General features: G+C 41.4%; 2 protein-coding genes across 2 annotated transcripts; one reads left to right on the forward strand and one right to left on the reverse strand.

The window, feature by feature from the left end:
• Positions 1-5446: 5446 nt before the first annotated feature.
• RAB39B (RAB39B, member RAS oncogene family) lies at positions 5447-13027 on the forward strand. The gene is made up of 2 exons (XM_084870270.1): positions 5447-5889; positions 10010-13027. The coding sequence occupies exons 1-2, from the start codon at positions 5675-5677 to the stop codon at positions 10434-10436; spliced, it is 642 nt and encodes a 213-aa protein (XP_084726396.1). The 5' UTR covers positions 5447-5674; the 3' UTR covers positions 10437-13027.
• An 11223-nt stretch (positions 13028-24250) lies between these two features.
• Positions 24251-42389, reverse strand: VBP1 (VHL binding protein 1). Its single transcript, XM_084871176.1, has 6 exons — positions 42250-42389; positions 36880-37004; positions 32043-32109; positions 30620-30718; positions 26834-26972; positions 24251-25218 (listed from the first exon to the last, which is right to left on the reverse strand). Exons 1-6 carry the CDS (start codon positions 42337-42339, stop codon positions 25148-25150), a joined length of 591 nt encoding a protein of 196 aa, XP_084727302.1. The 5' UTR covers positions 42340-42389; the 3' UTR covers positions 24251-25147.
• Between the last annotated feature and the right edge of the window lie 29700 nt (positions 42390-72089).

The following is a 72089-nucleotide window of genomic DNA, read 5'->3' on the forward strand; positions in this document are numbered from 1 at the left end:
CTATAGACCAATAACTATTATGAAAAAATAAAAAATAAAAAGATAAATATTATGAATATGAATGTAGAAATCTTCGAAACTACTACAGTAGCAAACCAAATCCAAAAACATATTTTAAAAATTACACACCGTGATCAAGTAGAATTTACACCAGGGATGCAAGGTTAACTCAACATTCAAAAATCAATTGATGTAATATATCATATCAAGAGAGTGAAAACAAAAATCATATGATCGTCTGAACAAATGCTGAAGAACCATTTGACTAAATCATTAGGAATATACTAAAAAGCTAATAGGTTTAATAAATGAGTTTAGCAAGTTGGAAAATATAAATCAATATAAAAATCAATTTTATTTTATTCACTGCAATAAACAATCCAAAAATAAAATTAATAAAACAATTCCAAAAAAATAAGTGCTTTAATATTAGAAAAAATAGTCATATTCACAATAGCATCAAAAAGAATAAAATACATAACAATAACTTAGCCAAAGGAATATAAAACTTGTAAATTAAAAATTACAAAACATTATTGAAAGAAATTTTAAAAGATCTAAATGCATAGAAAGATTTCCTATGTTCAAGGATTGGAAGACTTAATTTTGTTAAGATGGCAACAGTCCCCAAATTGATCTACAGATGCAATGAAATCCCAATTTATATCCCAGCTGTCTTAGTTACAGAAATTGACAAGTGGTTTTTAAATTCATATGAAATTGGAAGGGGTCCCCAATAGCCAAAACCATCTTGGAAAATAACACAATAAGAGGACTCACATTTCTTATTTTCAAAACTTACTACAAAGCTACAACAATCAAGGTAATGTGGTACTGGCATGAGACTACACATATATAGACCAATAAAATTAATAATGAGAGCCCAGATATAAACCCATAGTCTATGATCAGTAGATTTGCAACAAGAGTGCCAAAGTCATTCAATGAGAAAAGAATAATCTCTCCAACAAATGCTGCTTTGACAACTAGATAGCCACATGAAAAAGAAAAAAAACTGTAACTCTACCTCACAGCATATACAAACATTAAGAAAGATATATGCACCCATATGTTTATTGTTATATGTTTATTCATGGTGGCCAAGACATGGAAACAACCAGTGTCCTTAAATAGATGATTGGATCAGAGATGTGATACATGTAGACAATGGAATACTACTTAGCCATAAAAAAAGATGAAATAGGTGGAAGGGAGGGATAGAGGGAGAGAGGAGAAAAAAAGATGAAATACTGCCATTTGGGACAACATGGAGAGATCTTGAAGATATCATGCTAGCCCTAGCTAGTTTGGCTCAATGGATTGAGCATCGGCCTGTGGACCAAAGGGTCCCGGATTCAATTCCATTCAAGGACACTTACCTTAGTTGCAGGCCCCTCCTTGGCCCAGGCCCTGGTTGGGGTTTTTGCAGGGGGCAACCAATCAATGTGTTTCTCTCACATCAGTGTTTCTCTCTGTCTTTCCCTCTCTCTTCCACGCTCTCTAAAAATCAATGGAAAAATATCTTCGGGTGAGGATTAACAAAAACAAAACAAACAAGAAAATATGCTAAGTGGAACAAGTCAGACAGAAAAAGCTAAGAACTATATGATTTCACACATATGTGGGATATAAAACTGAAACTCATGGACACAGACAGAATTGTGGTGGTTACCAGCTGGAAGGGGGATGGAGGGAGGTAATAAAGGCTAAAGGGGTCAAATATATGGTGATGGAAGAAGATTTGACTTTCATGTATCATAGAAATGTTCACTTGAGACCTATCTAATTTTATTAACCACTGTCACCCCAATAAATTTAATTTTAAAAATAGGCCATTGAAATTCTTACCATTTGCAACAGCATGGATGGAACTGGAGAGCATTATACTAAGTGAAATAAGCCAGTCAGAGAAAGATAAATATCACACGATCTTGCTCATTTGTGGAATATAATGAACAACATAAACTGATGAACAAAAATAGAACCAGAGTCACAGAAGCATCAAACAAACTGTCCAACCTATGAGGGAAGGTAGGAGGTAAGGGGGAGAGATCAACCGAAGGACTTGTATGCATGCATATGAGCATGACCAATGGACACAGAGGGGGTGGGTGAGGGCATGTGCTGGGGAGTGGGGGTGACCGGGGAGAGGTCAATGGGAGAAAAAGGAGACTTATGTAGTACTTTAAACAATAAGGAATTTAAATTAAATATACACACATATATAATGTGATCCTCAAATGTTAGCCTCAGGTATAATTTCAGATTTTCCAGTAGTCACATTGTGAAAAAAAAGTAAAAACAAGCCGAACCCGGTTTGGCTCAACGGATAGAGTGTTGGCTTGGGGACTGAAGGGACCCGGGTTCGATTCCGGGCAAGGGCATGTACCTTGGTTGCGGGCACATCCCCAGTAGGGGTTGTGCAAGAGGCAGCTGATCGATGACTCTCCCTCATCGATGTTTCTAGCTCTCTATCTCTCTCCCTTCCTCTCTGTACAAAATCAATAAAAAAATTAAAAATAAATAAAAAAGTAAAAACAAGAGGATTTAATTGAATAATACTTTAATAATATTTATGTAACATCATATATGTAAAACGTTATAAATTCAACACAATATGAAATTATTAGGTATTTTTTTATAAAATTAGCCATAGACCTAAATGTATAAGCTAAAACTAAAAAACTCATGGAAGAAAGCATAGGCATAAATCTTCATGATCTTGGATTTGGCAAAGCATTCTTAGACTTAACACCAGAAGCACAAGCAACAAAAGAGAAGAAAAAAAAGGTAGATAATTGTTACTTAATCAAAATTTAAAACTTTGTACTTCAAAGGATACCCTCAATAAAGTGCAAAAAAAAAAAAAACAGGATGGGAAAAACTATTTACAAATCATACAGTATATCTCATAAGGGACATATATCTAGAATATATAAAAGAACTCTCACAACTCCATAATAAAAAGACAATACAATAAAAATGGGCGAACCACCTGAGCCTACATTTCTCCAAGGAAGATACACAGATGGTCAAGAAGAATGTGAAAATATTCACATTATCCTCAGTCATCAGGGAAATTCAAATCAAAACCACAATGAGATACCACTTCACATCCACTAGGATTTTTAGAATGAAAGAGTCAGAAAATAAAAACTGTTAGAGAAGACAGGGAGAAATCGAAACCCTCATACACTGCTGACAGGAATGTAAATGGTGCAGCCACTGTAAAAAGCAGTCTGACATTTCCTCCAAGGATTCAACGTGGAGCTACCATATGACTAAGGTAGTGGTCAGCAAGCACATTAGTCAACAAAGCCAAATATCAACAGTATAACGATTGAAATTTCTTTTGAGAGCCAATTTTTTAAAACTTAAGCTATATAGCTAGGTACATTGTTATTAACTTAATTAGAATACTCCTAAGCTGGCCTTTGCTAAAAAATCAAGGGGCCAAAGAGCAGCATGTGGCTCACGAGCCACAGTTTGCCGACCACTGAACTAAGGAATTCCACTCCTAGGTTTCAACTTAAGAGTTCAAAGCACATGTTCAAACAAAAACTTGTGCACAAATATTCAGGATAGCCAAAAGTTAGAAACAACCCAAATGTCCAGAATCCTGATGACTGGATAAATAAAATGATTATCCACACAATAGAATATTACTCAACCATGAAAAGGAATAAAGTACTGATTCATGTTACAGTGTGGACAAACTCTGAAAACATCACCATACTAGTGAGAAAAGCCAGCCACAAAAGGCCACATATTGTATTATTCCAATTTTATCAAATGTCCAGATTGGGAAATGTAGAGAGACAGAAAGTAGATTAGTGGTTACCTAGAAGGGAAAGAGGATGTTGGCTAAAAGGTAGGAGCTTCTTTTTGAGTGATTAAAATATTTTAGATTTGTGGTGATGCCTGCACAACTCTATGACTGTAGTAAAATTATTAAATTGGCCCTAGCCAGTTTGGCTCAGTGGATAGAGTGTCATCTGTGGACTGTAAGGGTCCCAGGTTCGATTCTGGCCAAGGGCATATGCCCAGGTTGTGGGCTCAGTCCCCAGTAGGGGGCATGCAGGAGGCATCCAATTAAAGATTCTCTCTCATCATTGATGTTTCTATCTCTCTCTGCCTCTCCTTTCCTCTCTGAAATCAATCAAGACATATTTTTAAAACTAAAATAAAATTATTAAATTGTACACTTTGAGTGAGTGAATTATATGACATGTGAATTATATATCAGTAAAACTGGGTTGTTGTTTTTTTCTTCAAACAAAAAATGAGTAAAGCAATTATGAAAGACTACATAGAAAAAATACATGTGATATGAAAAGGCAATTCCCAGAATAGTGAATACAAATGGCCAATGTAAAATAAAACAGAGACACCTTTTTCTTTACCTACAGCAGATTGGAAAGAATCATGAGAGAATATAACATACCATGCTTGAAAGAATGCAAACAAATGGTCTTTTCACAAAGTGCTGACTAGAATTTAAATTGGTCAATATTTCTGCAAACTGCATATAATGCCCATATCCACTACATTTAAAATACTCATATCCTTGGACTTCCTAAGCCATGTTGTAAGACTCTAATGGAAATGGTGTATGTGTGACTGTATTTAAGAGCATTTGTAAAGGCAAAAGGAAGATTAGTTGGAAATGGAGAGATGTCTATGATTTTTTTTTGTTAATTTCAAAAAGCAAGTGTCAAGTCTATTTTGATCCAATTTTTGTAAAATCAAAAAGCAATACATATACTAGTGTATGTGTATACACATATTTTTGTTTTTAAAATATATTTTTATTGATTTCAGAAAGGAAGGGAGAGTTGAGAGAGAGAGAGAGAGAAACATCAGTGATGAGAGAGAATCATTGATCGGCTGCCTCCTGCATGCCCTACACTGGGGGTCGAACTCACAACCCTGGCATGTGCTGGAATCGAACCCAGGACCCTTCAGTGAGCAGGCCGATGCTCTGTCCACTGAGCCATATCAGGTAGGGCCACATATATCTTATTATATACGCTTATATATATCAGCTAGGGCTACATATATCTTATTATATATGCTTATATATATCAGCTAGGGCTACATATATTTTATATGTATGTGTATATATATATTTTTTTTCAAGGAAACCCATATGGAAGAATATATGCCAAGCTCTTAATATCTTGGGGAGGGAGGGGCACAGATAATCATGCACTTTTATTCTTGTGTACATTTTTGTACTGCTTCCTAGTTTTCAGAAAAGGTACTACTTTTGCAATTTCACAGGTAACATTTTAAATGAAGAGCAGGGGTTGGGTGGAGGAACTGGGTAGAGAAGGGACCCCGCGGTTTGGGGCCATTTCTGGGTGCGCTCCTTTTACAGACAGTGCGGCGGCAGGCGTCGCGTCTATGCGGGGGATTACAGTAGCCCGGTTGTCAGTGATGAGTCAGAGTGCGTGGTGCTGATGCTGCTGCCATTTCATCACCTCTGCGAGCGCAGCATCCATCCCTCCGCTCTCCCAGCGCCTGGGCCTACCTCGCCGAGGGCTCCCAGTCAAGCGATGTGCTCGCAGCCCATCTAGCTCCGGACCGAGCCTCACTGTCGAGGGGGGGCCTCGGCGGGACGCCCCCTCTCGCCGCTCAGGGCCGGGGATAAGGAGACCTGCGGAGCCCAGCCATGGAGGCCATCTGGCTGTACCAGTTCCGGCTCATTGTCATCGGGGACTCCACCGTGGGCAAGTCCTGTCTGATCCGCCGCTTCACCGAGGGCCGCTTTGCCCAGGTTTCCGACCCCACCGTGGGGGTGGATTTCTTCTCCCGGCTGGTGGAGATCGAGCCGGGAAAACGCATCAAGCTCCAGATCTGGGATACCGCGGGGCAAGAGCGGTTCAGGTGGGAGCGCAGCCGGGCCCCGCGAGCAGTGGGAGGGCCTTCGGAGCTTGCAAAGCCCCTGGGGGGAGAGCACCAGAGCAAAGCCCCTGGTCCTGGTGGCGCCCGCCCACCCACCCGTGGAGAGATCGCGAAGGTCTGGGGGCTACCTGCAGGGACAGAAGCGCCCTGGCGGGGAAGGCCGGTCAATAATATGTATTGCTTGCACAGCAACTCTTCCAACCTGCCCCTCGGTAGCTAACAAATCAGTGGGAATCGATCCCTGGAATTCATCCATCTCGGTCCCCATGCTACATACTTTTCAAAATGTTCCCAGGTCATCCCAACGTGTAGAGGCAGGTCTATACAGATGACACGGAGATAGACATAGAGGCAGCTACCGATGCATTGTGTTACATATATAGACACAGATATAGGCACCTATGCATTATACATACATCGATAGGAAAGTCGGATGCTACATGATCGATTCCGTCTTGCAGCCAGCACACATCCAGTCATCAACCGCCCCGTGCCAGATCCAGGCCCGTTTCTGAGGAAACTTACACAAGCCATGTAAACAAAACAGACGGAGGCCCTTCCCTCTCAGAACCGCGGTGCTGACACGGGAGGGAAGGGGAGGGGACAGACATTCAGCAATTACACAACAGAGAATCTTGTTTATGTTCGGATGCTCACTCCCTACTAGAACGCTTAGCACATCGTGAGCAATCAAGGAGCAGGTTTGATTTTTCTCGTACACCCCTCTGTGTTTCCTTTGGCGTGGGTATCATTTGCAATTTCAGAGGGAGGGAAGGCTACCTGGAGGAGATGAGGCTTGATAAGTATGACAGGAAAAAAAAAAAAAAAAACCCAGGGAGAGGAAACAGCACGTAGAATGATAGACAGACGCGGCAGAGAGCAATGTACCCAGAAAACTTGCAGAGAGCAACTTGAGCTAAAGTCACGAAGAGCGTCACGAACTAGATCAAAAGGCCTCAGTCACCCATGTTTCTGATCATGGATTCATTTATCTATTGAACACTAGCTGAGCATAGAAGATACCGGTTAGATAGTTGAAGAGAGCGGATAGGGAGAAGAGAGAGCTACAAACTGAATGTCTTCCACAAACACCCTGTACAGTATCACTTTGAACTTGAGAACGCAGTTCTCATACTGTTAGTGAAGAAAGGTGTCTTTGTATTTATGGGACCATGTGTAGGAAGAGCCTTTTTGTACCCGCTGCTTGTTAGTGTTGGGTGATATTGATTAATAAAGGTTCCTTTTAGATTAGGAATATGTATCCTTTTCTGTCACGCACATGGTAAAATATTTGCCTGGCTTGTCATTTGCCTTCGAACTTCATTCAAGGAAGTGTTTTGATGTACAGAAGGTTTTTGTTTTTATGCATCCTTGTGTTGTGTTTAGATAGGGCTTTGATACTTTCCAAGTACTAGTGTAATGATGTATTTTAGGGGTTTGAAGGGATCTATCTACAGCTTGCTTATTGATTTTTTGAGCCAAGCTGTTGACAAATCAAAACCTTTGATCACGTATCCATGAGTCTTCAAACATAAGGGGATTCGAACTGTTTTCATTCCGTAGGGCTGATTTGCCTGGTGCTAGAGACTTGAACTCCTTTGTAAGGTTGGCTCTTGCCATCATCTAGTTTGGACTTGACTCCTCTGGATAGTGTTCTGTCACCAATGGGCCATCTGTCCTAAGTCTTAAGTGGCAACAATGAGTCGCTCGTTTTTGTCTTCTCCATCCAAGAAGATAGAAAATCTAAAAATAGACGTAGATCAAAAAGCACAATAGTCTAAAGCAGGGGTGGGGAACGTCTGGCCCGCGGGCCATGGGAGGCCCGAGAAATCATTTGGTCTGAGCCAGTCAAGGCATTAGGGGCAGTTAACTAAATATTTGACCAAATACAGAACAGGCTCATTTTGAAGTTGATTAATTTTGTACGGCCCGCCAATGATGTTATAAATATCCAAATGGCTCTTGGCAGAAAAAAAGTTCCCCACCCCTAGTCTAAAGCAAGTCATAGAAGCAAATAATCTATGCTCTCTAATAAGCTCTAAAATGCTCTAAGCGAAGTACCGTGTTTCCCCGAAAATAAGACATCCTCCGAAAATAAGACCTAGCGCGTGGAAAGATAAGACATCCCCTGAAAATAAGACCTAGTGCAACTTTGGGAGAAAAAATTAATATAAGACACTGTCTTATTTTCGGGGAAACAGGGTAGTATAATGTACAGGATACTGATAAAGAAGCTCCTCTAATCAAGAAGTTTAAAAGATGAGGTTTCGTCTATTTAAGAAGTACAGCAAATATATTCTAATTGCAATGCTCTAAATCAGTGGTTCTCAACCTTTCTAATGCTGCGACCCTTTAATACAGTTCTTCATGTTGTGGTGACCCCAACCATAAAGTTATTTTCATTGCTACTTCATCAACAGTGGCAAAATTACAGTTAGGAGGTAGCAACGAAAATAATTTTATGGTTGGGGGTCACCACAACATGAGGAATTGTATTAAAGGGTCGAGGTATTAGAAAGGTTGAGAACCACTGCTCTAAATAAATCATGTCATTTTACAGGGAAGCTTTGGCGATTTACGTGGTTTTTACCAACTGGTGCCTCTTATTCAGCCTCTCTGAAACGTGCCAGGAAACTGAAACATGCCAGGAAACATGGCTTCAGGCACTTTGCTGAAACCCTCTACAGACCATCTCTCTCTTTCCTATTCCTAACAGCCTGGAAAATAAAAACAAAGCTGTGTGTTGCCTTTCAGAAGAGACTGAATACCCCTGTTAGATTAAAATAATAATAATAATAATAGAATGGCCCTAGCTGGTTTAACTCAGTGGATAGAGTGCCGGCCTGAGGACTGAAAGGTCCCAGGCTTGATTCCGGTCAAGGGCATATGCCTGGGTTTGGGGCCCGATCCCCAGTGGGATCTCTCTCTTTCTCTCTCTCTCCCTTTCTCCCTCTCATTCTCCCTCTCCTCTCTGAAATAAAAATGTATTTAAAAATAATAATAATAGAATGATAGAAAGACAAATGTGGTAATGATAAGTGGGGAGAGAATGGAGTGTATTGCAATATACCTATATACTTATGAGCATTTTTCTGTCAACTACCATAAATTAATATTTTTAAATCCTCACCTAAGGATATTTTTCAATTAATTTTTTTAGAGAGACAGGAAGGGAGGAGAGAGAGAGAGAGAGAGAGAGAGAGAGAGAGAGAGAGAGAGAGAGAGAGAGAGAGAGATGTGAGAGAGATAAAGCGATTGGGTGCCTCTTGCAAGTGTCCCAATTGGGGCAGGCCCTTGAAATTCAGGTATTATACATGCCCTTGACCAGGAATTGAACCTGAGACCCTTCAGTCCTTGGGCCAATGCTCTAGCCACTGCACCAAACTGACTAGGGCATAAATACATTTTTAAAAATTTGTGTCAACTACTAGAATTTATAATGAGCTCTCCAGGTCCATTATTTTGTTTTGTCTCGTGATAACCTGTGACTTATCCTATTTGGCAGAACAGGAAGTCTCATTTGGCAGAACAGGAAGTCTCAGATGTGGGGATGAGAGAGTTAGCTGTGGTTCTATCTGAATCAAGGGGAAATGCCTATCAGACCATGGACATTCATTTCTAGAAGATGCCATCTCAAAAGTTTGCCCAATTGAAAAATTCACATATCATTATTATTATTATTATCGAATGGCATTTATAGTCTGTTGCTTAAAAAAATTTTTTTTACTAAACTGTGCCAGTAACCAGAAACATTAGATACGCTGAGTTCATTGAAATATGATTTTGGCCTGGCTGTTTTGGCTCAGTGGCTAGAGCATCAGCCTGTGGACTGAAGGGTCCTGGATTTGATTCTGGTCAAGGGCATGTACTTCAGCTGCAAGCTCAATCCCAGTCTCTGGTCTGTACAGGTGTGGGAGGCAACCAGTCGATGCATCACTCTCACATCAACGTTTCTCTCTATGCGTCTCTCCCCCTCCCTTCCACTCTCTCTAAAAATCAATGGAAAAATATCCTCAGCTGAGGATTAACAACAACAAAAATACAAAAGAAATATAGGATTTGGGGCGTGGCCTTCATTCTTTACTTTTTTCTTCTGTTTTAGATCCATCACCCGAGCCTACTACAGGAACTCAGTAGGTGGTCTTCTCTTATTTGACATTACCAACCGCAGGTCCTTCCAGAATGTCCATGAGTGGTTAGAAGAGACCAAAGTACACGTTCAGCCCTACCAAATTGTATTTGTTCTGGTGGGTCACAAGTGTGACCTGGATACACAGAGGCAAGTGACTCGCCATGAAGCAGAGAAACTGGCTGCTGCCTACGGCATGAAGTACATTGAAACATCAGCCCGAGATGCCATTAACGTGGAGAAAGCCTTCACAGACCTGACGAAAGACATATATGAGCTGGTTAAAAGGGGGGATATCTCAATCCAGGAGGGCTGGGAAGGGGTGAAGAGTGGATTTGTACCAAATGTGGTTCACTCTTCAGAAGAGGTTGTCAAATCAGAGAGGAGATGTTTGTGCTAGTCAGGCCTTTTTCTTTCCAGAACATGCTCTTCCATCTGAACTTGACAGTGGTTGGCAGGAATAGAATCCTTGTGTGACTGAAGAGAACTCAGCCTTCCTTTTGGATACCAAGTGAGCCTCCTTCCCAAGGGACACTCTGACAGGTTGTAGGCAGGGGGATGGGGGAGCTGGGTGCTGTGACCGGGGGACTAAATTACTGCCATGGGCAAGGCACTGTTTTATGGCCCATGCTGGGCAGTGGCTGTTCCATGTGCCCTTTGTGGACCACATGTCAAGAGCCTGAAGTTTGGGGAGCCAGGCCCCAGAGAAATACACCCACAGATAACTGTTTCTTGGTATTTCTGCTCATTCATAGGTCATGAACAAAAAGACATTATGTAGGGGGGGGGGGGAGGGATATATCATTGGGAACAATTAACAAATTTTTTTAACAGACTGAGATCATCTTACTCCATGAGATTATCCTGTACCAAGTGTGTGTGCTGGGTTTTGTTTGGTTCAAAAATACCGATTATTCATTCCTGGGTTTTGGCAGCAAAAAAAGAAAAAAAGGACCGATTAGCTTCTAAAGAGTTCATCTGTAAAATGACGGGTGTGGACCAGCTATTTACTGAGACACTTTCAAGACCTGGTATTCTGGTGAAAATGGTGTCAGTATAAAAAGGGAGGCTATTTACACTCTTCTTATCACATTAGGTAACATGTACTCCCTTGTGATAGAATAGCCCGCAGTGGGAAAGAAAGTGCCCCATGCAAAATACCCTGTAAGTAGAAGAAACGCTAACCTGAATGCCATGCCCTCTTCCCTCGGACCATGCCTGGGGTTTTACTGCATTGGCGACTGCAATCTAGAGGTAAACAATGTGCCTCTTTTCAGGTCATGGCAACGAGGTAGGGATTGCCTCCAAAAACAGAGGCAAACCCTCACTCATCAGTCCTGTCTTGAGTACCTGCCCAACAGGCAGTGCTATATTCCTTACAAACCCATGACACTCACTTTATTGACTTAGTTGGTCATCATAACAGGCCGGTGAGATTTCTTCCCCATTTTACGAAGGTCAAACTAAGAGGCGGGAGATTCACTTGGCCAAGGTGAAGGTCTCTTGACTCCTAGTTCTTGTTTCACTGCATCGTCCAGCTGTCAGATGAACGAACTGTTGTTAATTTGTTCACTTTGGAAGAGATATGGCTGTAAATAAATGTTCTCTACATGTTAGGATATGTTTCCTTATTGATTACAACTCAGCTATCACCCTGAGGCAACCTAGGGATGAAGCAAAGGGAAAGCCCATTCAGATGTTACTGATAGAGGGCTGTGACCATGTGAATAATTGCACAACGGAAAACACACTAGAACTGTGTATGCTAGAAGCGTTCTTATTACTGAAACACAGCAGACATGTTATGGAAAGGAACCAAATACAGCAGTGGGAAGTGGGATGGGGATAAAATACTCACCTCGCCATGACCTTGGCCATCTGTCTGCCATATACCTATACTAGATTTTTGTCTCCTCTAGAAAGTCAGCTCAATTCTCAGGTGAACAGACAGATAACCGCATCAGAAAATTGAAATGGTTGGCTTGAGATTTCCTTATCTTCTTGAAGAGATGTGATGCTTTAAATTATTTTTTGTATTGTAGCCAGTTCAGTGAGGCAAAAGCCATACTTTTCACAGTCGGAAAACAAGTCTGAGAGTCAGACCTCTCATATTCATGGTGATAGGGAAGCCTGAGAATGGTTAAATTGCTCTGAGATATAGTGTTAAGCTTCAGTGTGAATGGGATTGAATTTGAAAGTTTGAGGATTTACTTCAGCCAGAATAAAGAAGCCAAATAATGAAAAGGATGGAAACAAACCACCTTGGACCAACCTGCAGCATCAGCTACAAGTGAACCAATCATGATTTCTACATTCCTTTAACATGACCAGGCTTGGGTGGAGTGATTAAGTGGCCAGTTTTGTGATGATAGATGATGAATAAAAGATGGTGAATTGGTTAACACAAAGTTTATCAACTACAATACTTAATTGTGTTTAAAAGATTCTGAAAGCAAGATTATCCACTGGATAAGTGAGAGTTGACTGGATTCTGTCAGTTCAAAACAAAAGATAGAAACAAAACTTCTCTCCAGTTTTCTTGACTAAATACATTATATGTATACTTTCCCCACTCCTTGCGTTTTTAGGCAGGTTTTAAAATACTCAGCATAGATCCAGCAAAGGTGGCTGAGCTTAATTGCTTAAACAAGTTCTAGAAACTTTAACAATCATTTTAGTAGACTTCAATGCTGTTGTCACTGCAGTAAGTGGGTTTTAGAAAATAAGTGTGAAAAAATCAGGTGTTAATACCATACTAAGGATAAAGCTTTAGAAGCTATTTTACTACATAGGCAAAGAAAAGATTAACTTGTAACAAAGACCACAACTGCATGTTGGAATAGATCCTATCATATTCCAGAATAAAATGTACTGTATACTTTTCCTCACTTTGTTGTGCACTGTAATGAAATGTGAAAAAATGTTTTCTTTAGCTGTATGTGAACGAAAATATGCTTGTATTTAGTAAAATGGTTGATTATGTGACTGTGAGATTCCAAGTGTGTGTTCTAGCTATTTCCAGAATCTGTCTCTATAGCGTAGCAACCACTACCAAGGATATCAACTAGATATGACATATACTCTGCAGCAAAGTATTTACCAGTATCTCAAAGCCAGAAAGAGAAGGTGATTTTTGAAAGTTGTATGATCATCATGATGAAAGTCACAGGGAATTCACTACTGCCTGGGAATCTCATATCATTTTTTGAAAAGTTGTTTCTGTCAAACCTATATCTGAATCATTGCGATTTTTAGTCAAGGATTTAAATTCTGAAACTAGGTAGCTGATTATAACTATTGTCTTCCCTGGAAAGCCATCTTTCCTCCAGGCTAAATTGCCTCAGCTTTTTAAGTCCTACTATGGTATGCTTTTTGCATCAGGATCACATGGTATGGGGCCCAATTTGGGACATAATAGTTCCGAACATTGCTTAGGGTTTGCAGTACATATTTTTTAAATATTTTTATTGATTTCAGTGAGGAAGGGAGAGGGAGAGAAATAGAAACACCAATGATGAGAAATAATTATTGATTGGCTGCCTCCTGCATGCCCCACACTGGGAATTGAGCCCGCAACCTGGGCATGTGCCCTGACCAGGAATCAAACTGGTAACCTCTTGGTTCCTGGGTCAATGCTCTACTGCTGAGCCACACCTGGCCAGGCTATAGTACATATTTAAATGAGAGTAAAAGAAGAAAAGATATTTAACTCTGAGTCTGGGCAGAAGTAGGCTGAGTTCGGCACAGCTTTGTCACGTTTATAGTCATGAGTGAATGAGGGAAGAAGGAAGAAAGGAAAGACCAATGATGCAACAGCATTTAATATAGTTTATGACTCCATTCTCCTTAAAACACTCCCCAGGGCTTGATCATCTTTTCTTCCGTTATATTAATTCTCTTGGTGACTACTCAGCCCCATGCCTGTAAATACCATCATTAAGCCAATGAGTCCAACTACAGTAGTCTCTTTGGACTCCAGACCTTTATAACCAACTGCTCTACTCGACATTTCTATTTGAATGTGTATACGGCATCAAAAATGTAACACAGCTTCTAGTCTTCCTCCCAAATGCGTTCCTCCCATAGCCTTCCCCTTCTCAGAAAATGGCAACTTTGTCCTCTTGCCAAAAACCTTGGAGTCATCCTACCCTCCTCTTTTACAATTCACATTTTATCTATCTCGAGGTTAAGCTTACTCTATCTTAAAAGTATAACGAGAATCTTCCGAGACCTGTTTGGCTCAATGGATAGAGTGTTTGCTTGGGGACTGGAGGGTCCCGGGTTCGATTCCAGTCAGGGGTATGTGCCTTGGTTGCGGGCACATCCTCAATAGGGGGTGTGCAAGAGGCAGCTAATCGATGACTCTCATCGATGTTTCTAACTATCTCTCTCCCTTCCTCTCTGTACAAAATCAATAAAATATATATATTTTTTAAAAGTATAACCAGAATCTGACAGCTTTTCCTTTTGCACTGCTAACACACTAGTCCTGGCCACGATCATTTGTCGCCTGAGCTATTGTGATAGCTGGTCTCCCTGTTTCCACTCCAGCCCCCCATAATCCAGTCTCCATACAACACCCAGAGGAAGCCTGATAAGACATTAGTTATAGCCCTAGCTAGTTTGGCTCAATGGATAGAGCGTTGGCCTGCAGACTGAAGAGTCCCAGGTTTGATTTCGGTCATGGGTATATCCCTGGGTTGCAGGCTCAATCCCCAGTAGGGGGGCGTACAAGAGGCAGCCGATCAATGATTCTCTCTCATCGTTGATGTTTCTATCTCCTCCTTTCCCCTCTGAAATCAATAAAAATATTTTAAAAGACATTAGTTATAAGCAATCATCTATTCATAATTCCCCAGTGGTTATCCATTTTACTTAGTTTAGAACCCAGTCTTCCCAATGGCCTTCAGAAGAACCCTTAGAGATGAATTCCATCTCCATCCCGTAGCATCTGTAACCTTGTTTCTTAGCGCTATTCTCTATCATTCTACTCTAGCAACACAGGTTTCTTTCCTGTTCTTCAAACACATCAAGCGAATTCACCTCTCAAGGCCTTTGTACTTGCTCTTCACTCACTCCATCTGGAATTCTTTCTCTCCTCCATCAAGTTCTGAAAGTGTCAGCTTCCAAAATTTGCAAGCAACATTCTGACCCTAGAAAAGATGTGGCTCCAGATGTCCTTCCTGACAGCTCAACATAAAGTCTAACTCTTTAGCCAAAACCGGTTTGGCTCAGTGGTAGAGCGTCAGTCTGCGGACTGAAAGATCCCAGGTTCGATTCCGGTCAAGGGCATGTACATTGGTTGCGGGCACATCCCCGGTGGGGGGTGTGCAAGAGGCAGCTGGTCGATGTTTCTCTCTCATCGACGTTTCTGGCTCTCTATCTCTCTCCCTTCCTCTCTGCAAAAAATCAATAAAATATATATTAAAAAAAAAAAAATCTAACTCTTTAGTCTTCCCTGGAGAGCAACAGAGTTTAGGGTATACAAAAAAAAAGGTGAAGGAGCCAAACTGACATGGCTCAGAGGTTGAGCATTTGACCTATAAACCAGGAGGTCATGGTTCGATTCCCGGTGGGCGCATGCAGGAGGCAGCCAATCAACGATTCTCTCTCATCATTGATGTTTCTCTCTCCCGCTTGCCCTTCCTCTCTGAAATAAATATATACACCTTTTTTTAAAGGTGAAGGAAACTTATAGGGAAGAATGGAAAACCTAGAAAGTACAGTTCCACAGGAAGGGGTGGACAATAGTATCACAATGCAGCAGTGGGTTCATAAAGATGAGGACTAAGCCCTGACCGGTTTGGCTCAGTGGATAGAGCATTGGCCTGTGGACTGAAGGGTTCCAGGATCGATTCTGGTCAGGGGCATGTACCTTGGTTGTGGGCACATCTCCAGTAGGAGGTGTGCAGGAGGCAGCTGATCAATATTTCTCTCTCATCAATGTTTCTAACTCTCTCTCTCTCTCCCTTCCTCTCTGTAAAAAAATCAATAAAATAATTTTTTTAAAAAGATGAGGACTAAAATATAAGGTGCCCCCCAGAAAATGTGTACACACCCTTTGCATAATTATAAAGGCGGTGTTTATTAAAGTACATTTCATTTTTAAAGTCGAGCCATCAGCTGTTAAATTTCTAGGGGGTGGGAGAGGCACACTGTATATCCATAGGATTTAAAGGAGCATGAAGTCATGAGTGACCTTGGCCAGCATAATGTTGGTAGAATGCTTTCTTCCTACTCCAAGTCTCTCAGGAGTCGGTGTTTTCAGTTCTGTTGGAGGCCTGATTCTTTTCTCGATCTCCATCCTCTCCTCTCCCTAGGCCAGGGGTCCTCAAACTTTTTAAAGTGGGGGCCAGATCACGGTCCCTCAGAGGGCTGGAGGGCCGGACTATATGAACTACTAATTCCTACTGTAACACCTCGGCTGCGCTCACTGCCCAAAAAACCTGGCGGGCCGGATCAGACTCCTCTGCGGGCCGCATATGGCCCGCGGGCTGTAGTTTGAAGACCCCTGCTAGGCAATCTCACATACTCTCATGACTTGAGTTACTGTCTTCGCATTGATGACTCCCAAATGAAGGGCTCTAACACTCTTTTGAGCATTATACCAACTCAGCCAGCTTGCCTACTAAACACATCCACAAATTCCTCAAACTCAACATATCCAACATGAATTCCACATCTATCACAATGTGCTCCTTCCAGCCCAGTCTTTCTCATCTCCACGAATACCACCACCACCCAGCCCTTTGTTCAACACAGAAACTTAAGTGATCCTAAATCCCTCACTTCCTCTCATTCCCCATATCAAAGCCATCATCAAACACTGTCAGCTCTATTTCCAAAATATATACAAGTCTTCCCTGGCTGGGTGGTTCAATTGGTTGGAGCATTGCTCTGTATACCAAAAGGTTGCAGACTCAATTCCTGGTCAGGGCACATACCTACGTTGTGGATATCATCCCTGGTTGGTGGGGGGAGGGAGATCCAATATGGGAGGCAATAGATCAATGTTTCTCACCTCTCTCTCTCTCTCAAATCAATTTTTGAAAAACACATCCTCAGGTGAGGATTTTTAAAATAGCCATTTTTCTTTTATCTCCATTGCCATCACCTTTGTCCAAGCCACCATCAACTCTTTCCTGAACTACTTCAATATCTTCTTAATTGGTCTTCCCACTTCTACTTTTATTCCCATGATACATTTTCAACATAACCAGAATAATCTTTTCAAAACAGAAATAAGATTAAGTCAGTGCCCTGCATAAAACCCACCAATGGTTTCTCATCACATTTAGAACAAAATCAAAATAAACCTTACATTTATTTTTATTTTTTATTCTTTTTACTTTTTGGTTAATCCTCACTGGAGGATATTTTCCTTTAATTTTTAAAGTAAAAGGAAGGGGGAGAGACAGAGAAATAGCAACTTGAGAGAGACACATCTGTTAGTTGCCTCCCACATGCACCAGGGCGGGATCCAGCCTGCAACTGAGGTACATGCCCTTGACCAGAATAGAATCTGAGACCCTTCAGTCTGTGGGCCAATGCTCTATCCACTAAGAAACACTGGCTAGGACTAAACCTTACATTTCTTTTTTTTTTCTTTTTTCTTTTAAATTATGCAATTCTTTTATATATATATATATATATATATATATATATATATATATATATATATATATTTTTTTTTTTTATTGATTTTTTACAGAGAGGAAGGGAGAGAGATAGAGAGCTAGAAATGTCGATGAGAGAGAAACATCGACCAGCTGCCTCTTGCACACCCCCTACCGGGGATGTGCCCGCAACCAATGTACATGCCCTTGACCGGAATCGAACCCGGGACCTTTCAGTCTGCAGACCGACACTCTACCACTGAGCCAAACCGGCTTTGGCTAAACCTTACATTTCTTAACATGAGAACAAGGCCATGTATAATCTGGCTCCTGCCTACTTCTCCAGTTGTAAGCTCCATGAAAGCAAGAATCTTCATCTTGTTCACCAGTATTTCTGCAACTTATCAAATAGATATATGCTTGAATAATCAAATTTTTGAATGAATGATTGTGTTCTTGCCCTACTTTAATCCAATGACCCTGTTACTTCACTTCAAATATAAAATACACACAGGATCCTATCCTAAAGCATTACCAAATGTTATACAGCCTCTAAAATTCCATTCTGACTACACGCTCTGTTTTTACACTCTATCCCATGAACCGTGTTTGAAACTTCCTTAAGATCGCCAGAACTGCATGGCTCAGTGGTAGAGCATTGACCTGAGAACCAGGAGGTCACGGTTTGATTCCTAGTCAGGACACATGCCTGGGTTGTAGGCTTGATCCCCAGTGTGGAGCATGCAGGAGGCATCGGATCAGTAATTCTTTCTCATCATTGATGTTTCTTTCTCCTTCTCCCCTCCTCTCTTAAGTCAATAAAAGTATATATTTTTAAAAAATAAACTTCCTTAAGATCTTCAGGCAATCAACTACTACTGTTGCCAGTCTACCATTGTACCCCTGGACTTGGTTTCCCTCCTTCTTTCTTTTCTTTAAAATATATTTTCATTGATTTCAGTGAGAAAGGGAGAGGGAAAGAGAGATAGAAACATCAATGATGAGAGAGAATCATTGATCGGCTGCCTCCTGCACATCGCACAACCCAGGCATGTGCCCTTGACCAGAATCGAACCCAGGACCTTTCAGTCCGCAGGCTGACACTTCCTTCTGGCTCTTGTGGTCAACTGCATTCAAGCCATCAATTCCCAAAGAAAACGACTGTTTAAAGTTCGGTCTGCTTCCTTCTTGATTTCTTTGTTTTTCAAATGGTTATTTAACATAGTGGTTAAGTGTATGAATTTTGGAGTAAGACAAACATGGTTTCATATTCTGACTCTACCAGTTCATGTATGTGTGATTCAATCTCTGAGTCTCGGTTTACACATCTATTAAGTTAGATAATAAGGGAATTTAACATTCTGTCAAGAACATTCTTTTTGTTTCAGCTGACAATTCATCTGAGTGGGTTCAGGTCACATGTTCCCACCTGGCCTCTGTGGGCTGTTGTTCCGTTTTCAAAGCTTTTGCCTCTGATCTTGCCTGTGTTCATGCACCACCCAGTGGCCAGTCGGAAAATTGGGCGGTGGTCACGCTTTTGTTCAGTTCTGGAAGTCTTTAGTATGCTAGTTAGGAACACATAGGGAACCAGGAGTTGGTAATCAACATTATGGGGTTGCTTTCCAGAGGTCCTCCCTCTCGGTGCCTCACCCCGTTCCCCAGGGCTTCCCTTCTCTGTGCTCTGGCCAGAAATCCCAGCCAAGTTGGGACCCTATTGAAAGTAGAAGGGGCCATTAAATAATCAATAGGTGTTAACTGCAGGTAAAAATCAGAACTACCCCTGCCTGGCCAGAGTGGCTCAGTGGTTGAGCATTGACCTATGAACCAGGAGGTCACGGTTCGATTCCTGGTCAGGGCACGTACCTAGATTGTAGGCTGGATCCCCAGTGGGAGGTGTGCAGGAGACAACTGATCAATGATTGTCTCTCATCACTGATGTTTCTGTCTATCTTTCTCCCACTCTGAAATCAATATATATATTTTTAAAAATCAGAACTTCCTCCGACAAACCATGGCACACAGAGTTAACTGTTAAGGAGTAAGTAAAGCAATGATGTTGAATAAGAATACGCATTTGTGTGGGGGGAGAGTAATAATTGCAAATGGTCATATGAAGCTTATTTTTTCATATATATATATATATATATATATATATATATATATATATATATAAAATCAATATATATATAAAATTGATTTTTTTACAGAGAGGAAAAGAGAGGGATGGAGAGTTAGAAACATTGATGAGAGAGAATCATCCATCAGTTGCCTCCTGCACACTCCCTACTGGGGATGTGCCCACAACCAAGGTACATACCCTTGACCGAATTCAAACCTGGGACCTCTCAGTCCACAGGCCGACGCTCTATCCAGAGCCAAACTGATTTCTTTATATTTTTTCTTTATATTTTTATTGATTTCAGAGAGGAAGGGAGAGGGAAAGAAATATAAACACCAATGATGAGAGAGAATAACTGATTGGCTGCCTCCTGCATGCCCTCTACTAGGGATCAAGCCGGCAACCTCGGGCACGTGACCCTGACCAGAATCGAACCCAGGACCCTTCAGTCCACAGGCTGACGCTCTATCCACTGAGCCAAACCGGCTAGGGCTGAAGCTTTATTTATGAAGTTATATTTGATGGCAACCTCACAACCTCGTGGAGGAGTGAGCCACGTAGCTATCTGTAGATTCCTAGGATGCGCTTTCCAGAAAAAGAGAACAAGTGGAAAATTCCTGGAGGGCTGTCAGTGGTGGTAAACACTTGCTGGGAGCCACAGCTCTGGCTTCCCTGTGCAGTGCATCTGGTGTTCCTGGGACCTGTCCCTGGCCAGGATATGAGGATGCCATGCACGGGGGATTTTTCCAGAAGGTAGTGGTCCCTTCGGGCTTCTAAGCCTGCAACCATCTGTGTAGTTTGTGAGGACTGCTGCTAGAATTCCCACAGAACTGTGCCTAAAGCTGCCCCCTGGCATGGTGTCTTGCTTGTCTCATGTCCTTCAGTGTCAGACATGACCTAGCCAGGTCCTGGGAGTTTAAATGTGCAGCTGTGATGGATGTCATGCATGCACTTGGCAGTGCCTTCAGAGATGGCACAATTCCACCTTAATACCAAAAAGGCACAGATGTGGCTATCAAAAGGATATGAGATTAGAACCAACCAAGATAAATAAACCTTTAAGAAATGGCTAAGACCCTTAAAGGTATCAGTGAAGATTAGGGCAAAGAACAGCAAACAGACAGTCAAAGGAGGGTATTCATTCATGAAAGGATTGAACTTAAGTCAACATTTTTACCAAATTTAGTCATAAAGGAGCAAGGCATCATGGTACAGAGGAGGAAATTCGGGAGCTGGATCTCACTCTGGCTACGCAGCTTTGAATAAGGTCATCCCTGCTTGTATGGTAGAGGGTAGGCGGGGCCAATAAACTGCGCTTCCCATCAGCCCCTGCTGTTGCTTCTCACAAAACTACTGTTAACCCCAGAAAATGAAATGCTGTAATCATTAACACCATAATTACATTTTCTTCGTAATCTAATCTCAGGGGGAAAAACCTTAAATACAAAAAAAAGCCCTAGGTAAAAATGTAAAATGACTTGTTACTTAAATAGAGAAAACAATTTAAAACCACCCAAATGTCTGTGAATCAAGGTTACTATTATACATTAGACTTCTACTATGAAACTAGTATGTTAATGTAATAGCACTACATAATAAGTAAATTCCATGTTAAGTAAAGAATGGGATAAAAATAACAGGAAAAATTTTAAAGTTATTTAAAATACTATGCATAGCCTTGTCCGGTTTGGCTCAGTGGATAGAGCGCTGGCCTGCAGACTAAAAGGTCCCAGGTTCGATTCCAGCCAAGGGCATGTACCTTGGTTGTGGGCACATCCCCAGTAAGAGGTGTGCAGGAGGCAGCTGATTGATGTTTCTCTTCCATTGATGTTTCTAACTCTCTATCCCTCTCCCTTCATCTCTGTAAAAAAAACAATAATATATATTTAAGAAATAAAAATAAATACAAAAACTATTCATAGAAAAAGAAATGGAAGACAGAATGTTAAGGGAGACTACAATTGAAACTTAAAATCTTTTCCATTTTCTAAAACAAATCTCGGTTTTATCATGCAAAAATAGTTAAATTTCAGTTACATTTCCAACATATCTGTTACTCAGTATGGAGTTTTGTAGTTAATCCTTTTCCCCTCTCTAGGTATGTTATACTTATATTCAGATTATGCTTGAAAATACATCAAATCAGGTTGGCTACGTTATTCTGAAAATGTAAACCATTACGATGAGAAATGATCTGGCTGAGGCAGAATTTAAATATATTTCTTTTCCTTAATTAACAGAGTCTAACACCATTCCTCAAACATACTAGGTATCCTATCTAATAAAGAGGGCATATGCAAATTAACCTCCACACCGTAACAAAATGGCTGCACCCACAGCAGAGGCAGGGATTCTGTAACACAAGATGGCTGCACCCACAGCAGAGGCTGAGTTCCCTAAGGAGCATAAACAAGCAATCAGCAGGGACCTGAGACTGCGTGGCACTGGGACAGGGCAGGGGACCTGAGGACACACCCCCCACCCAGCGGGGCTTGACAGGGGACCTCAGGGCATGCCCCCCACCCCATGCCAAGCTGGGGACCTCAGGGCACGCCCCCCACCTGCAGGGCTAGACAGGGGACCTCAGAGCCTGTCCCCTACCCCAGTGCCAAGCTGGAGGACCTCAGGCCACGCCCGCCCCCCCCAACACCAGGCCGGAAGACCTGAGGCTACACCCCTCATCTGCAAGGCTTGATGGGGGACCTCGAGACGCACTCCCTGCACTGGCCTGGGCTGGGGGAACTCAGGCGGTGCCCAACACCCCAGCGCCAGGCCAGGGTCCTGAGGCCGCACCCCCCACGTGGCAGGGCTTGACAGAGACCTCAAGGTGGTGTGCCCCTGCCCTGGCCCGGGGACCTCAGGCCGCGCATCATGCCCCAGAGCTGGGCCAGGGGACCTGAGGCTGCACCCCCTGCCTGGTGGGGCTTGACAGGGGTGGGGCCGGCTGGGTCTGGGTCTCTCAAGATTTCAAGGTACACGTGGGTGGGGACTTGACTCTGGGTCCTGTGGCACGCCCTAGATTCTGACAGGAGGAAGATTTTCATATACATTTTACTAAGTTTCTTTCATCTCTGACACTTCTATTATAGAGAAAGGGCAAATAGCAATATTAAAATATTTCCTCTAATTAATTCCCTTTTAATGTGCATGAATTTCATGCACCGGGTCAAGAGTGTGTGGTGTGTGTGTGTGTGTGTGTGTGTGTGTGTGTACTAGAGGCCCAGTGCACGAAATTCTGCACCCTCTCCAATCTGGGCTCCCTCTCACAATCCAGGACTGCTGGCTCCTAACCACTTGCCTGACTGCCCCTAACCACTTCTGCCTACCAGCCTGATCAACGCCTAACTGCTCCCCGGCCAGCCCAACTGCCCCTAACTACCCTCCACTGCCAGTCTGGCCCTCCCCTGCAGGTCTGGTCACCCCTAACTGCCCTCCCCTGCAGGCCTGGTTCCCCACCAACTGCGCTCCCCTGGTGACCTGGTCTCCCCTAACTGCCCTCCTCTGCTGGCCTGGTCACCCCTTACTGCCCTCCCTCCTGGCCTGATTGCCCCCAACTGCCCTCCCCTGCAGGCCTGGTTCCCCTCAACTGTCCACTGCAGGCCTGGTCCCCCTTCTCCCCCCAACTGCCTTCCCTTGCTGGCCTGGTCTCGCCCAATTGCCCTCCTCTGCCAGCCTGGTCCCCCCCCCCCCCAATTGCCCTCCTCTGCTGGGCTGGTCACCCCTAACTGCTCACAACTGCCCTCCCCTGCAGGCCTGGTCCCCCCCAAATGCCTTCCCCTGCAGGCTTGGTCTCCCCCAACTGCCTTCACCTGCAGGCCTGGGTCACCCCCCACCCCCGCAACCGCCCTTCCTTACTGGCCTGGTCTCCCCAAATTGCCCTCCTCTGCTGGCCTGGTCACCCTAACTGCCCACAACTGCTTCCCCTGCTGGCCATCTTGTGTCCCCATGGGGGCAGCCATCTTTGACCACATGGAGGTGGCCATCTTGTGTCTTGGAGTGACAGTCAATTTGCATGTTGCTCTTTTATTAGATAAGATTTCTAAAGAGCTGTGTCTGTTCTTATTGCCTAGAATACCCAAAAATTCATTATTTCCATTTTCATGAACTTAAACTAAGAAAGATCTGAGCAAATCATTCCAGTACTGATATTACCAAAAACATTTTGTACCAATATTCTTACCATAGTAAAGTTTGGAGAAAAGTAGCACTGTTAATATTGCAATATGTTTACAAACCTCAAATTCTAAAGCATGGAAATTTAAAATTATGGAAGAAAAACTGACTCAAGGAACTTTGGTACCCTGCAGATTTAACTTCTCAATTGTTTGCTTATCTGCCATCCTTCCAAAGAAGTTTTATTTTTTTTTCTACAAACATCAGAAGTTCTTGGGACATGAAAGTTATATGTACAAGTAAATAAACTTTACAAGTATGTGAAAAGACCCATGTTAACTTGAGAAAGAATGACATGAAAAAGGGTGTCTGTCATGCCAGTTTTAACTTGTTTTAATAACACGAAATACAAGTACAAAACATTGTACAAGTAAGTATACTTTTTACTACTTGGAGATGGAATACATTTGTGTTTTTACCAGAATCTGTATCACCCACTACTACTCCTATGCGGTTTTAACATGAATAAAACAAACAAAACAAAAAAAACACATAAGTCTTTTCAACCGTTGTTTTTAATCTTAATATCTTTGTTCAGCTGCTTTTGGAGAATTAAGAAATACAAAATCACCTTGGCCAAGAGTTTTGAGTGGGTAATTTTGTTATTTCATGTTGGCTGAAATCTCCCTTATGTTGGCATTGCAAAGACACTGTGCGCTGACAGAGGACAGGAAAGAGTGTTGTCTTAATAGCCCTCTTAAAAGTTCAGAAGGCAAAGGACCGTTTCCTGTAAAGTACAGAATATTGTAATAAATAACAGCAACAGAGGACCATAAAGCCCCGCATGTGCTGAAGAGCAAGTCTGCAAATATTTAAGTGAGAGTAACATCATATAATAAAGAAAGAGCAAACTGTGCGTAAGTGTCCTGAATTCAGCCTCCACAGCATACATCGGTTTTCAGCCATTTCAATTAAGACTTTTCTTATAATAAACAAAAAAACGATGAAAGTAGCATTTACTGTGTTGTAAATGCAAATAAAAAATAAAAAATACTGCTAATTCCATAAAATATTTGGAACTAATTTTGTTTTCATAAATAAATAAAATGGTGTTGGTGTTTATCTCTTTGTAAAGTTTTAATTATCATTCTTACTGTTTAAAAAAAAAAAACATTCAAACTAATGTCAACCTTTAAGAATAAACCTTGGAATATTTAAAAGAACTTGTTTGCAAAAATGAGACCACATTTTTCATTGCCAGAATTATGCTTTGTTCTTGGCAGAATCATCTTTGTTTCTTCTTTTTACGTCCCAATTATAAACCCTGGCCATATCTGCAAGAATTGTTAAAGAAAATGCAAGTGCAATTCTAAAGATAACATTTGCAGTGACTAGGTATGCACACAAATCATACACACAAAATGCTGGCGACAAGTAAGTGTTGTGAGCCATCTTGCTATAATATCATTTGCTACGAAAATACTGGAACTAAATTCCACCGAAATGAAGTCAAGGTGTCAAATCAGCAATTGTTTAGCATCTATAATCAATTGTGGTATGACATTTAACATATATGTGCTTGACGCTGTCAACAGTTTTAAAGACAGCCCCTTATCCTAATAGGTAACATTTAAATTAATACAATTATTAATAATTTTACCTTTGCCCTTCCCTTTAACAGGCCAGTCACTCAATTTATTAAGCACCAAAAAAAAAAAAAAATTATTAAGCATCTACATCTTTTCCTTTCCACAAGCAGCACCTGTGTAGGCCCTCACATATCAAATACTTCTTCCATGGATAGTGACTTTGGCATTGTATCCACAGTCATCATCATAATCCAGGTCATCTAGATTTGCTCCTATGCCACCTTCTGGGAATTATACAGGGATTTTTTCTCTAGATGAAGTCTTTACATTCAAGTTACACACCATCCCTGCTGTGGGCCTCAAATAGGCCCGCCTTCCCTCACCCAAGCACTCAATGCCTGTCAGGAGCTATACATACTATGGAGAAGAGAGAGAAAGCACAGCTTCCATACTTGAAGAACTCGGAGTCTGACATGAAAAACAAATGAAGAACTATGTGCAAAGTGCTAAGTAAGCCCAGAGGAACAACAAAACACCCTGAGAGGGTCAGAAAATTCCAGAAATGTTCTGACACTTGTGCTGAAATATGAAGGATAAAAAGTAAGCCAGGGCCAAAACCGGTTTGGCTCAATGAATCGAGCGTCGGCCTGCAGACTGAAAGGTCCCAGGTTCGATTCCGGTCAAGGGCATGTACCTTGGTTGCGGGCACATCCCCACTAGGGGGTGTGCAAGAGGCTGCTGATCGATGATTCTCTCTCATTGATGTTTCTAACTCTCTATCCCTCTCTCTTCCTCTCTTTAAAAAAAAATCAATAAAATATATTAAAAAAAAGAAAAAAGTAAGCCAGGTACGGCCGCCCAGTGTGGCTCAGCGGTTGAGCGGCGACCCATGAACCAGGAGGTCCCAGTTCAATTAACAGGCAGGGTGCATGCCCATGGGTTGTGGGCTCCATCCCCAGTGTGGAAATGTGCAGGAGGCAGCCAATCACATTATTCTCTGTCATCAAGGATGTTTCTATCTCTCTCTCCCTCTCTCTTCCTTTCTGAAATCAATAAAAACATTTTTTTAAAGTGACCCAGATAACAGGAGGAAATCATTCTAGGCAGGAGGAACAAAGTGAGGAAAAGCTAAGGGCGTAGCACTCTGGGAGAGGGGCAGAGAATGGCTGATTGAGACGATCCAGAAGCTGGGTCGCCCTGGGGGAGGGCCAGGGCAGAGGGTCAGTGGCAGGGCACTGGGGTCTAAGGCTGACTGGTCTAAGAATAAGGACATTCTTCTCGTTGAAGCAATGTAAGTAGGAACACCGAAGACATCTTTGCCTTTGCCCTTCCCTCCCTGTCTCTTGTTGAGAAAGGATACTGACTTCAGTGGTAGTAAACTGATCTCGAAGAAAGTCAAGGTCCTCCTCCAGAGAATCCAGGTTCTTCGTGGCAGTGGTCAGATTCTTTTCCAACAATGCCTGAGCTTCATCAATATCATATTCAAGCATTACATTAGCCTGGGAGGAAGAGGGGAAGTCATGAGGATTACTGAACATTTACACAGAGCAGGGGTTGGGCGAAATCCAGCTGGCTGCCTTTTGTCTGAAGTTTTACTAGAACCCAGCTATTCTCCACGAACTGCTGCTTTCAGGCCACAGTGTCAGAGCTGAGTAGTTGTGACAGTGACCAAGAGGTCTGCAAAACCAAAAACATTTACTCTCTGACCCTTTATAAGTGTATTGAGCCCTGGCCAGTTTGCTCAGTGGTTAGAGCACCAGTCCTCGGACCAAAGGGTCTTGGGTTCAATTCCCAGTCAAGGGCACATACATGGTTGCAAGTTTGACCTTGGCCCAATGAGGATCAGGGTGCGTGCGGGAGGCGGCCATTCAATGTGTCTCTCACGTTGATGTTTCTCTCTCCCACAACTCTCGCTCTGTCTCTCCCCCTCCTCCCTCCCTTCCACCCTCTCTAAAAATCAATGGGAAAAAAAAATATCCTCAGGTGAGGAATAAAAAAAAAGTTTATTGACCCCTGGGTTAGAAAATATATTTACATACATTATATCATTTACTCCTGGTAAGACAAGTTATTTTCATCTTTACAGTTAAGAAAACAGGTTGAAAGGTTAGGTTGCTTGTGTTTGCATAGCTAGTTAAGTAAATGGGAGAATTAGGATAAAAACCAATATGTTTTAGATACCAAATCCTACCTTTCCATCATGACACTAAATAGTGTTACATTTGAATCCATTTAAATAGCTGTTTCTGAGGTTAAGAATCAATAATCTAAGTTTTCCAATACTTCTATGTTTGATTCAATAAGAAAAATAGCTAGCTTTTACTGTCCCCCTTCTACCTCCAACAGATAGATGTCAGGGGTGCAGGCAAGGTGACTTTTCTGGGATTCTCAAGAGCTGGTGTTGCCCTACCCGGTGTGGCTCAGTGGATAGAGCGCTGGCCTGCGAACTGAATGGTCCCAGGTTCGATTCCGGCCAAGGGCATGTACCTTGGTTGTGGGCACATCCCCAGTAGGGAATGTGCAGGAGGCAGCTGATTGGTGGTTCTCTCTCATCAATGTTTCTAACTCTCTCTCCCTCTCCCTTCCTCTCTTAAAAAAAAAAATCAATAAAATATATATATATTTTTTTAAAAAGAGATGGCATTACTGCCAACACTTGGGGTGCAGGCACCATGGAGAGGGAAACCATACCTTTCCCAGCCCCCAACTCCTCCTATCACCTGACTTACCACCAAGCATTTCCTGAGCAACTTTCCTCATCGGATAAAAGGAATTTAACCCGGAACAGCTCGCTCCTCGCCTGCCCCTGCCCCACGGCTGCCTCTCAGACATGGCTGGAAACTTTTGGGGGAACTTGAGGGTCTGCTGAATCAAGTGATGAAGGCTTAGATCTGGATGTGTTGAGTTAGTATAGCGCTGGGATGTTGATCTGTGAGTGCCTTGTGCGGGGCCTGGATGAGGTTGGTTGACCTATTTGGAAATGTCTTTTGTGTGAAGTGTATCATTGGGCATGTGGAGGTATTATTGATATGAGAAAATGCTAAGTAACTGATTTACTATCTGAAAAGGGATTTACTATCGGGGAAAGGGAGGGAGGAAGAGACTGAACATAAACTGTGCACCTATGGATGAGGACAATGGGGGAGGGGGAGGGGGCGGAGGGTGGGGTGGGAACCTGGTGGAGGGGGGAAGAAATGAGGAACCTTTGTAATAATAAGAACAATAAAGATTGATTTAAAAAAATAAAAAAATAAAAAAATAAAAGGAATTTAAAAATCACTCTCAGGATCACCGTAAGCATCCAATGAGACAACATGGAAGTGTTTGGCAAAAAGCAGGTGCTGCAAAAATACCGACTGAATAACGCAACCCATGATCATTAGAAAACTGCATGAAAATTCACATAATATATTTAAAAACACTTCATTCGTGCCAAAAGACACCAATCGTTCTGCAGGAAGTACCCTGTGCCAAGACTTTCTCCTCGGCTGAGCCACTCCTCAAACGCTGCCTTATCAGCCTCTGCACTTGACCGTCTACTAGGCGTCTGGAGACTGCCATGCCCCAAACACAACTCCGAGCCCCCCCCGCAGACCGTTAGTGCTTTGCCGCAATATGAGTTTCCTGCTCGTTGTCTTTTGACTTATGATTTCTGACCTCTGTGGCCTATAAAAACCATTCCTGTTTCAGGGTTACAGAATAAGTCATCTCGGAGTTGGCCTAAACTTTGCTGGTGTCGGCACGTCGAGTAAGTATGCGATCCATGTGGAACTCATCCTGTGTGAGGTGTCAGGTGGGCTCCAGCGGTAATCCTTACCAGAGTCCCCTGCTGTCATGGCTAATGCATGGATTCCTCTCCTCCTCAGCTGCTGATGGAATGTGGGTGGAGGGGAAGAGAAAGCAAGGAGTATGACCCCCAGGATTCGAGCTACTGGGTGAATAGCTGTTCCGCTCGCAGAAGTAAAACTCAACAAGTGTGGGAATGATTGTATAGAATTACCGTATTTTTCGGACCATAAGACGCACTTTCCCCCCCCCAGAAGTGGGGGGGAAAAGTCCCTGCATCTTATGGTCCAAATATAGCCTACACATATACTGTAAAAAAAAAGTTTTTTTACTTGCCCGGCTCTGTGTGGTCTCCGTGTGCTTGTCCGGCTCTAAAATGGTTCTAAATGCTGCTGTTTACTTTACAGGGTTGATTACATGTGTTTATGACTGTGATGTTGGGTTTTAATGCACATAAAATATTTTAGGACACTATTTGTTTCAGAATCTTTTTTTCTTCATTTCCCTTCTCTAAAAACTGGTGCGTCTTATGGTCCGGTGCGTCTTATGGTCCGAAAAATACGGTAAGTGTACAAACTCTGAAAATGTTACGATCAACAAAAACCAGGGGGAGGAACTAAGGGACAGAGAGGTGAGTTTCTTGTGTACTAAACTGTCCACCTCTCGTAGGTCTCTCTCAGGGGTGATTCCACAAAACAGCGGCAAGGGGAAGTCCTCAGTGGGGAAGGCTGGCAGCATTACACTTGACTTTCTATCTTTATATGGGAACTTGCCTGAGCTAAAAAGACCTATGGATGGCTAGCTGGGCCAGTGGTCACCAACCGGTGGTCCACGAGGTCCGAAAGGTTGGCGACCACTGAGCTAGACAGTCAGGAATGGCTTGATTAGGGGACTGAGAAGAATAATAAAGGAAACATCAAAGCAAGGCCTATGAAATCATCTAAAATGGAAGTGTATGGTTTAAAAATTGAACTCCAGCCTCAAGGTTGTTTTAATAATAATCTCCCCCCACACACACTAAGTTTAGAGTGATCTCTCTAGAACTTACGAAATCCTATTGAGAAGGAACATTTATCTGAGGTCCAGCAGTTCCTTCTATTGCTCCGCCTTCAGTCACATAGAAGAGATAAAGCAGTAGCTGAAGGGAAGTAGGGCTTGGTCAGCTGTGTGTGTTTGGGACTTTTTTTGTAACAATCTTCATCACACTCCTGGTTTCGGTCCATTTCTAATAGGGACCACCCGAATCCCACCCCTTCCTTCAACGGCCAAAAAGGAGATAAGCATTTCCGTAGCTCAAACAATACCGTGTGCTGGGAAAACAATGTCAGCCAATGAAGCTGTGGCTGTTATATTTACTTACCCCCAGCCACAGACACACTTTATCGGTAGGAGGAACCGAAGCTTTGCAGTACAGGTTATCTGCCAGTAAGAATCTGGTCTCCATTGAATTGGTTGATTCCTTAAAAAAAAACAAACAGTACTATAAGCAGGCGAGTTTAATATCAAGGTCATAAAGGAGAGAGCTCACAGATGAATCTAAGCCATTTAAAACAGTACCATTATGTGCCCGGCCGGTGTGGCTCAGTGGTTGAGCATCAACCTATGAACCAGTAGGTTACGGTTCGATTCCTGGTCAGGGCACATGCCCGGGTTGCAGGCTTGCTCCCTAGCAGGGGGCATGCAGGAGGCAGCCAATCAGTGATTCTCTCAAACCATATTGCACAGAGATGATTCAGAGGTTCCACATTCTATCTCTCCCTCTCCCTTCCTCTCTGAAATTAATAAAAATATTTTAAAAATAAAAATAAAAATGAATTAAAAATTCATTTTTATTAAAAAGTAGCATTTTTAATAAAAATTAATTTTAATAAAAATTAGCACCATCGTGCAAGCTAAGTATAGTGGTGAAAGAAGTAAATGCTTAGAGCCAGATGGCTGGACATGGACTCTGGTTCAACTGCCTACTACCTGTGTAAATTCGGCATATCACCTCACCTCTGTGTCTCAGGTTCCTCATGTGTAAAATATGGATAATAGTCCCCACACATATGAAGGATATCACAAGCAGAGCGTGCGTGCGAACACACACACACACACACACACACCAGTGCCAGGTACAGAGTAGGTACACGAGGGTTAGCTATTATTCTTAATCAGTGCTTTATGCCCAACCAACCAGTTCCGAAATCTTACCAAGTTCACCGACATCAAGTAATGTACTGGAAATGCAGTTATTCTACCAGTCAAGTAATAAATCATATATAACCTTTTAATACAACATCCCTCTGAAATTTAATTTTTACAGATTTCTTTTATTTAATGAGTACTGGATTAAGACTCTGACTAGCTATGTGGCACTGGGTAAGAACTTCTCTGTAGCTGTATGCTCAGCTGTGAAACGAGAATCTGGAACATACATTTTAAGATTCTTTCCAGCTCTAGAAGTCTTGGACTCCCTCCTTATTCTCGGGGAGAATGGTAACAACAACAAAAAACCTTCGATGCTGCTACTGCAAAATAAGACGTCTTCTTTTTGTATCTACAATAATTTCCAGTTGCATTTAAATCTGGCAACTACTAAACAGAAATAAAATAATCCAAGCATGGGCCCTAGAATTAAACCTGGTTGAGGGGAGGAAGCACACTGTCCACACATCAGTACATGTGGTCGAGAAGGCTGACTGGGGTCCCAGCGCAGATCAAGTACCAGTGAGCAGAGTCAAGAAAGACGCATCTCTGAAGTATCCTGGTCCCCTCACATTTATAAACAAAAACGCACTTACTTTTTTCTTCTGCATGTATTTCAGAATTTCTAAAGTCTGCTTAATTTCAGGAATCTGGCCCTTTAGCCTGTGAATAAGAAAAAAGGTTAACCTAGAGCTTTGTAGCAAGAATAAACACCAGGACACAGTCTTACAAGCTTTGCCTGCCCTATTGATATGTTCTTGAGGACTATTTACAAATATAAAATATTTAAGATATTTCACAAGGTTTATCAGAATGTTTAAGATATAAATATTTATTAACATATTTAGATACGATAACAGTATTTCTAGAATACCTATGGTACCCAAAGCCCCGTTCTATCAGACATCACATCATGATTAAACATTTCAAGAGCAAACCATATTCCACAGAGATGATTCAGAGGTTCCACATTTGATCAAAACTGCATTTTAAATGGATTAATTTTTAAAATAATGTGCATTCAAATATTATATTCTGAATTTGAAACCACTGTAAACCAGCAACTCGCCAGCTGCTCCTGGCGAGTACTCGGTGCACAGACAAATGCATCACAGTCAGCCAAATGCCAGCCAAGGACCCTGGCAGCGCTTCAGGGCATACACTTGTCACACTGTGAGAAATGTACAACATCACCTGACTGTGCACACACCACATTATGACTCTTTTAAGCTTTGGGTAATTTTTTCTTGATAAATGCTTTAAGTTGATAAATACTTTTTTAAGTTATAAATGGGTCATTTGTTTACAGACAGAAATTTTTTAAAATGATGATAGGCATGATGAATTTGATCCCATACAACAGGTTAAGTCACATCAATAGCCACCAGCAATACTACTAGCCTAGAACTACAGCCACACACAAAAATGCATCGAGACACAGGCTTTATACGCTTCACGGAAAGTATGTCAAAATAACTCACAGACCTAAATGTTAGCGTTAGGTGTATTCATTTGTAAAATAGCTAACACACACACACAACATAAGTATGTTCAGGTCAAGTTTTTTGCCATGTAGATTATTTCTATGATATATTTTTGTATGTACAAATTGTATGTAATACAGAAATTAGGAAGCACATTAATGAAGCAAGCAGCTGCAGCCCCAGCCAACTTAGGAACCGGAATGCCGAGGCCACTGGGCATGTCCAAGCACTACATCTGGAACTGTGTGTTCACAGTCACTTATCCTCTTTCCAATCGCTCCGTCACATACATGTTTCTTAGCCCAATAAAAACAATCGCCTGCACTTTAGGGGGTTTACTTTTTAACCGCATTTAGTTTCCTAGGACTTGTTCATTCATTTTCACTGCTGTATGATACCCAATTATGAATACAAAACAACTTATCTAATCTCCTGGAAGTAGACAATTGGGTCAGTTCTTGGCCTTTGTTATTATTTGAACAGTGGAGGTCTCTAGTCCCGGGAGTAGGTAGGGAAGTGAAGTAGCTTAGAAAGGAAGTGGACCAAGTCTCCAATGGGGGAGTAGGCTGAGAAAGAACGTTCTCCTTCTAAATTGCCCTGGGTGGATCACTATACCCCCCCATAACTGTTACAGGGTAGAAAAACAGTAGAACTGGCCAGGGACAGGAGGAGCTGGGAAGATGAGTACCAGTATGTACCGGCCTCAGCAGTCTCTACTCCCTACTCCCACACCCAGGGTGATGTCAGTGAAGAAAGCCAAGGAAAATAGAATTCCTGTAAGCCACGTTACTTGGTTAGGGAGGGAGCATGTCTCCGGCCACGCCCTATATCTTAAGCCAGCAGTATTCTTCTTACCCCTCCAAACCAGGATGGACTTACGTGACTCCCGCCCCCACATACGTTACTGGCAAAAGTAACTAATATCCCTGAGAGAATATGAGCTGACAGGGAAAAGAAATGGTAATCTGATCAACTCAACTGTAATTAAATAAAGAAAATAAACTCAACAACCTCTATCAGATGAAACAAAATTAAATACTAAAAGATAACATTATACAGTAAGTATTAAAAGTACCTCAAAGAGAAAAGACAGGATATTGGTCATATGAAGAAGAAACAAGCAGATACAATAAGAACCAACCAAAACGACTAGTTATAGAAAATCTAATAATGGTGGAAATAAAGGACTCACAGATATCCGCCTAATTGCCAAAAGACAAATGAAATACAAAGTCAGCAGAAGAGAAGAGATGATAAAAAGAAATGAAAGGCAGAATTGGAATGTCAACGTCCACATTAACAGGCATTCCCAAGAGAGAAGGAAAAAATTTAACAGATGATAGAAAAAAAAAAAAGACTTTTAAATGACAATCACAAAATTTCCAGTTAAAGAAAAATAAAAGGCATGTGATTCACGTATAAAAGAGATCGCCATAAGAGACTTATGAAGCACTATAGAAATTTTACATAGCTGAAGGTAAAGTTAAAGATAAATAACAGACTACAAGGAAAGATCTGCACCGTATGTAAAGAAAAAGGTTAGTATTCAAGCTACATAGAGCCATCTGCTGCAAAAACACATAGCTGACATCACCGAGGTGAGGGGAATTCCAGAAAAAAAATAAAAGGGCCTGGCCGGTGTGGCTCAGTGGTTGAATATTGTCAACCTATGAACCAGGTCACAGTTCGATTCCCAGTCAGGCCACATGCCCAGGTTCTGTGGGCTTGATCCCCAGTGGGTGCGTGCAGCAGGCAGCCAATCAATGACTCCCTCTCACCACTGATGTTTCTATCAATTTCTCTCCCTCTTCCTTCCTCCTTCTGAAATCAAGAAAAACATATTTTTAAAAATAAAATGAAAGGGAAAAACTAGAAAAGGCTTTGAGTTGAGCAGTGAGAAGACAGGCGAAAAGTAGGCATCATAAGGCAGGTGCCAATACCAGCTACAGACCTGAGCGGGGCCCCTGACTTACTTAAGAACTTGGAATAGCACTCAAGTGGTTCAAGGCTGGTATAGAGTCACAAGTCCAGGCAAAAGCAACATCCTCTAGAGTCTATGGATAAAGGCAAGCCGCAGAGCTATACATACAGCAGTTACAGGAAGCTGACATACACAGTTGACCCCTGAATAGACTTTTGAACTGTGTAGGTCCACTTATACATGGATTTTTAAAATAAATACTGAATATATACTTTCTCTTCCTTATGATTTTAACATTTTCTTTTCTCTAGCTTACTTTATTGTACAAATACAGTATACACTGAGTGGCCAGATTATTATGATCTCTGTCCACTCAGTGTATAACCTATATAATAAAAGGCTAATATTCTAATTGTCCCCTGGACCAGGAGTTCAACCAGCAGGCAGGCCTGCCAACCGCCCATGTCCCCTCCCCCTGGCCAGGCTGGCCGGACCCCACCCATGCACTGGGCCTCTAATACACACATAGACATACACACACACACACACACACACACACACACACACACACACACACATTGAGTGGCCAGATTATTATGCGTTCAGAGATCATAATACTCCGGCCACTCAGTGTATAATACATATAACATACAAAACACAAAACATATGCTAATACACTATGTATAGGTAATGCTTCCAGTCAACAGTAAGCTATTAATAGTCAATAAGCAGATTTCTGACTGCAGGGAGGGAGAGGGTCGACACCCCTAACCCCTGCATTGCTCAAGGGTCAAATGCAGTTAGTTAAGAAGTTAAGAAAGCTATCCACACATAGACAAATTATAATGAAGATGACCCTGAAAGTATCTAAAAACAATATTTTGTTTGCATAAAAAGACAGGCTGAATATAATAACAATAAACCATATGTTGTTTACATAGAAAACCCTTAACTATAAATCATAAAAAGGTTGAAAATAAAGGGATTGGGAAAGATACACCAAGTCATATTAGCCAGAAAAAAGCTGGGGTAGCTGTAAGTATCTAACAAAACAGATTTTAACACAATCAGCATAATTTTAACTATGCTTAAATGAAATTTATATAGGCTTAAATTCACCAAGATGACATAATTCTCAGATTGCATGCACCTAATAAAATAGGGTAGAAAGTTTTTTTTTTTAAAGAATAGAAATATTTCAGGTTAAGATGGTAACAGAGCAGCGCTCCCGCCTCTAACCGCTCACAGAGCCAGAGATCGCCATAAGAGAATTATGAAGCACTAGAGAAATTTTACATAGCTGAAGGTAAAGTTTTGTGGGAAGGCAGCAGAGAGCTTCCGGAGTGACAGGAACTACAGGGCTAAGACTCCTGCAAGGGAAGAGATTGAGAGGTAAACTGATTTCGTGCAGCCCCTTTTCCCAAGCAGTACATGAGGGGGTGCTTCTTGTTATAGAAGTACGCCAGCTTATTAATAAATAAAAAAGAATGAACTGAATTAGAACATCATCTTCTTGCAATTCATAATAAATGGACCTAGTCATTTGAGTATCATAAAAAGGGTCAACTAAATACTATGTCTCTTAATGGAAGAACAATAAATAAACTTATGAAGCAATGTTGAAAAAAAAAACCCACCTTAATACGATCAAGACAGTAGATCCAACTACCAATTTATAGTAAGTGGAAAAGACAAAGAAACATGTTTGAAAATCCCACAATTGCTTTGAAATTTAGCACAACACACTTCTGAATAACTGGGTTATAGATCTAAATGTGAGTGAGAAATCAATAAAGCTTTAAGAATAAAGCATTAAGAGAATATCTTCACGGACTTGGAAGAGACCAATATTTCTTAAACAGGATATAAAAAGCACTAACCACTAAGGAAGAAGATTGCTAAACAGAACTTTAATAAAAGGTATTTAGATCAGAGCTGGAACTTGAAAAGAAAAAACACGTCAACTTTTGAAAAGTTTAAGTCAAATACGATTAACTTTTTTGAAAACTTGGAGATTTCTATGCTTACCTCCTTTTCTTTTGAGCAAGGTTGAGTTCCATAAACTTATACTTCTGATACTGTTCATCCAACTTCTTCAGCACTGTGTCCGCAGTCTCGTTCCCCGGCTGTTTCATGTAGGAATCCACATCTTCCTTTAATATAAAAAATAATACATTTCCAATTTTAAGCCCAGCCAGCACAGCTGTGGGTGAGCACAGATCTATGAGCCAGGAGGTCACAGTTTGATTCCCTGTCAGGGCACATGCCTGGGTTGCAGGCTCCATCCCCTGTAGGGAGGAGGCAGCTGATCAATGATTCTCATCATTGATGTTTCTATGTCTCCCTCTCTCTTCCTCTCTGAAATCAATAAAAATACATTTTTTTAAATTTAGAATTTGCATGCCTAATCTGATTTTTTACTTCTTAGCTCTATTTTTAAAACATAAAAGAAGCCCTAGCTGATTTGGCTCAGTGGATAGAGCGTCGGCCTGCGGACTGGAGGGTCCCAGGTTCGATTCCGGCCAAGGGCACATGCCTGGGTTGTAGGCTTTATCCCCAGTAGGGGGCGTGCAGGAGGCAGCCAATCAATGATTCTCTCTCATCATTGATGTTTCTCTCTTTTCCTCTCCCTTCCTCTCTGAAATCAATAAAGATATATATTTTTAAAAAGCATAAAAGGAAAAAAATGCTTGTGTTTTTCTCCCAAGGCTTATTTTTTTGTTAATCCTCACCCAAGGATATTTTTTCCATTGATTTTTATTTCGAGAGAAAGAGAAACATTGATGTGAGAGACACATCCATTGGCTGCCTCCTGCACATGGCCTGCATGGGGGCCGGTGATCAAACCTGGGACCTTTCAGTCCGGGGCCAAGGCTCTAACCACTGGGAAACCAGCTCGGGCATCCCAAGGCTTGTTTTTAACTGAAGCGGTCATTTTAAAAAGTTAGACCATTTCAGAAAGTGCACACACATCTTGTTTTTGTTTTATTTTGTTGTTGTTAATCCTCACCTGAAGATACTTTTCTATTAATTTTTCAGAGAGATTGAAAGGGAGGAAGGGAGGGAAGAAGAGAGAGAAGAGAAACATGGATATGAAAGATACATCCATTGGTTGCCACTGGCATGTGCCCGATGGATCTGGGGACTGAGGACTGGGGATCGAGCCTGCAACTCAGGTACATACCCTTGACCAGGAATCAAACCCTTGGCCCTTTAGTCCACAGGCCCATGCTCTAACTGCTGAACCATACTGGCCAGGGCAGTGTACATACACTTTGTAGCTAATTTACTCTTCCTCCACTTCCTCTTTTCATTTTTATTTATGCATAAGGAAAGAATGATGACCTTGTCGCCTTTATGCATCCCCCGAGATCTTAGTAGTAAATATAAAAATTAGCAACAAACACATTGCCAGTCATGTGCCCTAGCCACAAAATGATTCAACAGATTTGAATGCCAAGATTATTGACTTTATTACTTAAATTTTTAACTCAAAAGTTCTACCTTAGAAAAAAAATGCTAAATATGGGCATTAGGTTCCCAAGGCAAGCCACAATACCTCTGTAAGAATCAAGTGTCTGAAATAAAATAAACCCAAAAGGTAATCAGAACAATCTTTTGTGCAGGAATAAGTAAGCCCAACAGAACCAGTAAGACTAAACAGCATTTTATTTATTTTTTTTAAATATATTTTATTGATTTTTCACAGAGAGGAAGAGAGAGGGATAGAGAGTCAGAAACAGTGATGAGAGAGAATCATCAATCAGCTGCCTCTTGCACACCCCCCACTGGGGATGTGCCCACAACCAAGGTACATGCCCTTGACCGGAATCGAACCTGGGACCTTTCAGTCCGCAGGCATCGGCTCTATCCACTGAGCCAAACCGTCTTCGGCCCAAACAGCATTTTAAAAATGTACCCTGCATGCTGATCCTTCATTGTAAGTAAGTTAAATCCAATAATCTATGGTCTCTGGCATCTCTACATCATTATTCTTTTTTTTTCCAATAAATATCTTTATTGATTCAGAGAGGAAGAGAGGAGAGAGATAGAAACATTAATGATGACAGAGAATCATTATCGACTGCCTCCTGCACTGGGGATGGAGCCTGCAACCCAGACATGTGCCCCTAGCCGGAATCGAACCCGGGACCCTTCAGTCCCCAGACCAATGCTCTACCCACTGAGCCAAGTTGGCCAGGGCTCTACATCATTATTCTTATCCGTGCTTTTAACCACAGGGGAATATTTTAGCCAAAACAAAGCAAGAAGAAAAAGGAAGAGGAACACAGCAATGGAGTGAACTATGAAACTATCACACTAATGATGCAGTAGAAGAAATCAAAAAGGTGAGGCTGAGGCGATGATTGAGTTGTGCATGTAAAATGGCAGTATCATCTTCCTAGAAGAGTCACTGCAGGAAAAAGAAATAAGTCAGTTTCTAGGACATGGGACGTTTCTTAGGAGCTTAGAGTCTAGCAAGGAGAATTAGCCATACCAACATAAGATTTGGCTAAAAGATGGCATGTGCCCAGCCAGTATGGCTCAGTGGTTCCATTCCTGGTCAGGGCACATGCCCAGGTTGTGCGCTCGATCCCCAGTAGGGGGTGTGCAGGAGACAGCCAATCAGTGATTCTCATCACTGATGTTTCTAATCTCTCTCCCTCTCCCCTTCCTCTCTCAAATCAATACACACACACACACACACACACACACACACACACAAATAACATATTTGTCTTATATGATTTCCAAAAGATCACTATCAGATACAACACTTATTATATCCAGGAGTAAACAGCAATTGGGAACAAGAGGCAGGATTCAAACTCTGGTCTATTTAGAAGCCAATGTTCCCCCTATAATAAATGCCATGCTACTCCCATTAGTTCAGGAAAGTAAAAATAATTACATAAAATTTGGATGGCTTATTACTGTATTTTTCGGACCATAAGACGCACCGGACCATAAGACACACCAGTTTTTAGAGAAGGGAAATGAAGAAAAAAAGATTCTGAAACAAATAGTGTCCTAAAATATTTTATGTGCATTAAAACCCAACATCACAGTCATAAACACATATAATCAACCCTGTAAACAGCAGCATTTAGAACCATTTTAGAGCCGGGCAAGCACACAGAGACCACAAAGAGCCGGGCAAGTAAAAAAACTTTTTTTTTACAGTATATGTGTAGGCTATATTTGGACCAAAAGACGCAGGGACTTCCCCCCCCCCCCCCCCCCCCCGCTTCTGGGGGGGAAAAGTGCGTCTTATGGTCCGAAAAATACGGTATATCATGTTGGTAGAAATTTTAACTCAAAAAAACAATTTTAACGAAACCGGTTTGGCTCAGTGGATAGAGCGTCGGTCTGCGGACTGAAAGGTCCCGGGTTCGATTCCGGTCAAGGGCATGTACCTTGGTTGCGGGCACATCCCCAGTAGGGGGTGTGCAGGAGGCAGCTGATCGATGATTCTCTCTCATCGATGTTTCTAACTCTCTATCCTTCTCTCTTCCTCTCTGTAAAAAGTCAATAAAATATTTTTTTTTTAAAAAGCCCTCAGATAGTTTACCCTCCTGAAATAGATTTGTAAAGTCAACTATAACTGAGCACCTTAATGTCGTATGTAAGGCACTATGGAAATGCAATGTGACCTTTAGTTATGAGTTTATACTGTGTGTCAGGCACTGTGCTAGGACCAGGAGAAAATGCCAGGGAGCAAGATAAATACCCGCCTTGTCTCCCAGGGGGATAAGTAGACGCAGGGGTCTTCAAACTGCGGCCCGCGGGCCACATGCGGCCCGCAGAGGAGTCTGATCCGGCCCGCCAGGTTTTTTGGGCAGTGAGCGCAGCCGAGGTGTTACAGTAGGGATTAGTAGTTCATATAGTCCGGCCCTCCAGCTCTCTGAGGGACCGTGATCTGGCCCCCACTTTAAAAAGTTTGAGGACCCCTGAAGTAGAGGCTCTGGAGGCCCACAGGTTGCCCAAGTTCAAATCCTGTGTGGCTTGGGGCACGTTACTCAAGGATTCTGTGCCTCAGTTTCATCATCTACAAAATGGGCATGATCACAGCACCAGCTTCTCCAGAGTTATGTAAAAGCATTAGGAAAATGCCTGCCACTCCACACAGGTTACCTCTAGTTACCGATAGCTGGGAGATAGGTGTAATGAAATAAATGGCACGTCTCAGGGAGAGAAAAAGCAAAATAATTGAAGAGAATAACTACAAAATTGAATCAGCAAACACAAATATGCAACATACAGTGTATATAAAAGTAACTCAAATAAAAGAAACTGGTCTTTCGGAGATGTAAGAAATGATTACCAAAAAGATAAGAGACAAGGCAATAAAAGATACAATCCAAAAGGTCGAGAAAATTCCATTAAGACTTTATTTATACCTAGTGGAGGGGGGAAGAAATGAGGAGCCTTTGTAATAATATGAACAATAAAGATTGATTTAAAAAAAAAAAGACTTTATTTATAGTAGCTTAACCAGAACTGAGTGGGAAAAGACATAACACTGGCCTGGACGGCCAGTCAGGTTTTCTCTCATTATTCCAACAGTTTTAAATACTATTTCTAGAACAACCCGATGGAAGAAAAAGATTGAACCATCTACTTTTTCCCTCTTTGTTTGGACTTTGTTTGGACTAGCTGGATTGCTCAGTGGGTAGAGCATCCGCCTGGGGACTGAAAGGTCCTGGGTTCGATTCTGAACCCAGCATCTACTTTTTCCTCCTTGTTTTGTGAAGCCACCAAATTGCATCCCGTGGCCTCCTCTCTCACCTCCACACATTTGATTACTAAGTTGTTAGGATGATGTGCCCCGGACCAAATACGATTATAACGGGGCTTCCTTTGGAGGCCTGACAGCCCGCTGCCTACCGGATAGAGCCTGGCTTCCTTAGCATAGCACACAAGGACCTCGCATTCTCGCCCCGGCCTAATCTCCAAGGAGACGGGGCACTGCATCCCTTCAACAGACGGGGTGTCCTTCCCTATTTTCACACTTCAGACCAGAAGTCCTGCCTGCTCACTGCATCCCAGGTCACCATTTATCTGCCCGGCTCTCCCGCATCCAGGCTGAGACTCAAGCCTCCCTCTGCCTTCCTTTTCCAGGCAGCGGAGGATGAAACCTGGGACTCATGGGGGGGTGGGGGGGGGCATTAAGGGACCGCCCCGCTCCCAAATCTTCCCGCCCCAGGCCCCCATCTCCCCTCAGCCCTTCCGGGACTGCGTTTCCCCCGGCGGATCCCAGCCCGGCTTAGTCTACACGGGGCGGAGGGCAGGAGGGGATGCGGCGCGCTGTCCCAGATCCCTTAGCGCAGCTCCTTCCCCCCCACCCCAAACCGAAAACCGGAAGGGGCCGCGGCCTAGGACCAACATGTCTCTCACCACAAACACGGCCTCCGGAATCCCCAGGTGGAGCCGCCGCCCGTTCCCGGCAGCGAGTTCCAAGCCACAGGCATCTCTAGCCACCGCCATCTTGGGGAAGCTCGCGCGCGACTAAGAGCTTCTGGAGCCACCGGCCGCCGGGGACCCGTGATTGGCTCGCTAGCAACGCCAAGGCCCGCCCCTCCCTCGCGAGAACGCGCATTGGCGGACAAGCAGGAAGTAGCCGCCCCTGCGCCGAGCGGCCCGACCTCTGCGTGCTGATTGGTTGCGCGCAGGTGAGTGACAGGTGTGGGAGGGCCTCGCGGGGGGAAGCTGGCTGCGTGGGAAGAACCAATGGGGACTCCTGGGAAAAGGAACCTTGGGGATTTGGGCGAGTGGGGCGGGGAGCGGGGCTGGAGGAGCCTGGAAATCAGGGACGAAATCGAACCCCATTCCCACCCCAGAGCCGGCAGACCCCTCCAGAATCCCAGAGCCGGCAGACCCCTCCAGAATGGCCTTCACAGCGGCCTGATCCCCTCTCGGATGCAAGCAAAACTAGGACCTAGGACCTAAGGTGACCAGACGTCCCGCTTTTGGCGGGACAGTCCCGCTTTTTGTCCCGATCTTTCCAAAAATCGGGACTGTCCCGCCAAAAGCGGGACCTCTGATCACCTTAACCTAGGTGCCACCACAGGGCTTCATGGGTGCCTTTCTGGTCCCACCATAGCAGCTAGCTTGCCCACCCTTGAAGGGGACTTAGAATCCATCACACCAATCTTTCCTGAAAGCCAACTTGGATCAGAATCTCACGACCGCAGCTCAAACATTTTCAAAAGTTCATAGTCTAGCCCTAGCTGGGTTGCTCAGTGGGTAGTGCATCCGCCTGTGGACTGAAGGGTCCCAGTTTCGATTCTGGTCAAGGGCACATGCCCCAGTTGCGGGCTGGATCACCAGTGTGGGGCGTGCAGGAGGGCAGCCGGTCAATGATTCCCTCTCATCATTGATGTTTCTATCTCTCCCCTCTCTTTTCCTCTCTGAAATCAATAAAAGTATGGTTTTTTTTTAAAGTTCATAGTCTACATACACAATGTTTGTTCCTGTCTTTGCTTGAACTGGAGTTCCAGCCAGTGAAATGGTGCCTCACCCCCTCCCAAGAAGCCTACCATGAGCCAGGCCCGTTATGAATAAAGGCTAAATGTCAGCTTCCTTACTATGTGGGGACACATAGTGATTAACATTTATATAAAAACTAACTACATGCTAGACACTAAGTAGTGTTATTTCATCCCTATAGCTCAGTATGAGGGACTGCTATATCCCCTAGTTTACAGACAAGTAAAGGGCCTTAAAAGTGAACCATTTGGCCAAGACCGGTTTGGCTCAGTGGGTAGAGCGTCAGCCTGAGGACCCAAGGATCCCAGGTTCGATTCCGATCAAGGGCATGTACCTTAGTTGTAGGCACATACCCCAGTAGGGGGTGTGCAGGAGGCAGCTGGTTGATGTTTCTCTCTCATTGATGTTTCTGACTCTCCCTCTCTCTTCCTCTCTATAAAAAAAATCAATAAAATATAAATTTTTAAAAAATAATAAATAAAAAAAATAAAGTGAACCATTTGTAAGAGAATAGGATATTGTAATAGTCACATACCTGGTAGGAAGGGAGCACAAATGGAAGACACTGTCTAAATTGTATTTTAAAATGACAATAACAATGCCTGGCTGGTGTGGCTCAGTGGTTGAGCTTTGTCCTATGAACCAGGTCGCTGGTTTGATTCCCAGTCAGGGCAGATGCTTGGGTTGCAGACTTGATCCTCAATAGGAGGCATGCAGGAAGCAGATAATCAGTGATGTTACTCATAATTGATGTTTCTAGCACTCTCCCTTCCTCTCTGAAATCAGTACATACACACACACACACACACACACACACACACACACACACAGATACCTTTAAAAGAAGCATAGTGAGAATAGTATGTCAGCTTTTAGGAATGGAGAGAAGGAAGGAGTAATTAAATAGATGTAAAGGGTAAAAGGTAGGAGGTGGGTGCATGGGACAGACGAGGTCAGAGACGGGAAAACAACCTACTGCTGCCAGAACTGTAAGAAATTTCAAGGAGGTGTCTGTGTCAGGTTTGGGTCCTTCTAACAAACTCAGGAATCTGCTCAGGAAAGGGTGGGGACTGGGAAATGTGTGGACCTAGAGGAGTAAGGAACATGGGGGAGGCTTTAGACTGGAAAAAAAAGGGAGGAGAAACTCGAGGACTGAACATAGGGGGTGGGACTAGAGGACTGTGCGGGGGGAGTGTGGGCTGGAAATATGAGTGATGTGGAAGAGTGAAGAAATTGGGCGGGGCAGTAGGACTAGTTGCCTGGTGAGCGAAATTCATGCACGGGAGGGAAGGGGGTGTCCCTCAGCCCAGCCTGAACCCTCTCCAATCTGGGACCCCTCAGGGGATGGCCGACTGCTGTGGGATGTCCCTGTGGGATCGGGCCTACACCAGCAGTAGGATATTCCTCACAATTCGGGACTGCTGGCTCTTAACGGGGCTCACCTGCCTGCCTGTCTGATCGCCCCTAACCACTCTGCATGCTGACCTGCTCACCCCCAACTGGCCCCTCACCAGCCTTCTCACCCCCAACTGCCCCCCTTTGCTGACCTGATCGCCCCCAACTGCTCCCTGGCCGGCCTCATGGCCCCCACCTGCCCCCTCTCCGCCAGCCTCATGGCCTCCAACTGTTCCTCTGCTGCCGGCCTGATCACCCTTTCTGCTCCCCTGCCAGCCAGCTAACCCCAAACTGCCCCCCCCCCCGCCAGCCTGTTTGCCCCTTCAGCCCAGCATGTGCCCTCTTGCAGTCCAGGAGCCTTTGGGGGATGTCCGACTGACAGCTTAGTCCCGCTCCCCCACCCTGGGGAGCAGGCCTAAGCCATCAGTGGATATCCTTAGTGCTGCAGAAGAGGCTCCTGCCACCACCACTGTACTTGCCAGTCATCAGCCCAGCTTGTGACTAAGAAGCACTCCCCCTGTGGGAGCGCAATGACCACCAGGGGGCACCTCTGGCCCTGCACTCCCATCATCCCTCCACCACCACAGGGAGCTGTCCTCCCTGGATCGCTGTCCCCTCCCTCTGCCTGCTGGCACCCACCTTGGCTGGCCTGGTGCCGCCCACTCGTGGGACCCACCCCCCGCCAACCAGTCATTCCACTGTTCAGTCGATTTGCATATTAGGCTTTTATTACATAGGATTTGTTGATTCTTGTATGTGCCCTGACTGACTGGGGGTTGAACCTGCAACCCTAGCACGATGGGACAATGCTCCATCCAACTGAGCTACCTGGCAAGGGTAGCAGTTTTAATTTTATTTTTCATTTTTAGATATATTTTTTATTGTTGATAGTATTACAGTTATCTCCCATTTTCCCTCCCTTCCCCCTCCTCTCAGTCCCTACCCATCCCTCGGGCCTTCAGCACCCTATTGCCCATGTCCATGGGCTATGCGTATTTGGTTTATCTCTTCTCGTTCCCCCAACCCCTCATCAAGGTACATCAGTCGGTTCCATGCCTCCCTGCTGTGGGTCTTATTTTGCTGGTCAATTCATTTTGTTCATTAGATTCCATAAATAAGGGAGATCTTGTGATATTTGTCTTTCTCAGTTTGGCTTATTTTACTTAGCATAATATTTTCCAGGTCCATCCATGCTCTGGCACTTTTAATTTTATACAAACACCTACTATATGACCAGCCATTCTGCTCCTAGGTATCTACCCAAGAGATAAATCCACAATTTTCCACAAAAAAAGACTCATTCAAGAATGTTTCCAGCCCTAGCCAGTTTGGCTCAGTGGATAGAGCGTCAGCCTAAGGACTGAAGGGCCCCAGTTTCGATTCCGGTTGAGGGCATATGCCTGGGTTGTGGGCTCAAACCCCAGTAGGAAGCGTGCAGGAGGGAGTCAATCAATGATTCATCATTGATGTTTCTATCTCTCTCTCCCTCTTCCCTTCTCTATGAAATCAATAAAAATATATATATATTAAAAATGTTTTCAGAGCTTATATGTGTACATCAATTTAAAATTTATTTTTAAAATAATGAGTATGAATAAATATAATTTCACAGAAACAAACATTACATTTATCACCAGCATAAAGTAAATAAATTTCTAAAAGATGTTAAGGAGAGGGAAATTATTCCAATGCAAGAAGGGATGGTAAACAACAAATTCTAAACCCATAGCTAAATCTAAACAAAAAACGATCTATATAAATATTAATATTCTTAATTTAAGAAGTGTAAAATATTTGACCACCCAACTATACAAGTTGGTTAGAAATGCGCTAGTAATTTAAAAACTTAAAAGTGTCCTAAGTTCCTAATGTTAGTTTGGAAGGGAGAGTAAGATATTAACTTTAGATTTTGAAGAATAACTATTAAAACAAGAGAAATACAATGCTTCATCTCCAATATATTGAATTGGAGAGATCTCAACAGTATTGCTTGTTTATTTTACTTGGATGATGTGGATGGTTTTGTTCCGCTGTAGAGAGATCACCGTTTTTTCCCCCACCATTGAATTCCAGTGGTTTTGCTTCAGCACTTCTACATGAATTGTACCTCCTTGAAAGAAAGATAGATATGTAAATCTTGCTACACTCATCCATGTTACCACTGCTGCTTCCACTTCTATGCTCAAGCTATAGTTTGCCTGTGATATCAAACTTCTGTCTATACATCTACTAGTTGAGATTCTCATCATTTGACTAGAGACCCAGTGCATGAAAATTCATGTACTGGAAGGGGGGGGGGGGTGGTCCCTCAGCCTGGCCTTTCTCCTCTCACAGTCCAGGAGCCCTCAGGGGTGGGAGGCAGCCCAGCAATCAGGGGAAGGTGACGCCCCCATCACACCTCTGCTGTTGCCACTGCCAGCAGCGCAAGCCTCAGCCGACCCTGGTTACCTGAGCCTTGGGCAGCACTGGGTGGCTGGGCAGCTGCCATCCAAGGCTTGCCTGCGCCTTGGGCCAGCCCTGGGCAGCTCGGAGGCTGAGAGGACTGGGGGTCTCCAGAGGCAGGTGCCATATGCCTGCCACCCTGGGGGGCTGAGGGGACTGGGCACCACCATCTTTGAGGGCATGGCAGCCAATTAGTATATTCCCTCTTTATTGGCTGTGGATGCTGCCATCTTTGTGACAGTGTGAGGGTCAATTAGCATATTCCCTCTTTATTACAATAGATAGGACACTCATTGCCCTGAAATCTTCCATCCCTGAATTAATCATTCACTCCTTTGACACCCCCCATAGTGCTTTGTGCTTTCCGATCTGTTTATAGGTTTGTCTGGAATATCTTTTCTTTACGCCACTGACTAGCTATTTTTAAATCTTAGCATTAAACTTAGGTATCACTTCTTTGGGAATTTGTCCTTGAAACTCCAGGCTGAGTGACCTGCCTCTGTGGTACTGATCCCAGTGGGGTTTGTTGAATGAATGAATAAAAGGATTGTGAATAGCTATCAGAACCCAGTTGTGGTTTAACAACATGGGTTTGTAGACGACCAGGTCTGCACAGATGTGTGTCTTTCTACAAAGATGAAAATACTAGAGAATTCGTTTTTCTTCTATGGAAGACCACCAGTGCACAAAAGATGTACATATTGTAAAACTCAGTTCTAACACTGGTCCTGCCTCCAGCGACTGCACATCTCTACCAAGGCCTTGAGGAGCAACAGCTCAAACATGCCTGATTTTCTGTGAATGCAGTGGGACGTTGGTTGGTCTCCAGGTCTTGCTGGGTATAATCCATGGATGGAAGTGATATTGGAAAAGGAGCTCCCACTGAAGCTGGAATCTATGGATTCAAATGGAAAAGAAAACAAAAAGTGAAAACTTCATTAGTATTTCATTGCTCTCCTAATACAAAAGCACCAAGAGGACAACTAGTTCCTCAGTAATTATTACATTTGATAGATGTCAACTGAAAGGAATGTTAAATGTCAGAGAGAGAAAGAGAGAGAGAGAGAGAGAGAGAGAGAGAGAGAGAGAGAGAGAGAGAGAGAGAGAGAGAGAGATCTGTGAAGTAGTTGCTAGTGATAACGAGTGAAGTGAAAAGACCTAAAGAATAGTTCTTGAAAAGCGGGGACTTTTTATGAAAAAGAAAACTCCTACATCTTCAGGCCAATAATCCTCATGGGAAATGGAAGGAAGAGAAGTTTATAGGTAAATGTGGAACAAGTTAAATATACTATATAAATAGTATATGTGTGTCTTTTTAAAAAAATATATTTTATTGATATTTTTACAGAGTGGAAGGGAGAGGGATAGAGAGTGAGAAATATTGATGAGAGAGAAACATTGATCAGCTGCCTCCTGCACACCTCCTACTGGGGATGTGCCTGCAACCAAGGTACATGCCCTTGACCAGAATCGAACCTGGGACCCTTCAGTCCGCAGACGGACGCTCTATCCACTGGGCCAAACCGGTTTTGGCTATACGTGTATCTTTGATGAAATATTTTAGTTACAGGTATGTCAGTTCATATGAGCATTTAACTTAAATGTGAAGGCCTGGTTGGTGTGGCTCAGTGGCACCAAGAGGTCGCTGGTTCGATTCCAGTCAGGGCACATGCCTGGTTGTGGGCTCAATCCTCAGTAGGGGACATGTAGGAGGCAACCGATTGATGATTCTCTCTCATCATTGATGTTTCTATCTCCCTCTCCCTCTCCCTTCCTCTCTGAAATCAATAAAAACATATTTTTAATAATATTTCAAATGATCTGAAAGAATTATGATAAAAAAGTGAACATTTGATAATTCAAGATGCTGAAGTATGGCTGTTTGTTAACCTGTCTACTTTGTTGTAATTTTTACATTTTTCCAAATTGATATTAACAACAAACAAAAGTTGAGGGAATTGGTGGTGAGATTTGTGGACTGGATGGCTTCAGAGCTTCCATTATCTGTGTTCACCCCATGAAACTGATGCAATGCATCACAGCTATAAAAAAGAGAACTGGTGACTGCAAACAATGTTTAACTCTGTAAAGAAAAATTCTAAATTATGAAAACATTGTCAAACCGGCAGAACAGAAATAACAGACTAAAATTAGTTACAGAAAAGTTGGATAAAAAGCTCAAAATCAGAAAAATTCCAGATATTCTACCTGTATTAATAATTTCTCCCATGGAAGAAGTGATCAAAGCGGAAGTGATCCCAAACAGCAAATGTATAACAAAACAAAATCAAACAACAACAACAAAAAACCTTTGCAAAAAGAAAGGAAATATGGCAGCGAGCAGTAGCTCATAACTCTTGGTATAAACCAAGAATGTAAATTCAGTTATACTGGAATCTCTATTATGTGCATATTAATTATTCCTATTTTGGATTATCTATTAATTCTAGAACAGTTTTCTACTTCGCACATCCCTCCTCTTCCACATTTCTAGGGTCATTTTCTCTATTCCATTTAGCTATCTCACAGAGCCTTTGTGAAAAAGAGTGGTTCAACCAGTGTGGTTCAATGGTTGAACAATGACCTATGAACCAGGATGTCACAGTTCGATTCCTGGTCAGGGCACATGCCCAGGTTGTGGGCTTGATCCCCAGTGTGGGGCATGCAGGAGGCAGATGATCAATGATTCTCTCTCATCATTGATGTATCTCTCTCTCTCTCTCTCTCTCTCTCTCTCTCTCTCTCTCTCTCTCTCTCTCTCTCTCTCTCCCCTCCCTCCCTCCCTTTCCCTTTCTTTTTGAAATCATTAAAAACATTATTTTTTTAAAAAAAAATACAAAAAAAAAGGCTATTTCTTTTTCCAATGCAATGAAAGGATATGGATAAATTACCTTCCATTTTAAAGTATAGCCCTAAGCGGTTTGGCTCAGTGGATAGAGCATTGGCCTGTAGACTGAAGGGTCCCAGGTTTGATTCCGGTCAAGAGCATGTACCTTGGTTGCGGGCACATCCCCAGTAGGGGGTGGTGCAGGAAGCAGCTGATTGATGATTCTCATTGATGTTTCTAACTCTCTATCCCTCTCCTTTCCTCTCGGTAAAAACATCAATAAAATATATTTTTTATAAATTATATATATCATGTTGTTTTCTGTTAGTGCAAGCCATGGGGAGTTTTAACTCTATCTCTCACTTTTGATATATTAAAAGGTTTTTTTTCTTACCACTCCATACACAGGCTCTTGCTCGGAATCCACTGGAAAAGACACTGGAATTGGTACCTTGAAGCAAAGTGTCAGTTAATATACAGTTCAGTTTCTGCTTATCTTCAATAAGAAGTATTATAAGATACAGAAAACATTCTATCTATTTAATATTGAGGGGAAAAATATAGCAAATAGTTCCTAATCAGGACAATGGTCCTTCCCTGAGCATGAGAAATTTAGGAGTTTTAAGGACTTCGAATTACTGGTATGCTGTGTTGGAAATCATAGCAGACTTCACAGGAGCTCAACTTCCCTGAGAAGGGGGAATTTGCTTGGACAACATTACATACCCAAGAGAAATACGGCCTTTTAGATAAGGAAGAGTGATGGCTCTCCTTTTCATGTTGAATAAATAAGATAATAACATCAGTAAACAAAATGAAAGAAAAATTTTCAAGCACAATCTCACTACCTCCAACAAATAAAACCTTCTTAATTTTTCAATGTTCCCTTCCAGTCTTTGGTTATGACATCCATTGGATATATGGGATAATGTGAAAAATAAAAAGAATTTGGCTTTCATCACAGCAGATGAAAAGTAGTGACATACAGTATTTAGTGCTATGAGTGTGATGTCAAATTATGCCTGGCTTTCAACCCTGACTTAGCCTCCTTGCCTATATCAGTCACAACTTTGAATCTTTGTCTTAGTCTCTTTGTGCACTGCTAGGTGATGTAATATGAGAGACAGCAGTGATCTTTGACCTATCCCAGACTTATCCCAGAGTGCTAGGGACTGGCCAGAAGGACTTGAACAAAGAGGCAAAAATACATTTTTAAGCTCAGCCAGCATGGCTCAGTGGTTAAGCATTGACCTATGAACCAGGAGGTCATGGTTCAATTCCCCATGCCCGGTTTGTGGGCTCCATCCCAGTGTGGGATGTGCAGGAGGCAGCCAATCAATGATTCTCTCCCATCATTGATGTTTCTATCTCTCTCTCCCTCTCCCTCCCTTTCTGAAATCAGTAATATATATATATATATACAATATATAAACTATATATATATATATATATATATATATATATATATATATATATACACACACACATACATAAAAGCAATCATGTAATAGCTTTGGCTTCCCACTGCTTATAAAATAAAGCCCAAACTCCTGCATAAGATCTGGCCTGTTAAACCCTCTAGCCTTATCTCTTGTTGCACCCATCATACATTCTATAATAGCATGTAAAATGACTCAGAGTTCTCTGAATAGCCCATAGGGTTTCCTGCCTTTGCTGCTCTCTGTGCTTAGAATGGCCCATTTGCCAATCAACGACTGTCAATTCACCTCATCTCCTCTTTGCCTCATGTCCAGCTCCTTTGTGAAATTAACCAACCCGCCCTCTAGCAGGGGTCTTCAAACTACGGCCCGCAGGCCACATGCGGCCCGCAGAGGAGTCTGATCCGGCCCACCAGGTTTTTTGGGCAGTGAGCGCAGCCGAGGTGTTACAGTAGGAATTAGTAGTTCATATAGTCCGGCCCTCCAGCTCTCTGAGGGACCGTGATCTGGCCCCCACTTTAAAAAGTTTGAGGACCCCTGCTAGTATTCCACCTTAGCACTTACAAAATTCAATGCCTCTATTTGATGCAAGGCCTTTCTGCTACAGCTCCTATATCTTTATCTCTCCGCACGCTCCCTGATACCTACTCGGTGCTCAATAAGTGTGAAGCTAAGTAATAGAAGTGAAGATTCTGTGATGGGGACAGAACCACGGACCTTACAAAAGCCCTAAATTTGAATGTTCACATTTTAACTTATGAGACAGCTAGTTTAATAGGTCTACAACAAATGTTAGCACAATACATTAAAACTGATGGAAAAGAAAGCATGTTTTCCTTCCCCTGCATCCTTCATACAAATGTCTATGCTATGTTCTTCATTATATATCAAACTGCTTGAAAAGAAAAATGCAAGGTTATAATGCATCACACATTTTACCATGCGGAGAAGGGGCGAAACGGAAACGGGATCCCAGAATTCTGATGCGTAGTTGTAGTTATCCATGTTCAGCTGCCAGTTGATTCTCTCAGTGAACTCCGCCTCTGAAGATTGATGGCAATTCGTGTCAGATCTAGAGTGGGATTTATAAAATAGAGACAGAGACAAAGAAGCATGGAACAGACTGAGGAATCTCAGAGGGAAGGGGCAGGGAATGGGAAGAGATTAACGAAAGAACATATATGCATATCATATGGGCACAGACAATAGTGCCGTAGGCCCCCAAGGGGATGAGGATGGGGGGGGGGCATCTGTAATACTTTCAATAATTAAGATACATTTAAAAAATAAAGTGGGAATGGGGGGGAGGAAACATATGTAATACTCTAAATAATAAAGAATTCAACAAAAAATTAAATAAAGTGGGGTGTATAAATCAGCCCATCTGGGACAATGACAAACCTAGCATTTCAACATCTAGCCAGGATATATCCTTGGAGATGTTTACGCTTACCAACAGGTTAGAGATAATAAAAAATGCCACTGGCTATTTTCTATATGAAATTATGTTATCATTACAAACTAACTGTTTCAGCTTAAGTATCTTAGAGAATGCCCAATTCAAATTCAATAGTAGCAGTTGTCCATAAATAAAGTGACTTGAATGGATACATTTTTTTGCATTTAAATTTCTTTACTGATTAAGGTATTACATATGTGTCCCCATTTTAGTCTCAACTGTTTTAATAGTTTTAGAGAAAATGAAAACTAGTACTCTCCACAATGGGGGATCAAAAGGGCATAAGCGCTGAATTCTGAGCCCCACCGGGCTATGCGCTCGGTGAATGACAGGGTGGGGAACCTTTTTCCTGCCAAGGGCCCTTTGGATATTTATAACATCATTCGTATTGCTCTTTAACTGTAGAATATTTGAGAAACAGTCTCCTTTTTAACTGTCAAACATGTTTAAAATTGATCAGTTTACAAATGAGCCTGCTGTCTTTGGTCAAACCTCTAATTAACTCACCCCTAATGCCTTGGCAGGGCCAGACCAAGTGACCTCTCGGGCCTTATATGGAAGTTCCCCACCCCTGCTGTATAACCTTGATTAGATAACTTAACCTCCTTATTTGTAATTAGGAATAAACAATGCTTTCTCTACTGCTTCATCGCATTGGAGTTATTAGATAGGAGAAAAGTGATGCCATAAAGAGAATATTATGTATACATAAGAGAATAAATAGCAAGTAAAGGAAATAAACTCTTATTGGACATCACCGATATTCTTATGAGGCTCTATTATATGTTTTCACAATATGAGAAATCATTTAATTTTCATAACAACCATGTGAAGTTAGTCATATAAATTCTCATTTTATGGGAGACACAACAGTCTCAGAGAAGGCAAATATCTTGCTAAAGATCCTACAGTTAATTGATGGCAGGACTAGGAACCTACTCTATACCAGTGATTAAGGTTATTAGACTTATAAATTTTCTCCTGAACACATCTGTCCGGGACTCTAGAGCCTTTGGTTCCAGTCTAAACTGGCTGCTGTACAAATGTCATCCTGGGACCTCCATGATTGTTATGTTGTCACTTCCCTCCACGTCTCACTTAAGAAAGGCTGGCTCTGTTTCCCTGGATCTCACGTATTCCTCTTTGTCAGTTTATTTTTCCAGTTTGATGGAGTACACCCTGTAGGCGCTTCCTGAGCAAAGGTGCACAATAGGATTTTTTAATAAGATTTTGGTTGTCTGAACATGTTTATCTCTTGCATTTGGTTGAGAGTTTGTCTGAGTACAGATTTATTTTATTTTATTTTTAAATTAGTTTTATATTGTAAACTAGTTTTTTTATTTTTTAAATTATTTTTAAAATGACATCTTTTTCATCTCCTCTACCAAATCATGTAATAACTCTATTCTGCATATACTTTAGTGTCAGTTCTAAGATATGGTTCTTGTCTCTAAAACCTCATATTTATTCCATCTTCTTCATTTGACTTATCTAAATTTAATTTTTATCTGTGATACAAATTTTTAAAAGTCAAATCATAAGAAAAGATCTAAAACCAAAGCAGCAATCACCATTTCCCCTTCCCCAAAGTAGCCACTCTTTTCCTTATGGTATTCAATTCTATAATCTTAAAGAAGATGTTTATATTACTAGGTCTTAATTTCTAAATTTTAGGTTTTATTTATTTCCTCTAGAAGATACATAGAAGATACAGCACTCTGATACCATATTCTACTTCACACCTTCCCTCATCTTTGAAACGTTATATACATACACTTATCATAGCCCTAACTGTAGAACAAGATTGCCTGGGTTCAAATCCCTCTTCAGCCACTTAATAACTATATAAAGTTGGGCAAGTGACAGAATCTCTGTATCTCAGTTTTCTCATATGTGAAATGTGCATATTGGATTCATTGCATTCATTCAACGAATATCTACTCGGTACCAGATACTGTCTTGGTGTTTGGAATATATAAAACCTGAAAATATTTGCCTTCATGGAGCTTATATCTAATGGAAATAATAACTATCTCAGGCATAAAGATTAACTGAGTCATGCATAGAATACTTAGAATGAACAATATCTGGCTTAAAGTAAATAAATGTTAACAAATAATCTGTCATTTTCACTTTTTCTTGAACACATTTGTCAGGGGACTCTATATCCTTCTGTTCCAATCTAAACTGGCTGATGTGCAAATGTCACGCTGGGACTTCCATCATCGTTATACTAGAGGCCCGGTGTACTTGGCAGTGGTGGGGGGTTACCTCAGCCCAGCCTGCACCCTCTCACAATCCGGGACCCCTCAGGTAGGGTCCCTAGGCCTGGCCTGAGATCAGTGCCTATCGAAGTTTCCTTACTGGGCTGCAGGCAGCTGGCCCCACCCCTGCTGCTGCTACTGCTTGCCATATGTTCAGTGCTGCCCCCCCTTCCCTGCCACCGGTGACCTCCCTCTGCAGGCAACATGCTGGGTGCAATGGTTTGGCTGGCCTGGGCCTCCTCTTTCTTTACTGGGGGGCAGTCTGCCTACCTGATCACCCCAACAACTCTGCCTGCCTTCCTGAGTGCCCCTAACTGCTTGCTTGGGGGCAGGGCCAGTCTGGTGAGGGGCCATCTGCCTACCTGATCTCCCCTAACCACTTGCCTGCCTACCTGATCATCCCTAACCACTGGTATGCCTATTTATTACCCCTAACCACTCTTTGACCATTAATTAAACTGATTGCCCCTATCTGCTTGCTTGGGGGCAGGGCCAGCCCAGCAAGGGGCTGTCTGCCTACCTGATCTCCCTTAACCGCTCTGCCTGCCTGCCTGATTGCCCCTTACCACTTGCTTGGGGGCAGGGCCAGCACTGACTTCCGGTTGGTCAGCCTCTGGTCGTTACTGGTCATTACAACCCAGGGTTTTTATATATTGGGAGATTGTGACTTCCCTCCACGTCTCACTTAAGAAAGGCTGGCTCTGTTTCCCTGGATCTCATGTGTTCCTCTTTCTTAGTTTACCTTTCCAGTTTGCTGGAGTACACCACCCTGTAGGAGCTTCCTGAGCAAAGGTGCACAATAGGATTTTAAAAAAAATTTTGGTTGTCTGAACATGCTTAACTCTTGCATTTGGTTGAGAGCTTGTCTGAGTACAGATTACTTTATTTTTTGAATTAGATTTTCTGAACTTTTTGTTGTTGTTTTAATCCTCACCTGAGGATTTTTTTTTTTTTTCCATTGAGAGGGGAAGAGAGAGGAAGGGAGGGAGGAAGGAATGGAGGAAGAAACGGAGGGAAAGAGGAGAATGGAGGGAGGGAGGGGAAGAGAGAGAAAGAGAGAGAGAGAGAGAGAGAGACAGAGACAGAGAGAGAGAGAGAGACAGAGACAGAGAGAGAGAGAGAGATGTGTTTCTCCAGAAGGTCGTTCAGCTGTTCCATCAGTTGCCCCTCCCACACTCACCCAAATGGGAATGGAATCCGCAACCTGGGTATGTGCCATGACAGTGAATCAAACTTGCCACTTTTTGGTGCACAGGACCATGCTCAAACCAACTGAACCACACCGGCCAGGGCTGAGTAAAGAATTTTTTAAGTAAATTTCACTAAGAATTTTTAAGAGATTGAAGTATTGTCTTCTAGCTTCCAGTGTCATTGTTTAAAGGTCCAATGCTACATTTATTCCTGATCCATTGTTTGTATTTTCTTTTCCTCAGTCTTTGACAGACACCTCCTCTATTTAACTTCTTCAATTTTAGGAGGTTTTGAAAGTTCAATTCTGGACCTACCATGACCCTCTTTATTCTCCAACAAGATGAGTTAATCTAGTTTTATGGCTTCAACACATTAAGCGCCCAGCCTGCTTTGTCTTCAGTACAGGAAGTGTAGTGTCACTCACACATTTTTTATCTTTATTGTTGAAAATATTACAGATGTCCCCTGCCCCCCAACACCCCATTGACTCCCTCCACCTTGCTCCTGCCCCTTCCCCAGGCCTTCACTGCACTATTGTCAAGCTCTTTAGTTAATCTCTTCCCACTCCTCTTCCCTCTGCAATTTATCAGTCTGTTGCATGCTTCAGTGACTCTGGATCTATTTTGTTTGTTAGATTCCACATATAAGTGAGATCATGTGATACTTGTCTTTCTCTGACTGGCTTATTTCACTTAGCATAAACATCTCCAGGTCCCTCCATGCTGTCTCAAAGGGTAAGACATCCTTCTTCTTTATAGCTGTACTAGAGGCCCGATGCACAAAATTCGTGCAAGGGGCTCAGCCCTTGCAGCTGTGGCGGCCCTCACAGCCCCGGCTTCATCCAGAAGGTTGTTGAGCTGTCTGGTCTAATTAGCATATTACACTTTTATTATTATATTATTCTGTTGTGTAAATGTATCTCAGCTTTTTTATCCACTCATCTACTGATGGGCACTTGGGCTCTTTCCAGATCTTATCTATTATAAATATTGCTACTATGAACATAGGGTTGCATACATTCTTTCTGGTGTTTCGGGATTCTTGGGATATATTCCTAGAAGTGGGATCACTGAGTTAAATGGCAATTCCATTTTTAATTTTTTTGAGGAAACTCCACACTGTTTTCCATAGTGGCTGCACCAGTCTGAATTCCCACAAACAATGTACGAGGGTTTCTTTTTCTCCACATCCTCGCCAGCACTTGCCATTTGTTGATTTATTGATGATAGCCACACTGGCAGGTATGAAGTGATACCTCGTTGTCATTTTAATTTGTATCTCTTTGATGATTTGAGCATTTTTTCTTAAGTCTCTTGGCCATCTGTGTCATCTTTGGAGCAATGTCTACTTAGGTCCTTTGTCTAGTTTTTAATTGGACTGTGTGTCTTCCTTTTGTTAAGGTATATGGGTTCTTTATATATTTTGGAAATTAACCCCTTATCAGATGTATCATTGGAAAATATGTCCTCCCATAAAGTGGGTTGGTTCCCTTTTCATTTTGTTGATGATTTCTTTAGCTGTGGAGAAGCTTTTTATTTTAATGACGTTTCATTTTTAAATTTTTCCCTTTGTTTCCCTTGCCCTAGGAGATGTATCAGCAAACACTGCTATGAAGGATGTCTGAGATTTTGCTGCCTATGGTTTCTTCTAGGACTTTTATGGTTTCACAACTTACAACTTATTTAAGTCTAACTTACAAAATTTTATCTCCAACCCTAATTTCAGACTCATATGTCTACCTGCCTCTTGGATGTATGTTAAACATAACATCTCAAAATGGAACTTAATTAAACTTACCTACTTATACTCTTTCTCTTCCAATCTTTCTCGTCCCAATATGTGACATCATCATCCATGTAATAGCACAAGCCTAAAACGTAGCACTAATCCCTTAACCTCTCTTTCCCCCTCACCTCTACTACCCAGTGCTATGAATTCTATCCCCTCAAACACATCCAAGACAAATCCACTTCTCATTATACCACCTCCATGACTTCAGTCCAGGGTGTTTCACTTGGCATGCTCCAATAGAAAAGAAGCAGTCTGTACAGGTAGTGGAATTTTAAAATATATTCCTGGATTTTATTTGGGAATATTCTACATAGAATTCTGACATCTATATAATAAAACCCTAAGTGACCATTATAACCGAAAGACCAGTCATTATGATGCACACTGACCACCAGGGGGCAGACGCTCAATGAAAGAGGTACTCCCTGGTGGTCAGGGCATGTACCTTGGTTGCGGGCACATCCCCGGGGAGGGGGGGGGATGTGTAGGAGGGATCTGATCGATGTTTCTCTCTCATTGATGTTTCTAGCTCTCTATATCACTTCCTCTCTGTAATAAAATCAATAAAATATATTTTTTAAAAGTTACATCATTTCATAATTGAATTGTAGATCTTCCCTTTTTTTCTATAGCCTGGAATTGAAATTTCCTATTCTTTAAGGGTTGAAGTTCAACCATGAACCCAGGATTCAAAGGCTAATCTTCAATCCCTTCTTCAAAAACTTATGTGATGATTGTTGTTTGTATGCTTCTGCTTCTTGGGTGAATTTGTCATTTCTGCTTTGCTTGCAAATCATCAATTTCCTCTAGATTTTCAACTATGTTGTTGCCAAACAGTTGCAAAGTATCCACTTCTATCTTAATCTCTCCTACATCAGCTCTCTATTTCTTATGTTATATACCTTTACTTTCTCATTTCTGTTTAATCAGAGGAGTTAATTTTATTGAACTTTACAAAGAAATGTTTTAGGTTTATTCATTTTTGTTTGCAATTTTATGAATGTAACATTTTATCTTTATAAATCTCACCATCCTAATACATTTTTATTTTATACCTACTTTCTTACTAAAAAAAAACTAAACTATTGTTAATTTCTCTTTTTTGAACAATAAAAATTTTCCTCTAAGTTTACCTTTCACAGTGGTCCATGCTTTGGTATAAAGTTCTCTTTTTCATTGCCTCTATATAGTTGATAACTTTTCTTTTGGTTTCTTCTTTGGCAAAAGGATTATATTTTAAAATTTATCAGTAGTTCGATTTTCATGGTAACTATTATTTCTAATTTTATTGGATTATGAGAAAATGTAGCCTGTAAAATTGTTGAGTGTTTAGTAAAGCATTTCTTTGTGAATGTTTGGAAGAAAATGAACATTCTGCATCTGTGTGTGTGTGTGTGTGTGTGTGTGTGTGTGCGAGCGCGCGCACAAGTTTATTATTTACTTACTATGTATTATTCAAGTTCTTCTGTGTCCTTACTTGTGTTTTGTCTATTTGATCTGTCCAATAATGAATGAGGTGGTTTGCAATCACATTACCACTGCATCTTTCTCCATGTATTTCTAATATTTTGGCTTTATACATTTAGCTTTGTGTATACACTACTAAAACTTCTGGCTCCATAAATAGTGCCTTTTAGATCATTGATGTTTCTCTCTCTCTCTCTCTCTCTCTCTCTCTCTCTCTCTCTCTCTCTCTCCCTCTCCCTCTCTCTCTATCCCTCCCTCCCTTCCTCTCTTTGAAACTAATAAAAACATATTTAAAAAATATATAGATGAAAAGGCATAACATTAAAAAATATATATATATATATATATATATATATATATATATATAAAGTGCCTTTTATCATTATATGATATCCCTCTTTATTCTGATAGTGCTTTTAACCTTATAATCCACATTATTAATATTGCTAATATTATCAATCCTGCCTTCCTTTGGTTTCCATTTGTCTGCTAGGGGTGCTGAAAATGTAGGGATTAACTCACTGAAATAACGATGATTATCTTGTGATGATAATCTGGCCGTTTTATTGTCTTTGTTTATAAAATAAAATGAGTATTACTTATTTAACAGTCTATATAATAAAGTAAGAAAAGAATCAAAAATACAAAGAACTATGAGGAATGCCAATATTTAAGACATGATTAGGAAAAAAAAAAAAAAAGATCCTTTACATGAACCATAAAGGGATTGTCAGAGGGGATAGGAGGAGAACAATGCAATACTTGAACCAAGAACTTGACCTACAAAAATTAGGTTAATATATAACCAATAACTTCTTACTTTAAGTAAAAACTCACACACTATAGAGTTTTAAAACAAATTATTCCTTTATCTAAATCAAAAATAACTATTTTTCTAGCCGTTACTCTCATGCGTGCCTTCCTCTCACACATACTTATTGGCTGTCTTTTTAAAAGAAAGACTTACTTGTTGACTGGGATTTCTTCAAGTTTAAAATCTGTTTTACAAAACAAACACAAATCTTTCATTATTTTTGTGTGAATACTTCTTCTAAAAATGTATTTTAAAATAATATATATATATATATATTCATGCAAGAATATTAATTAATTAATGCACGTGTACTTTCTACAAGACTAGCAAGTGAGTCATCCAGGCTGTTTTCTAAGATTGCTCCATGACGTTGTCTGGCTTTAACAGGTTTGTGACCTTATGAAGGTAATATTGGTTGTAATATATCATGTAGACAAAATAACCTGAAAATAAAAGACAGAAATTAGGTGAAATTCTAAAGCAAATGTATAGCCATACACTAATTACTTATATGTATCTTTCCATTACAAACTAACATGAAAAAAACCTCAAATTATTAGGTTAGTGAGTATAAAAATAAAGTCATGTTAAATTACTCATTAAATAAATTGTAATTAAGCATCTCTTATCTGCCAGACCCTGGACTAGCTAGGTGGTAAAGATACAGCAGTGAGTAAAAAAGATAAAAATCCCTGTCTTGGTGTAGTTTTCATTCTATAGGAGATAGAAAATGTATTTTTATTTATTTCAAAGGGGAAGGAGATGGAGAGAGACAGACATCAATGACGAGAGAGAATCACTGATCGGCTGCCTCCACTGGGTAGCGAGCCTGCAACCTGGGCATGCGCCCTGGATGGGAATCGAACCGTGTGTGACCTACTGGTTCAGAGGTCAACGCTCAACCACTGAGCCACATTGGCTGGTGGAATACTTCAATTTTAGATAGGAAAGGCTCACCAAGTAAGGAACCTTTAAATAAAGCACTGAAGGATGTGCAAGACTGAACCATGTAAATCCAGCAGAAAGAACAGCATGAACAAAGGCCTCAAGGGAAGCAGAGTGGTTGGTGTGTTTAAAGAATAGTGAAGAGGCCAATATATCTAGAATCAGAATTATCAAAGGAATTAATCTGTCATTAACTGAGGTGAGGAAACCCATAGAAAAAGCAAATTTGGGGTAGGGTATCAGGAGCATAGCTTTGGGACATATTGAATTTTGAACCCCTGTCACACATTCAAGTGAAACCATTGAAGAAATACAATCTGGCCCAGCCGGCACACCTCAGTGGTTGAGTGTTGATCTATGAACCAGGAGGTCACGGTTCAGGTTTCAGGCTCAATCCTCAGTGTGAGGCATGCAGGAGGCAGCCCACCAATGATTTTCTCTCATCATTGATGATTCTCTCTCTCTCCCTCTCCCTTCCTCTCTGGAATCAATAAAATCAATTTTGAAAAATGATAGAGGATTTGAACAACACAATTAACAACCTTGACCTAATTGACACTGTACCCAACGACAGGATACAGTTTTCAAGTTTCAAGTGTGCATAAAACTTTTACAAAAAAAAGTGATTATATGCTGGGCCATGAATCAACAAATTCCAAAGGACTGAAATTACACTGAGTGGCCAGATTATTATGATCTTTGAACTCATAATCTAGCCACTCCGTGTAGACTGACCACAGAGTTGGGATTTTAAAATAAGGTTTTTCCATATGTAAGAACTGCATTGTGGGTAGTTAGAAAGAAGCAGAGGACTTACTACCCAGAGGAGCCACCATCTCCTGGTCCCTTGCCATATCAAGATTGGCAAGCTTTCCCCTATACATAAGTACACCGAATGGCCAGATGATTATGCGTTCAGAGATCATAATAATCTGGCCACTCAGTGTATATAGAGAAGGTTCCCTGATATAGTGCAACTAAGCTAGAATTCAACAACAAAATAGATCATTAGGAGATCCCTATAGACATATAATTTTAAAATGCACTTCTAAGTAACACATGGGTCAAACCCTGTACTAAGCACTCTACATGTATTGACTCATTTATCCCGATAACCTTATGAGATCAAGGAAGCTGAGACACAGTAAGGTTAAGTGACCTGCCCAAAATCACAAAGTCCATGAATGGTAGAAAATCTTGGTCATAGACAAGCACTCTGGTCTATGAGCAATATTTTAAATCACAATGATTTAAGAGAAAAGGTGGTCCAGCTGGTGTTGCTCAGTGGTTGAGCATCGACCTATGAACCAGATCACTGTTCGATTGCTGGCCAGGGCATATGCCCAAATTGCGGACTCAATCCCCAGTGTGGGGAGTGCGGGAGGCAGCCAACCAATGAGTCTCTCATATCATTGATGTCTCTTTTCCTCTCGCCCTCTCCCTTCCTTACTGGAATCAATAACAAAAAAAAATTTTTTTAAAGAGAGAAAACATTGGTTCAGCTAGCCACAGAATTTTCAACAGAACTGGTTCAAGCAATGAATGGTAAGCAACCTGGGCCAAGTACTCAGGGTAGCATGTGTGGTGATCACCAGTTTGGGTCTGTTGGTAATCAGGCCCATAGGTCTTTATGATAGCGTGGGAGTAGCGCATCTACTCCCCCTTTACTCTACTTGGGATTCATATCCACAGCAGACTAAATCCATAGCTTGTTAACCACTGTGTTTGTAATATCTGCTGTAAGCACTGATGATTCCCAAACCATAGGAACTCAGAAAAATATTCATTCTTTTGGAAATGTCGCAAATGTACAGTTTTTGCTATATATGTGGTTTGACTCAAAGGACTTACATTCATCAGAGTTTGGGTTAAACTCACCCATTGAAATTTCAGGTGCATCCATTGATAATATGCACAAAAGAAAAAGAAAGACATTTAGAATATAGTTTAAATCTTTGCGTTAAATTAAAAACTTTAATTCTGTGCATATAAACCCTACTAGAGGCCCATTGCACGAAGATTCGTGCAAGAATAAGCCTTCCTTCCTCTGGCTTCACTCCCAGGTCACCTGGGAGCCGCCAAGCCCTCACTCCTGGCCAGAGCACCACTCCTGTAGCTCCCTCGACCTCCCCCCACCTCATAGCAGTTATCCCGCCCCGCCAGGCCTCTCCGCGCCTGCATATGCAAATTAACCCATCATCTTTGTCAGGTTAATTTGCATACTCACTCCTGATTGGCTGTGGGCGTAGCAGAGGTACGGTCAATTTCCATGTTTGTCTATTATTAGGTAAGATGATAATATAGCTCATTATTACATGGATTTGTGTCTAAAGGATCAAGTAACATTGTTGAAACACAATCACCCATTAAAAAATAGAATATGGCTGATTATGAATGGTCATATGAATAAATGTATAGCAACAAGCTCTCCAGAAAAAAAAGGCCTGTTTTGTAGTGTTTGTCCATTCCTGTGGTGTAAATATTTCTATCATGGCCAATTTCCAGTTACTAATGTGACATCAAATAGCTTGAAAAATTTGTGAAATTTTACCAATGGGCTATTGTAAGCTGGTATGAGCTGTATCTAGCACACTAGTAAATTATAAAGTAAACTAGCCTTAAGAAGTTACAGTGTGCCCTCACCAGCTTTGATCAGTGGATAGAGCATCAGCCTGTAGACTGAAGTGTCCCAGGTTTGATTTTGGTCAAGGGCATATGCCCAGGTTGCGGGCTTGATACCCAGTAAGGGACATGCAGGAGGCAGCCGATCAATGATTCTCTTTCATCATTGGTATATCTATCTCTTTCTCCCTCTCCCTTCCTCTCTAAGATTAATAAAGATATTTTTTAAAAAGAAATTATAGCCAAAACCGGTTTGGCTCAGTGGATAGAGCGTTGGCCTGCGGACTGAAGGGTCCCAGGTTTGATTCCGGTCAAGGGCATGTACTGTGGTTGCGGGCACATCCCCGGTGGGGGGGGGGGGTGCAGGAGGCAGCTGATTGATGTTTCTCTCTCATCGATGTTTCTAACTCTCTATCCCTCTCTCTTCCTCTGTGTAAGAAATCAATAAAATATATTTTTTAAAAGAAATTACAATGTATTACACTGTATGTATGTATTTACCGGTATGTGCTTCTTTGCAAATTTTTCCTTTTAATTAGTAATCATTTGCATGTACAAAATTCAAAAATTACAAAATGGTATACAGTGAAGACTCTCCCACCCATCTCTTACCTTGAACCACTAAGTTCTGCGTGGAGAAAGGGTATCTTATTCATTTATTGTATATAGAAATGATATAAACATATATTCTCTCCTTTTCTGTTTTGAAAAACAAAGATGATAGCATACTATACTTTGTTTCACATCTTGCTCATATTCAATTTAACAATACATCTTGGATACCATTCCATTTCGGTGCATAAAAACAAACCCCTTACTCATAGTTATTTTGCTATTACAATGTTGCAATGGATATCATTGTTCATACATCAGTTCACAACTCTAAATATATATGTGATAAATATTAGGTAAGTTCCTAGAAGTGAAATCAAAGAGGCAGCAGACCTAGTAAGTGGTTATGCAGTGGAAAAACTAAAGATTCTAATCCTGTACCCAATTATTACTGACATTTATACAATACAATCATATTATATTACATAATCATATATAATAATATTACCTGAAAACAAATTTTGCCTTGATGAAGCTTTCATAAGTGAATTCTTTGAGATGGATTGAATCAATGAGTGCTGGAGACTTAAGAGATCACAAGAAATATGAGGCACATGAGAATAAATAGAATGACATGTATACTACCCAACTGAATTTATATTTCTTTAATTCATCCATCTATCCATTCATCTATCAATCAATCCATCCAATCATATACTAACTATACATCTATCTGTGATGAAGAAATAGTCAACAGACCTGTTGTCTAATAGAAGGTGATAATATAAATCAATTATAATCAACATAAACTAAAGAGGAATGAATGCATAATGCATGACCCTTACAGAAATTTTGAATAATAGTGAAAAGTACAAAAAAGAAAATTGAAATCAACCAGAATTTTCCCCTCAGAAATATCTCATGGGAACATTTCCAACTGGTATACCAAAAATCTGCATTATTCAATTCACATGTATATGCATATATAGTGGGGTGCACATGTGTGTATGTGTAAATACACATATATTCCTTGAATGTTAATATGAATACTGTTTTATGGATAAACAATTTGCTATGCCATTAAATAATTGTCTATAACAGTTATTCTCACTATGGAAACCCCTAAAGGAGAAAATCAAATTGTTCAAAAGAGGTGGCTAATCCAGTCCCAACCTCTGATTTCGAGAATCACTCAGTGTAATAAAAGACATTCTTCTAGGAAGCAATCACCCTTCTGAAGAGGATGGAATCCCACAAAAGACTGACAAATTCTATTCTGTATTATAACTTAACATCACTACATAATATTCCATCATATTCAAAGCCCATATTTTATTTAGTCACTCTCATGTTGTTAAAATGAGGGAAATTATTTAGAGGAAAACAAAATTAACCAATACTGAGGCATTTGTTAATTTACCTGTAAGGAGGAAAAATTTCATTTTTCTCATCCAATGAAGCCAAGTGCTGTCTCAGTGCTTCAAGTAAACTGTTTGGTGCCTAAAAAGGAAGTTATTATGAAAGTTATTTTCTGATATATATATATATATATATATATATATATATATATATATATATATATATATTAGCAAATTCATACTCAGCTATATCATCAAAAGGTTTTTGAAGAAAAATTAAAACACCTGTGCAGCAAATTCATTAAAGCTAAAAATTGTTATAAGTAAATTCATTATTAAAAGTGACCGCTTGGGCCCACCCAGTGTGCTCAGTAGTTGAGCATCAACCTATGAACCAGAAGGTCGTAATTCGATTCCCTGTCAGGGCACATGCCTGGGCTGTGGGCTCGATCCCCAGTAGGAGGTATGCAGGAGGCAGTCAACCAATGATTCTCTCTCATCGTTGATGTTTCTCTCTCTCTCTCCCTGTCCCTTCCTCTCTGAAATCAATAAAATTACAGTTTTTAAAAAAGTGATCTCTTGTTACCAAATCAGATTTTCAAACTGCTTTTATGTACAGTCTTTAAAAACGACAGGGGGAAAAAAGGCCTCTTAAAATGATCAAAGAACTGCTAAAATATCTATCCCCTTTGAAAAAGACATTGGGCTTGAAATAATTTATTATTTGTGGTTTCTTCATGAATCACCAGATCATAAAATAAATTTAAGTATGACATTAAGGAGAAGAGGGAAAAGGGGAAAGAAAGAAACTGAGAGCTAGAGGGGGGAAAAAGAGAGGATCTCACTCATATTTAGCAAATTAAATCATAGTTTCTGGCCTCTGCTGAAATGTAATCTCAACAGAGATTTTCTTGACTATCCTATATGGTACAGTATCTACCAAGTCTCTTTACCCACACTATGTTTGATTTTTCTTCACATCACTTACCTTTACTGAAATTATAGGTTTTTCTCTTTGTATGTTTATAATTTGTCCCCTGGCAATCTATATATATAAAAGCCTAAGCACCCAGTCAACTGTTTGATCATTTGACTGGTCACTATGATGCGCACTGAACACCAGGGGGCAGATGCTCAATGCAGGAGCTGCCCCCTGGTGATCAGTGTGTTCCCACAGCGGAAGCACTGCTCAACCAGAAGCAGGCCTAAGCCAGCAATCAGACATCCCCTAGGGCTCCCAGACTGTGAGAGGGCACAGGCTGGGCTGAGGGACCCTCTCCCCGAGTGCACAAAATTCATGCACCGGGTCACTAGTCAATGATCAATATTCTTGGGTGAGGATTAACAACAAAAAAGCATGGTTTAGTTGTTATGAGTCACCATTTGGCACTCAGCAGGGAACAGTCTCTTTATAAGACCAAAAGCTCACAGACCTATTCAGAAGACCTAAGTCTATGTGTTTATACCAGTGATTTTCAACTGGTGTGTCACAATTTTTAAAGCATGCAACACCTGACTATTTAGTTTGGAGCACTCACTTCTTTTCCCTTGGGTTGTCAAATTTAAAAAAGTAACAATAGGCAACACAATAGCCGTCCAATGTGAATGAATCAAAATTATACATTTTTTTTTGTCAGATCAACCAAAAATATATTTTTTGGTGTGTCACAGAATCTTAGTAATTAGTTGATGTGTGCCATGAGATTAAGAAGGCTAAAAATTGCTGATATATACACATATGTTATTCATGGGGAAATGAAAATACACATATAGGTATATGGCAAAGGATGGAGTCTCAGATTATGATTAACATAATAAACATAGAAACATAAAGATAGAAAAGTCATTTAAATACATAGGAGAGAGACACTGACCTGAGTAAGATATGGAATGTTGTTCTGGTCGATTCCAACTTGCTGAGTTCACATAAAGGGGGGAAAGTACACATTATAGCAGAGTATGGTAACAAAAATAGTAAATGTGAGATCAACGTATCCATAAAAGAGAAAATACCACAAGAGCATGAATGCCTTGCTAGGCTGGTAACTATCTAGATTAGGGGTGTCGAACTCAATCAGAGAAGGGGACAAAATCTAAAATCCAGCCTAAATCGCGGGCCGAATGGTTTACTGAACAGTCATAAACTGACAATGTCATAAACTGACAGCGGAGTGCAGTGATGATAGCGCGGTGCGGGCCACATTGCAAGGCCTGGCGGGCTGGATTTGGCCCGCGGGCCGTGTGTTTGACACATGTGATCTAGATCAAGAAAAACATCAGCCCAGCTGGCGTGGCTCATTGGTTGAGTGTCCATCTATGAACCAGGAAGGAGGTCACGGTTTGATTCCCGGTCAGGACACATACCCAGTTGCAGGCTCGATCCCCAGTGTGGGGCGTGCAGGAGGCAGCCAATCAATGATTCTTTCTCATCATTAATATTTCTATCTCCCTCTCCCTCTCTTTTCCTCTCTGAAATCAATAAAATATATTTTTTTTTAAAAAGAAAAACTTCAGGATAAAGTATGCCTTGTACATTTCAGTATAAACATATATTTCTCCCAAGGATAAAATTGCAAAAGACAAGTCTTGCCAGATATTAAGCCTTTGCTACCTAGATATCCTATAAATGTGTTTTAATTTTTCAAGAAGTCAGAATTAGTGATTCTTTCCCATGGGTAATGTCTCTCCTGCCACCCCCACCCCACCCCCCCCCCCGGCCCAGTTTTCAGAAGTTATAGTATTGCTTACTTAGGTGTTATTCTCTTAGTATTTATCTTGCTTGGGTTCCTCTGAGTATCAGGGTAAATGTGGGGCTCACCTCATGTGTTTCTTTCTCTCATTGATCACACACCTGTTATACCTGAAAATACTTACATAATATGTATTTTGGCCCAATCATAGAGTTGTTTCTGCTGAGAGGGTAAGCATGTGACTGGTTAGCCTCATGGCTGCAAACAGAAATCCTTGTAAGCCCAGCTGGCGTGCTCACTGGTTGAACACTGATCTGTGAACCAGGAGGTCACAGTTCGATTTCCGATCAGGACACATGACTGGGTTGCAGGCTCAATCCCAGTAGGGGATATACAGGAGGCAGCTGATCATGATTCTCATCATTGATATTTCTATTTCTCTATCCCACTCCCCTCCTCTCTGAAATCAATATATATATATATATATATATATATATATATATATATATACACACACACACACACACACACACACACACACACACACACACATACTGAGTGACCAGATTATGATCTCTGAACTCATAATAATCTGGCCACTCAGTGTATATCCTATATAATTAAAGGCTAATATGAAAATTGTCCCCTCAACCAGGAGTTCGACCAGCGGGCAGGCTGGTCAACTGTCCATGTCCCCTCCCCCCATGCATGAATTCATGCACCAGGCCTCTAATATATATATATATATATATATATATATATATATATATATATACACACACACACACTGAGTGGCCAGATTATTTATTTATATATATATATATATACACAACTGCATTTGGATAGTACATTTGAGGTACTTAATTTTAGTTTTTAGTTTTACTGTTTACAAAACAGTTAAAACTAACAGAAATGTCTGTGTGTTTGTGTGGTAGTGGTGGTGGTAGGGGGGAAAGTTATATTAGATACTAAACTAATATAGAAAATAGAAAAGCATTGGATAGAAAGAGTCGTATACCTCTGCAGTCTTCAGGATCTGTTCCAATTTGGTTGTTCCTGCAAGGAACCTGATGTAAATGTCCAGACTTTCATTGCACTGGCGCTTCGTCATGTGAAAAAACTTGTCTAAAAATAGAAAAAAGAATTGCCATGAAGGAGCCAATAACTTAGGAATTTTCAAGTTTCACTGCATTCTAATGATACTATTTTAAGCTGATTTTGGATGTGAATTTAACTTTAAAAAAATAATTAATCGTTTTTAAAAGATGTATCTATTTTGAAAGAATGTAGATGTTCCCCAACACACACTTTTTTTCCCATTGACCTCCTAAACCCCACACCCACCCCTCCCAGGACTTCATGAGCAAAATAATTATAGTTTTAATACAGTTATTTTCTGTTTTAAAAAACACTACGATAGATAGATAGATAGATAGATAGATAGATAGATAGATAGATATAAAAGATTTTTATGGGGTAACTACTGCATGCCAAACACTGGTTCTGAAAATATACCTAGCATTGTTTAAAAAAAAAAAAAAAGATGTATTTATTGTTTTCAGAGAGAGGAAGGAAAAGAGAGAGAGAGAAACATCAATGATGAGAGAATAATGATCAGCTGCTTCCTGGGGATCAAGCCCACAACCCGGGCATGTGCTTTGACTGGGAATTGAACCATGACCTCCTGGTTCATAGGCCAATGCTCAACCACTGAACCACACCAGCTGGGCACATCTGGAATTTAATAGCATACAGAGTTTGTTTGGATAATTTAGATTCAATTTCTAGTATGTAATCATTTTGGAAACTATGAATGCTCTCAGGGAAGAGGCTGTGCTTCCCACTCTTTTATCCTAGCTAATAAAGAGGAATATGCTAATTAACCCTCACACCATCACAAAGATGGCAGCACCCACAGCCAATAAGGAGGGAATATGCTAATTGACCACCATGCCCTCAAAAATGGTGGTGCTCACAGCCACAAGATGGCAGCACCTAATCCCCTCAGCCCCACTAGGGTGACAGGCCTGAGGGTGGGCCCATATACTCTACGCACCTGCCTCCTGAGTCCCCCAGCCCCCTCAGCCCCCCAGGCACCCAGGGCTGGCCCGAGATGCAGGCAAGCCTTGGATGGTGGCTGCTCAGCGGCACAGGGTTGCCTGAGGCTCAGGTAACCAGGGCCAGCAGAGGCTTGTGCTGCCAGCAGTGGCAGCAGCAGAGGTGTGATGAGGTGTCACATTCCCCTGATCACCAGGTCGCCTCCTGCCCCTGAGGGCTCCCAGACTGTGAGAGGGGGTAGGCTGGGCTAGGGATCCCAACTCCAGTGCATGAATTTTCGTGCACCAGGCCTCTAATAACTCTATAAGTGTAAGAAAAATCTCAAATTCTCATCAATGAAGTCTGGAGAACCCTTCCTATGAAATGATCATTCACTAGGGCGAAATAATGACTGATAATTCCTGAAAAAACTAAGAAATATATGCCTGTATATAAACAACAACAATTACTTATTATTTTCCTACAAAAGTCAGAACCGTATTTTTGACCTTGGTGGAGTGGGCCTTAATGCAGAAAGATGGCAAGGCATGTTGATTCCCTGGTAAATTTCCCCAAAATGTCAGGTAGCACATAAAAATACTGAAAAGTTCTGTGGATAATTAAGCAAATTTTTAATCAAAAGAGCAATATAATGTCTCATTATTTAAAAATATATATGATCATGCAAGTATCCTCTATTTTGAATCTAAAACAAATGCAAATATGCATAACCCATGGCCACAGACAGGTGAGGGCCTGGGGTGGAGGGTGAGGGTGGGCTGGAGGGGATCGATGGGGGGAAAGGTTACATATGTAATACAACAATAAAGATTTTTTAAAAATAAAAAATAAAATAAAAATAAAAAATGTAAGTAAAAAAAACAGGAAAAAATAAAACAAATGAGTTTAAGTATAGATATAAAAGATTTTTATAAATAAACTGTTTTTACCAATTTTTAAAAATATATAATGTTTATTCTTTAGCCTACCTAGCAGATTGAGAATTCCCTCATTATAGACTGCAAAGAGGCGAAGAGAATCCTTAAAGAGGAGCATGAAAGCAGCACGTATTATACAATTAGTTAGCTCATTTGCATTTGCCTGGAAATTAAGTAAAAGAGTAATCAATTATCACCCAGTTAAAAAAAAATTTCTTCCCCCACCTACAGTCAAACAATGCCATTTACCAATATTTTGATAAAGGATTAATAAAGCTCTTACATTAAAGCCAAGAAGAGCATCAAACTGAGTTTGAATAACTGGAAGTGTGTTTAGCAGGTCTTTAGTATTCATATTTCTCATAAAGCCATCCAGCCTATAAAAGATCAAAGAAATTCATAACATTAATAATTAAGAGTTCGAGAAGCACTATGACAGCATCTTGAAATACAGTTGTTGTTTTTACAAACTACATATTAGAGCACATATTTATTTCTGTATCTCTTGCTTACAAAC

Source organism: Pipistrellus hanaki (assembly GCF_964339955.1).
Source record: "Pipistrellus hanaki genome assembly, chromosome: X".
Classification (NCBI taxonomy): Eukaryota; Metazoa; Chordata; class Mammalia; order Chiroptera; family Vespertilionidae; genus Pipistrellus; species Pipistrellus hanaki.

What these genes read in the sequence shown, in the direction of transcription:
- RAB39B (XM_084870270.1), top strand. Translation starts at nt 5,675, where the DNA reads ATGGAGGCCATCTGGCTGTACCAGTTCCGGCTCATTGTCATCGGGGAC. An exon ending in GCGGGGCAAGAGCGGTTCAG is followed by an intron (nt 5,890 to 10,009) that starts GTGGGAGCGCAG and finishes CTTCTGTTTTAG; the next exon opens with ATCCATCACCCGAGCCTACT.
- VBP1 (XM_084871176.1), bottom strand. Translation starts at nt 42,339, where the DNA reads ATGGCGGTGGCTAGAGATGCCTGTGGCTTGGAACTCGCTGCCGGGAAC. An exon ending in CTTGCTCAAAAGAAAAGGAG is followed by an intron (nt 32,110 to 36,879) that starts GTAAGCATAGAA and finishes TCTTATTCACAG; the next exon opens with GCTAAAGGGCCAGATTCCTG. An exon ending in AAGTGTGTCTGTGGCTGGGG is followed by an intron (nt 26,973 to 30,619) that starts GTAAGTAAATAT and finishes TCTTCCTCCCAG; the next exon opens with GCTAATGTAATGCTTGAATA.